The sequence below is a fragment of the Alexandromys fortis genome, unplaced genomic scaffold (genome assembly GCF_014885135.2).
Source record: "Alexandromys fortis isolate MF-2015 unplaced genomic scaffold, M_Fortis_MF-2015_v1.1 scaffold_3, whole genome shotgun sequence".
In the NCBI taxonomy this organism is placed as follows: domain Eukaryota; kingdom Metazoa; phylum Chordata; class Mammalia; order Rodentia; family Cricetidae; genus Alexandromys; species Alexandromys fortis.
In genome coordinates, this window is record NW_026067909.1 from 34,461,046 (window position 1) to 34,521,280 (window position 60,235).

Sequence of the window (60,235 nt, forward strand, 5' to 3'; positions counted from 1 at the left end):
AAATGGGAGGCTGGGAGGAGGCGGAAACTTTTTTTTTCTTATTCTCAATAAAATAAAAAAAATGAAAAAAAAAGATTGTTTTAGGTCTCCTGCTTTTTTTTTAATGTTCAAAGACATAATAGACAAAATAGAGGGGAACATACTGCCAAATAAAGCTAGGCTACCCCCGCAAAAGATAGTCACAACCTAACTATATTATGTCATTTTTTAAATAATAGGGAAAATTAATAGATTACTAACCCAAAGGAAGAAGTTTCAATACTAATATTAATTTAACCACTGAATCAGTGATATATACGAAGAAAGGAATAAAGTAAAATGTTAACACAGGAAGAATTTGAAGTTAATATATACTAAGATAATATTGTGAAGGAACAAATTAAATAGCAAATATCAAAAAATCAAATTTAAAAAAAGTCACAAACTTGGAAAATTTCATATATTTACATAGCAAGAATTTTCCATGCTTCAAATACTCGACAGTTAATATGGAACAGGTTTTAAATAGCTAACTAGGAAATTTACCTTGTATAAAACCATGGAAAACCTGGGAGAAAGAACATTTGCAGAACTGTGTCTGCTTGAAGAGATAAATTCCTTCAGACTACAGCAGGTTGTATCACTCTGGTCATTTACACATCTTTTTCATTCTGAGTAAAAGGTTACCCGAGTAATTAAATTTTTAATTAGAAATAAACTAAGATCTCAGTGTATACCTGAAAGTAAACATAGAAGATTGATGAGAGAAAAAAATACAAATGGCTAACCTTTGGTAGGCAGGGAAAGAATCATGAGTAAAAGTTAAATAAAAGCTTATTAGATTATATAATGTTAACCTTGGCCTGAGGATTTATAAATGAAGAAATAAAAAGAGAAAACATGTATAAATACTCATTTTAAATGTGCTAAAATGCCATAATAGTGACTCTCAATTATAAACAGCTATTTTGCTCTTGATTCAAGACTCAGTTTCCCTCATTTTTTATTTTTGTTTGTTGGATTTATTTAATGTTACATTGCAGATCATTAGCCTCACTTCTGGATACTCCAGCATCTACCTCCAATGTGTTGGGATTACAGATGTGTGCACTATGCCCAGCTTACAACAACTGGATAAGAACAGAAAAACCATGTACCTATCAATCATTCTTAAGAGAGTCCTTTCATGAGCTTTAAATCTCTACCTCCTCAAGTAAACTTGGCAGTGTAGCTTTATTTCTGTTGTTTGAAGAAAATAAATTACAGAGAAAATTCCCCTTGTTCCCTCTGCATTTTAATGAGAGGCAAACAATGGAAACAATTGTCTGAACATATTTCAATGTTTCCACAAATCGTTTAGACTCTTCAATTATAAGAGTAACTCTTGCAAGTTTTACTTAATCAATTTGAAGTATTCCTGGGGGGACACTCTAATATATTGCTTTAAATTATGGGCAAGGTAAAATGACAGATTAAAAAACATTCAACATCTAAGCTTTGAAAACATAACATGAAGAGCAAGGGAGATGGCTTAGTCAGTAAAATGTTTACAGTAAGCATGAGGACCTGAGATTAAAAACCTTGTACCTACACGACAAGTCTGGTACAGCCGCACCTATATGTAATCCTAGACTGTGTTAGCAGAGACAGTAGGATCTCTGAGGAATTCTGGCCAACCAATATAACTAAATCACTGATTTCTGGGTTTAGTAAAAGACTCTGAAAAAAATAAGATGAAGAATGATTGAGGAAGACATGTAACATTAACTCCTGGCCACGACAGGCATGTGCATGCATATATACATATGTACATGCAACAATATGTACATATAAAGCATACATACACACAAACTCACGTACGCAGAGTGTGTGCATTTTCAAATTTGTTTGGACTTAAAAAAGCACATTAAATAGATTTTAAAGGGTTAAATGGTACTAAGATTTCCTATTCATTTGTTCACAAAATGCAAATAAAATCAGTTGTACATCTATCTTATATTTATTATTGCTAATGTGATCATTGATTTTGTCTCTTTTGAAAAATGAAATAGTTGTCATTGCAAATAATCTTTGATTATGCATATAAATTTAAAAAGGAAGAAAAATAGAGGATTTAGTAAAGGACAGTTGAGCTAAATTGTGGTCTAAAATCAGGCTTTTAGTACCTATGACTTAAAGAATTGATATAATTATCTTATTCTCTTATTAAAATATTAACAATAAATATTTCTGATCATTTCAATAAAATAAAGTCTAAAATTCAGTTAGAAATTTTGTATTTCTTCTCTAGTCCCCTGACCCCATCTGTTCTTTATTTGATAATTTTAACCTGAAATTTCTCCATTATCATAGACATTCTCTATTCTTGGGAGTCTTGGGGGAAATATCATCAAAATTTTGCTTCCCTAGTCCTCATAATGATAGGATTACTTTGGGGAGATTATTTCTTAGAATAGAAACTTCATTATTTCCATATATTTTCAAGACAATTTTTTACTTCAGAGGCAAATTCCCAATCAAATTAATCACTGCTCTCACTTTTAGGACCTATAAGTTGGAAGAGTAGCATAATTTACTACATATCTTTAAAGCATAAAGATATGTCTAAGTCAAATTGGGGAAATATCTCCTCCTGTCTTCTAAATATTCCCACCAATAAACTGTGCTTGCATTGCTCACCAACTTGAGTTAGTCAAAGCTGTGAAGACTTGATCATCAATATAATTTGATTAGTTACTTAGAACTTCAACCAACAGTAAAAGCATTTATAGTTTTTATTGTCTTTCATCATGCAAAGTCTGCCCATTGCCTTAATCCATTTAAACAAAGACCACTGTGCATCTTCATTCATGCTATTGTGTCCAGCCTTCTGAGGGTGAAATACAGTTCCACCGATGCTTTGAATTATGTCTAAAGCATCCTTTCTATGAGCTGAGTGTCAAATCTTTAACATACTTTCTTCCTTTGTGAATATTTTCTGTTCCCAGTATCTTTTTTGCGGGGGGGGGGGGGGGGCATGTTGAGACGGGGCTTTTCTGTAGCTTTGGAAGCTGACATGGAACTTGCTCTGTAGACCCGGCTGGCCTCAAACTCACAGAACTTCACCTGTCTCTGCCTCCTAAGTGTTGGGATGAAAGACGTGCACCACCACAGCCCGGCCTAGTCACTGTATTTTTATAGAGTCAGAGATCACATTTTCTGCTGTACATGAGTTCTTCTGGTGTTTGTACATGAATTGAGACCATGGTTTCTTCCAAAGTTCACAGTAGCCAGTGAAAAAGAGTCTACACATTCAAAAAATAAAATCTTTGAATGTAGTAAGAGGACTCCTCTTTCCCCCTTATCTCTCCCAGTACACCCATCCCATACCTCAGGCTCTTGATTTCTATGCAGCAGTAACGAATATTGACCTAAGAATGCACTGAGAGTTAATTTTTTCCTGTTAAAGACCTTTGGATAATTTCACTATTTTTAACTATTTTTAACTGAGTCAGTGTAGGTCCCAAATGTGTATTTTTGATCTCAGTACAATTTCTTCTTTTTCTCAAAATGCCTGTACAATTTTTGAATACATGGTCCAATGTAATAACTCCAAACTAACTTTGTTGTTAAAATCGTTTGAATTGATATGTAACATAAATCCAGTCCATTGATAAACTTAGTCTTCATGAATAGTGTTCAGAACCCATATGAATCATGGACCTTGAGAATGTAACATCTGAGAGTCTTACAGTTTTGATGCTTGAAGCAGCATATCTTATCAGATATTCTGCTCTTGGTTTAGTCATAACCCTTCAAGACAGCAAAGAGGACATCTCAAGACAACCAGTAAAACCAAAATATATCAAAAGACACAGGAGTGTTGGTAAAGGATACATACAAGAGACTTTCATCAACACAGTATAGGCTTTCTTAGAGCTAATAGTTTCCCAAGTGTATTTATATACTCAGGGAGACTCTTCTAATTACAATACAAGGAATGATGAGTTCAGTTTATGAGTCAGGATGCACATAGTGTGGCTGAAGCAAGAAAGAACTGTAGTAGTGATATTTTGTTTTTGTTCTAACAAATAAAGCTTGCCTGAAGATCAGAGTGCAGAGCTAGCCACTAGTTAGCCATAGAGCCAGGCAGTGATGGCACACAAATTAACCCCAGCACTCAGAAGGCAGAGGCAAATGGATCTCTGTGAATTTAAGGCCCCATCTTGGGATACACAAGATTGATCCAGTCTAAAAGAGAAACAGAGACAGGCAGGGATGGTTCACACATTTAATTCAAGTACTTGGTAGTCACACACCTTTAATCCCAGCCCTAGGGAGGTGGAGACAGGAAGGGATATGACTGGGCAGAGAGAGGAATATAAGGTGGAAGGTAACAGAAGCTCAAGGCAATCAACCAGTCTGAGGATTCATAGAGACAGGATCTTGCCCACTTCGATCTGAAAATTCAGTAGAGGCAATACATCTCTCTAGTGGCTGACTCCTTTACTTCTCTGATCTTTCAGCATTTGCCCCAATATCAGACTCCAGATTTTTATTGTTAATACCAATTAGAATTCAAATTACAAATTGTCTTTTCTCTTGTGAAACTAAATTAATATGACGACTCTACAGTTCTGAAGAAGCCAGACTATTCCAACTACTGGCAACAACCTTAGAGATGGAAATAACCTCTTTTCTTTCTTCATATTGTCTTGATAGAGGCAAGAGAAGAGGAAAGCATAAAAGTGAATGTACCTTCCTTTTAAGAGTCCTTTCTGAAAAAGAACCTATACCACTACTGATCTTATAACACTGTTTGGAATTTAATTATATGATCATGCAAACTGTGAATAAAGCTTTGGAATTTTGTGTTTTTCCCCTAGGAACATATGTTCCTCGCTAGCATTTGAAAGTTTTATTATTAAAAAAGAAAGAAAATTGGTGTTGAGGGAATGTTATCATTGTCATCTGGAGAACCAATTATTAAATAATGATCATAATAATTGAGTAACACATTAAATCTTACTACTTCCTCTTCCAGCATTTACTCTGGGATCTATTTCTTATTCTAAAAGCCATAATTGTAGAAGAGACAACATTAAGTAAACTATCAATATTTATCATGGCTACCATAAGTACAATTAACGTAACCCTCCACTAAGCAACCCATTTACAACTTCCACATTGAACAGTGTTAAAGTTCATGAAAACTGATTGCTTAAATTTAAATAATGTTTCATAAATACATAAAAATGTTCAGTTCTATTCTGACTACATTCTAACATTATCTGGGGGATGAACTTTTGTAATGAGGAGAGGCAGGTTGAGTTCCAGCCCAGCTCCCGCACAGCTAGCTTTACCCAAAATAATTACACAAAAACTGTATTCTTTTAAACACTGCTTTGCCCCTTAGCTCTAGCCTCTTACTGGCTAATTCTCACATCTTGATTAACCCATTTCTAATAATCTGTGTAGCACCACGAGGTGGAGGCTTACCAGAAAGTATCTTAACCTGCGTCCATCTTGGAGAGGAAAGCTGTATCATCTGCTCACTGCCTTCTCCCTCCCAGCATTCTGTTCTGTCTACTCTGCCTGCCTAATCTTCTGTTCTATCAGGCCAAGCAGTTTTCTTTATTAACTAAACAATGAAACTACAGATAGACAGATGACCCTCCTCCATCAAACTTTATTGTTGTTTTTGCTTCTTTATCTTTTAAAGATTTCAATGTCTCATATGTATGTGTCTGTAATTTGAAGGGTATGAGAAAGAAAAGTGTGACTCTTGTAAAAGCTTCTTCTAAAGTGCAGGACTCCACCCAGTTCCTACCACAAAAAAATTGAGAACTTAAGCACTGAACAGTTTGATTCTGTTGCTTTTAACTGCACTCAAGAGTAAAATGCAATTAAGAAAACCTGTGAAGTGATTCATCTTTCTGTATTTGGAAGACCTGTTTTTACTAAATAAAGTCACTAAGGTGGATTAAATACATATCCTGACGGTTCTGAAATTACTCACCTTCTTTTTCTCCCAGGTTAATTATATAAAGCAATTATAATGTTATAACGTGTACAACAAAACACATTTTAAGTTCAGAAGAGGAGGAGGCCAAGGCACTCAATGTTTTAGAAAATATACGGTGATTTATCGGACAACTGGGGGCGTAACTCGCTGACAGATTTGTGTGCCATGTCTAAGACCCTGCATCTTTAGCACCACCCAAAAATTAAAATGGAATAACTAAAACAAAAATAAAATAGTCATAAAGACTCATCAGTGGCTTCAAAAAATCTCTTTAATACTCTCCATTGATACAGATGACTACAGATTACAAAGTCACCAACCATTATTTCAAGGTACTAGGGGCATGTCCTATGACACGGCACACAAGAACTGGGCATCAGAGTCTAGAAATGCCCTGATTATTGACATGACTTCAAATGTCTCTGAGACTGTGAAGCAATACACCATCAGGTGTGGAATGTCAGCATTTGACAAGTGCTGCCCAGGTCCCCATTCTCTTTCCAGAATCATGACTTTCCACCCAATAGTTGCCCTACTTATAAAGATAATTACTAATTCAGAGCTCTTGTCCAAAGCATCACATCAGTCCTCCCTTGACCATCAGCCATCCTAGAATAGTAACAATGACTAGAGGGAAAATCCTCCATTTGAACCTTCCATGGGTCCCCTGATGATTCAAAAACATTCAGTCAAGGGCGTGTGATTAAAGTACATCAACAGCTATGCGCTTAACCTAGAAAGCACCTGACATGAAGACCTCCCTTAGTGACCTCCAGTGAAGACCACTGCTGAAAGCATTTGAGACTTCCAGAGAGAGTATAGAGCTTTCTGAAAGCCCAAAGAACAAAACTGACTTCAAAGCTGTTGTCAGCATTGCTGAGGGTTCATGGGATAAAAGTCCATAAAACTGAAAAAAAAAATACTATGACTAAACTATGTTGGTATTCTAGGAAACATGTGTATATGAGGCAGGCATGTATATTGTTATAATGGGGTACAGCAAATAAAATGAGGAAGCTCTGACCTGTAGCTTTGGAAGTGAAATCAAAAAGACTGGGCATTTTATTTTAAAGTGTTAGCACAATCAAGCTAGAGACTCTGATAAATGCTCCGAGATTAACTAAAAAGGTATCAGGGAGTCTCATAAAAAAAGAAGAAAAATTGAACGCTTGAGCTACACAGAGACAAGGTCAGATAAAAGAATAAATGACAATCACATTCAAGAGAATTAAGGCAATATCTTAGGCAGCTGCTCTCCAAACATTCCTTCTACTTCTCACCCAGCATTCCCATTATTATCCACTAAAGGCTCTCATGTGCTCACTAAGAATGCTGTTTCACTGTTCCCCCTTTTGTAGGACAGGGCAGCGGGGGAGGGGGGCCAGCAACATCAGGAAGTGATTGTGGCCTATGGGATGTGGGTGGAACACCATGAATTTTTCACCCTATCTCTGATAATAGAAAACAAAACAAAATAACTTCTGATCTTTTCTAGTTCTCTGCTCTGAAGGACAGATAGGAAGTGAGAGCTGAAGTTGTGAGGTTTTCAACAGGAAATGAAAGCAAAAAGGCAAAGATGAGTGAGAGGCTGAGAGGGACCTCAGACATGCGGATATCATGAGACACCTACTAGATCACCCTATAAAGAAAAAATAAGCCAACATTTGACTGAAGCACTTTGCACACAGAACGGGAGTACAGGAATGGCAGTCCAATGCCTCTATGACTCATGAAGCCAGAAAGTCTTGTAAGAAGGCTATTTCCAGTACCTAATGTCTTCTCATAGCACCAACCGTAGATCTCACAGGGACAACACAACCTCCAATGAGATTTAAAAAATAAATTTTCATGTAATTGTACGTATTTATGTGTATTTAAATTCTTCTTTTAACATGACACTCTATTACTTTTCAGTTCTCTCTAGTGTCTGCTGTGGTTTCTCTATTTTCCCTCTTTGTTTAGAAACTAATGTAGAAATTTCTCCAAAAATGAAAACAATATAATAAATAGTGATAATAAACAATTCAAGTGTCCTTATAAGAGCATGATGAACTTAGAAGGTTAAGTTGGAAAGCGCTTCTTCCATCCTTACCTGAGTAGCAGAATGTTTGTGCCTGGTTGATAAGCAAAGCAAAATAGACAGAAAGGAACTAAACTTAGAGCTGTGCTTGAGAACTGACATTTCAGATGATATTAAAACCACAAACTGGCACTTGTAAATTATGAGAAACACACAGGAGACAAACATCTGCTGGTTCAAGTTTGAAATGTAAAATTAAGTGTCGGAAGATCCCACAGAGCGTGAACTGCCCATCTTCTATGTAACCAGGTAATGCCTCAGCTGGAGGGACTGGGACACTAACCAAGCCACAAAACCTTAGCATACAGATTATCCTGACTGAAAAGTGTTCTGGGATTAGAGCCTAGCAGAATCATCATCAAACACACCTGTGAGTGCTGGGTGCTGTGAACCAAACTCTGACCACCAACTAAGTGAAAGGAAAAAGAGACAGAGCATGCTTCTTGTCTGTCCTTATAGTACCTCAGACCGCACCCTAGCGAACTGTATCTAAAAGACCATTGGCTGAATGAACTGCCACAACAGAACTTCTGATTTCAGATCAAATACAACCCCCCTGAGTTCTTTGCTCTTTCAAGACAAAGGTTCTCTGATGATAACAGTCTGAGCAACACTGCTATACTATAATAAGTGTTCTACAAATGAAATTCTAGACAGAAGCTATAAGTGGACTGAGGCAGTGCTGAAAGTACCACAAGCACTCAATGGTCCATAAAGTCAAAGCTATTTTCATAAAATTGCTTCCTTGTTTAATGGTTGCTACCCTTGAGTGAGCAGCTCGTTTGCTTCATTTTAAAGAAACAGTAATACAAATATTCAAATGTGAAAATATCAATATGCCTTTCTGCCTTAGATCCCTGAAAACATGTCACTACCACTCACAATTCAAGGGATTCATTGTCCTTACTTGGAGAAGGCAAGTGTAAGAGGCATGTAGGTCTTTGTGCTTACAGACAAGCACTAGGGAAATCATGGATGTTAAACACACACTGTCTCTTCAAAGAGGGAGGTAAATAACCTGTTACTTCTCAGAAAGGCAGGAAAGCAAGTGATTAATAGCCTGAAGGCATCTGTTCTGTTTGGCCAGGACCCATGGGTTCCCCCAAACGCTTATTTTGAGTCGTTTCTTATTTTGAGTCATTTCCGTCTACAGCACTATTCTCTCCAGAACCTTATCATGTACTTTGTTTACCTTGAGCCTGCTTTCTCAGTTTATCTATAGAACCTATGTTTATGGAAGATGACACTTGTACTTTATAAGAGTTTTGTGTAAACATGACTTAAATTTTGTGCACATGGGATTGAGTTAAAATTCATCAGGAAACTTTTTCTAAATTGTGCTATGCTTAAATATGCCTTAAATAAACTACCCTGTATCAGTCTCTTCAAGTTTGAATGAATACTGTCTACTGAGTCATGTTCTCACCTCTCTTGGGTCAATGCTCTGCTGGCTGTACTGTTTGCAGGGACCCCCAACAGACCAGTGCTTTGCGAAGCCACAGATTTGTAACAGTCCCACTTTTTATTTGAACATATAGAATATGTTTAATACACTATAGGACTCAGACTCAATAAATGGTTAACTTTTATTGTTTCACTGTGGACCTGGTTCAATGGAAGTTTTTGTATTTGTTTCTATGTGTTTATCATGAATGTAAAGCAGTGGAGATCCTGGGAACAATTAGTGCAGTTTGCTGTCACGACTTTGGTCTTGTTTTACCCATCATTGCTTTTGCAACATCAGTGAAAATGTCAACATGGAAAAAAAAGGGCGAATTCATTGCCAGTGATAAAACTTGACCTTTCTAGAGAAGAGTGGAAATTTAGAAAGCTTAATTCACTCTTGGGAGCTCTCCAATTCTTACAGATTTTTCTGATGAAATTAGTGGTGATATTATCAAATGTGATTTTTGTGTTGTAGTATAAAATATAACAACAATTAAAACTCTTCAGAACTCTAGGGGTGGATATTTAATAAATTAACACAGTGATATTATAAAATCATGCATGAGTGAAAATCTGCTTGATGTGCAAGGCCACTGAATTTTGAGGAATAGACTACAAGCTGCTCAGTAATGTTTTCAGATTGTTCCTTGAAATTGACCTTTTCAAAGCTGCCATTTGTCATACCTGTCAAACTTTGGTGTACTATCAAAGAAATAAGTCTAAAATTACTATTAAAATGCTCGGTCATGCCAGGTGGTGGCGACATACAACTCTAATGCCTGCATTCAGGAGGCAGAGGCAGACAGATCTCTGTGAGTTCAAGGCCAGCCAGGTCTACAGAGCAAATTCTTGGACATCCAGGGCTGTCATGAGCCACCCCATATTGGACTGCTATATGTTGTAAGTCACACCACGTTGGACTGCTGTATGTTGGGAGTCACCTTTCTGGAGTGACTTTGGGGGCGAGGCTCCCCCCCCCCCTATTCACTGCAGGTTTGTATGTTCAATGGTAGGGATGTGAGGACTAGAAATGTTAGGTAGGAGAAACAGAGAGATGAAAGAATCACAGACACACAGGATAGTAACAGGAGAACAACTCAGATAATACTGAATGCTGAATTCTTCTGAGTTCTGAGTTCGCCCATGCTTAATTTTCCATACACATTTTTACCCCAATACAACATAGGGGAGAGGGCAAAAGACTGCTTTGTCATGATACAAAGGACAACCAGAACGGTTACAAGCCATCAATTCTTGAGAAAAGCATTCTGTTGTTTAGGCTGTGAATCCACCATAGACCAAGAATCCTGAAGGCAGCCACTCCCTATGTCAAAACTCCTAATTTAAAGGAAGGAGCAGAAGTATGCTTGAATTCTCTGACCTCTGGTCAGGGTCCAGTAGATCTCCCTGCAAGGGCCATCTTAATGTCCAAAGCACCAAGTAACCACACCCTGTGTCAGGGTGTGTAGCCACAGTTGTTGTCAACAACTTTGAACAAGCTAAAATTCTCTGACCTTCAGACAAGGTGGAATAGGCTCACATTTTTGAATCTCCATACAGGGTTACTTGTAGAAACCGTGTCTTAAAAAGTCAAGAAAAGAAAAAAACGAAAAGAAGAAATACGCCTTCATTTTTATAAACAATACTGTGGATATGGTTATTTTTTAAATGCTTCAAACAAAACAGCATATTACAACAGACTGAGTGAAAAATCAAGGGAAGACAACTCTCTGACCAAGCCAATCACAGGAGAGATTTCAAAAGCACAAAGTGATGCTATTTTCTCACTAAAATTTTGTTTTAGTAAACATGGTTATTTTCAATAAACATATCAGCATATGATGAATTTATTGTTTTTGTTTATTTGTCTTTTGTTTTTCCATTTTTTGAAACAGGTTTACTCTGTGTAACCAGTCCTGCCTGTCTAGGAACTCACTTTGTAGACCAGGCTCTCCTCAAACACACAGAGATCTTCCTGCCTTTGCCTTCCAAGTTCTGGGGTTTGCGCCACTTCCTCCAGTTTTATTGTTTACATACTAAATGAACCAATACATATGCTTAAGGTTTTGTCCATTTTAATTTCCAGTACAGTCAATATCAATAGATAGAACTACACAAATAAAATCTCTGAGGCTCTTCAAGAAACTTTAGGAGATAGAAAGATAGAAAAATGATAAAGTTTGAGAGTTACTACCCAAATGCAGTTAATCAGAGAACAAACAGAATACCTTGCCTCTTGCGCTGGTGTCAGTCTGCAGGTGGGAACTTATTTCACTTAAAAAACAAAGCAGTAAAGTGAGAATCAGCAAAGATTATACCATTCCTTAGCTGGAAAGTGACTAATATGACTCTCTTAAGGAGTTCCTCATGAGAGCTAGCATTTGCAATGTTGTTCTTATGATTTGAACATCAGGAGGCACTATGCAATCAATACTGGCAGCTGGCATGTTGAAGCACAAAATGATACCCTTTACTTAAAAAGTTAATTTCTACCTCTGAAAGTCAGCTTGATATACTAGATGTGTGAGTACCTTCCAGTGCTATTTTAATGCCTTTCAGTTGTCATTCTTTAGTTGACAGTTTAAATGAAGACATGGTAGGGATCAATGACTTTTCTTTGTGGACAGAGTCAAACCAATGATTAAGTCACACATGTAGTCACACAACCACACGGACATGCTTCCATTGTGATATATGGCTTAACTCAGAGTTCTTCAGAACCCTCCCTTAGTAAACCACAAGTTGCGATTTTTTTTCTTTCCGGTATACCAACTCCTGAGAGAGAAATTATAGCTGTAATAGAGACAGTGAGTCGACCCTGTCTTTGGCTATCTCATGTCTTCCAAACAGTAGGCAGAAGTCAAAATTTCAAATTTATCACCCTATAAACTGCAGAACAAGCAACATAGAATATCTCATAAAATGAGAAGTTTTTAAATGGGGAAATCTACCAACAACTGCACTCCTAGGAATGTTTTATTACTATGCCTTTGCTCTTTTTGGATAAGAGCAACCAGTCTGTATTTCCTCCTGCAGTTTGCAACATGCATGATGTGTTTTTCAGCTGAGTGGTCTATGGCAGGAGTTGCAGCTCTTCTCAAAGGAGCACATGGGACCGGACCACACACACACTCCTACTGTTTCCAACTGGCTATCTGACAAAACTGCACTTGCCCCCTGTAAAGCTTGGAAGTTCCAGAGGGAGTTAAAAAAATAAAAACACAGGCAGTTCCTCAAATCATCCTAAAATGTCCATAGAGATCCTCACAGTCTCTGGCCTACCTTTTGTATCCAACTACACAATATACTTCCTAAACCATAGTTTCTAAGGTATTTTGAGAAAGAGATAGTTTCTTGTCATTAGGCAAGGCTAATATAGTTGTAAAACTGAATTTTTATTTTACTCAATTTAGTTAAAATGTAATGTAAGATACTCTCACATGACTACCATTTAGATAGCAGAGAATCTTTGTGGTAGTCTAACAAAAAAAAAGCTTTTTGAGACATTTTAGTTAGAATTACTCAGAATATATGGGTCTATAAGAATAATTCTCATCTCATATAGTGGTATAAACTCAAACTGCTCAAGTAATCTGGATCTGTAGTTCTGTCTCAATGTTTTAAATATTTCTGTATCCCAATCTTATACTTCTGTGGGAACTCCTCCAGCCAATAACCTTTAAGATACCAGCCTACTTTGGGCATGGTCTTATGTGCTGTAAATGCAGACAAAAAGCATGGGCGGGTCTCTTGGCTGCTGGATTTGGTTTCAGTTTCCAGTGTACATAGAGGACTGCAGATGGCTACTCTTTATGTGAGTTTATCCCCCCAAAATTAACCTTTGCTATACTCCATTTCAGGATACTGTGGAACTCTTTTGTACACCAAAATTATATACCCCATTCCTCAGGGCTGCTAGATCAGGTATCTTATAAACACCAGAAATATAATTTTCAGTTGGGAAGTCTGAGCATTCAAAGTCAGGGTGCCAGCTGGTTTAGAGTCTTGTGAGTGTAGGGTTATAAATGATGCTGGCTAGTTGTATGCTCACAAGCAGGAGAAAATGATTGAGTTCCCTTAGGTCTCTCTTTTAAGATCAAATCTTTCAGAGGCCCCACTTTGTAACACTATAGGGGTTAGTATTTCTTTTCTTGTCTTTCATTCTTTTTAAAAAAAAAATAGATTCTTGTCTCATAAAATACATCTCAACCTCTTTCCCCTCCCTCCACTCTACATAGTTCCTGTCTACCTCTTCTCTTCCCAGATTCACCCCTCTCCATTTCCTCTTCAGAAAAGAGCAGGTCTCCAAGAGATGACAGCCAGACAGAACAAAACAATATACAATAAGACAAGGTGAAAGCCTTCATATCAAGGCTGGACACAATAACCCAATAAGAGGAAAGGGGTCCCAAGAGCAGGCAAAAGAGTCAAAGATACACTTGCTCCTCCTGTTAAGAAGTCTTACAAGAATACAAAGTTAACAGCCATAACATACATGCACAAAACCTGGCGCAGATCCATGCATGTCCTGTGCTTGCTGTTTCAGTCTCTGTGAGCCTATGTGAGCCCTGCTCAGTTGATTCACTATGCCCTGTTCTCCCAGCATTCTCTATTCGCTCTGACTCCTACAGTCTTCTCCTCTTCTGCCATGGGCTTCCCAAGCTCCAAGGGGAGGGACACCATGAAGACCTACAACTTAGACTCTTTGTATTCTGTCTGGCTGTGTGTCTCTGTACCCACTCACATCTGCTGCCATAGGAAGCCTCTGTAATGACTGGACAAGGCACCAATGTATGAGTATAGCATAATATCTTTAGGAATCATTTCATTGATTTTCTAAACTATGTTTTTGGTTTTACCTTAGACTCTGGGCTGTCCTGTCTCTGGTTCCTGGATGTCCAGGCAGTGTAGCGCATGGGCTTCCTCCCAAAGTGTGGGCCTCAAGTTGACCAGATATTGGTTGGCCATTCTCACATGTTCTGTGCCACCGTTGTCCAAGTGCATCTTACAGGCAGGAAAGATTTAGGTGGAGGCTTTTGTGATTGTGTTGGTGTCCATACTTCTCTTTCAACAGCCATCAGATTACCTTCTTGTGTCAAAGAGTATAAAATGTTGGGCTGAAGGCTCCAAGCCCACACAGCTCAGCATCTCTATTTTCAGTGAGGTGAGAAGTTTTCCTCTGTAATGGGGCCATGCTGTACATTTTTGGAGGACGACCTTCTCTCCTACCATCAGCCTAGGTTATTCAGAGATCTCCACAGGACCTCCTCAGCCAGCAGTTCAACCAGTCGTAACCCAGTCCCACCACTCTATAACTTGCCTGGCCATAAAAAATGACCACTTTAGATTCAGTATCCTGCAATGCTAGGAGTCTTCACTACGGTCGCCCTAATGGATTCCCTGAAATTTCCACTGCACTAAGTTTCTGTGCAGATTTAAGAAAACAGTCATTCAAACATCATTACATATTTGTCTAGTAGAATTTGACTTTTCTCAATTTTTATGGCAAATGCATTGAAACACACTTGATTTTTTGTGTCATAAACATATGTCCTACGATCTTACTAAAAGGCCACTCATTGTTTCTGATATTTGTAAATTGTAGGTTCCTGTTGCTTTTCTGCATATACATTCAAATAACCTATCAAAAATCACTTATTTTTCCTTTCCAATCTATTCCCCTCTGCTTCTTTTTCTTGAAATATTGTCCTACATAGAAACTCTTATAAAACACTGCTTTGAGGAACAAAAGCTACTTTTAGGTTTCTTCAGTCTTTAGGGATAAGTTCAAATATGCTTTTTTTATGGATACCTTTACCAAACTGAAAATTTTTTCTTCTATTTCTAGCCTCCTGGGAGTTTTAATCATAAGGAAATGTAGTATTTTTTCAACTATCAAGATGTCAATTTTCTAGTGTGTTAATAGTTATTTCATTGGTTTGTTTCCAACCATTAAAAAACTCAGAAACAAACTCTATATGGTTGTGAACCATTACGTTTGTATATGCTACTCATTTCAACCCCGTGACAGTTTGTTAGGAGCTTTTTTTTTTATGATCATGCAAGACTGAAAATATTACTTGGTTTTATAAGAAGCTAGTAGTTACTTTTAGCATTTTCTTCAAGGTATGATGTGGTTTACTCTTGATTCTTTTAAGATTTTATTCCTTATAAGCATATTTTTAGCAACTTTACCATAACATATAATTGGAATGTGTGTACATATATGGGGGATCATCATCTTCCCTGATCTTTGTAGGGGGCAGTTGAAGTGTCCCTCCTACCCATATATATATGTATGTATGTATGTATGTATGTATGTATGTATATATATATGTGTGTGTGTGTGTGTGTGTGTGAGAGAGAGAGAGAGAGAGAGAGAGAGAGAGAGAGAGAGAGAGAGAGAGAGTGTCTAGAGTTTATTAATATTCTTAGGTCTACTGGATTCCTCTCTTAAGTATAACTGAAGGATACACTTTTTTTTTACCCTCAGTAACTTATTGTAGGTGGAGCCTCACTTGTCCCTCTCACCATAATTCTGTTTATTTTTCCTCATCCCGTCATTGTTGTCAATATGCAATATGCACTCATTCCCTAAAAAGAAGCCTCATAGTTGGTGGTAAAGATGAACCCTCTACCATTTATTCTCTCCATGTACTTTTACATACATTTGTTTATAAAATATATCACTTGAACTATGACCACTTTTTAGTTTTTTGAGACAGGGTTTCTTTGCATAGCTTTGGCTGTCCTGGAACTCACTCTGTAGACAAGACTAGCCTCAAACTCACAGGGATCTGTCTGCCTCTGCCTCCCTGAATGCTGGGATTAAAGGCATGCACCACCACTGCCCAGCAAACTATGGTCATTTTTAAAAATTGATCTTCAGGATCTTTTTATTAGATCTTTGAAATTTTCATGCCTCTGTGGTCAAGAACACTTTTGCCTTTTTTGATATTTTATAAATAATAGAACCTAAATCTAGTAGAATGCCTGACATATAATAAACACTGGCTTAAAATATCTATTGAAGTGATATACATGACTTCTTATTTCACTCCTGACTCTGGGCCTACATAACCCTTCAGATGTACACTGGCTCACTGACAGAATTTTATTCATATTGACTTTATTTCCCCATCATTAGTTCTACTTTCTTCAAATAAAGAACCATGCAATTTAAGGCCAATCAGATAAATCTACCCTGACTCATATTCATGCCATTATTTAGTTTTATTTTGCTTTTATGTTTCAAACTGGATTCTTCTAAGTCCAACTAAATTAGTATCAGAAACACATCAGCTTCTCCTGTTGACTGGTCTATTCAAATTAGATGGTATGTGGAGAAGAGCCTAAACAATTCCAGGCTCATAAATTGCACTTATTTTCATACTCACCTACCAGCTTTTGTGTTAACTAATACAATGTTTAATTTGCCAAGCAAATAACAGAGATGTCTTGCCTTTCACACGTAAACTATTAGTCTGTCTTTGATGTATATTCACTAAGTGGGTTTCATCTGCTCCCTTATTTGCTTCATGCTTTTGTCTATTCTTATACATAAGGTTCTAGCAGTCAGTCATATCAGGCATAGCTGATGCTTTCCCATTGTTTTATACTGTGCTGGACACTGTTCAATTTCTCAAATATTCTACACTTAAGTACTATTATGTTCAGTGCTTTAAATATGAAAAAAACTGAGAACAATAAAATTTACATAGCTTGCCCAACTTCATAAAGATAGTAAATAAAAGAACTTGGACTTATACTCAAGTCCAAATCCCCACTTACAATACAGTGTCACCTTTACAAAGATGACCTTTGATTCCCTGAAACAGAATTATGCTGCCCCAAATATATGATTTTGTTGCTGAACAAATTATAGTTCCAGAAGAGAAAATTTCTTCACCCTATCTTCTAATCCTGTCCATTTTCTTAAATAAGGAATAAGAATGGACTTTCTCTTAGTTTGCATCTCGATTATCACAAACTAACCCAAATCTAAAAGAAAGAACTGAACCTATGAAGGTTCTATCATTCATCTGACTCTCCAGAGTAGATGTTCGATTGTTCTCATCAAAAAAAATCTCTGAAAGTCATCAGACAATAACTCTTGATTTATTGCAGTTTGAGTCACTACACCAATAATCTTATGGATTCTAGATCATATAACCCACTTTCCATATTTCTTTTCTTTCATCCTTGCATGGGCATAAGTAATTTTTCTCTGATATTACATCTGGTATTTTCTTTGCACATACACATGAAATATAGAATGTCAGCTTGAGCAGTTATGTTATCTGCCTTTTCTTATACTCTGTGTATCCCTTGACCTTGGAGGAACAAAAAGTCTCTTTCACACTACAGTTTTAATGAAGTTTGTAGCTTGCATATCCAATAAGATGATGGCATATGCCATGAGCTTCTAACTTCAAAGTATATTCTTTTAGCTATTTTAAAAATCGACTTCTTAACTGGAAACAAACTTTGTTGGTCATGGTTACAATTTTAAAATAATAAATATAATTATTTAATAAACTCTGCATACTTATAAAAGTAAGCTTTGTGGGTAACTACTCACCAAAGATCTTTATATCTTTTTTAAGTTCCTATGTATAGCAAACTTTTAATTATTTTCACTAACAGGTAACAATATAATTGAAATTAATGAACCAGTAACTGCATCTTATCTTGCAAAAACTTTTTGTTTCCATTTACCACAACATCTAACACATTTAAATAACTTCAGTCTGATCTCCTATTTCCACTACCCATGCTTAGAGATAGAAAGCTAAAAAGCAAAGAAGAGTCCAAATGGGTCAAGCAAAATGGAAAAACAACAAAGCATCAAGAGTCAAGCATAGTTGTAAGTATTGGAACAGATGGGAAAATACATCACATAGTGGTATTTTTAAATTATATATCATGAGGTCAAGAAACAGTGTTTTCAACTATACTACCCATAGGTTTTCCCGTTCATGCTGACTTCATGTAGTTCATGCTCCTGGGAATTTTTTGAAAGGAATTCCACAACATCCCTATGTAGGAAACAGAGAGGAATGGCACATTTAACTGGCACATTTAACTTTTGAGAACAGCTTTACTCATCATTAGTTGCTTGTAAAATTTTTACCTATCATGCTCAATTAATCTGAAAGAAGCTTTTCTTTGAACCCACACTTCTATTCCTAGCGTTCAGTGCAGACCATCCTTTGCCATTCATTTGCCCCACCACCATAAATCTAGTGGCCATATGGTCTCCTATTGAATATGAATATACTCAGTCCCAGCAGACTAGCAGTAATGAAAACTGCTACATGAAAAGTTTAACCTGGAAATGGAGGAAGGGGTAAAATAATGAATATTCCATGACAGATTTTTGGGAGCTGTGAACCCCCAGATCCTGAATTTCTTGTAAACAACTTGTTTTCCCCTGATCTGAGTGTCTACAGCTGCTCTGAGCACAAGACCCTCGGGAGTTCTTGATGGCAGGGAAGTGATTTCTGGTGTGTTTGGCTGGGGCGTGGCTATCCCTATATAAACTGCCCCTGGACACAATAAATGGGGCATTCTTGGGGGCATTCCTGTTTCAAGGATGTCTCATGTCTCTGTCTGTGAGTCTTTGTGTGTTTCAGTCTCCAGCCCCTTGCCCGGTTCTGTATGGTGGCACATAGAGCGCAGATGGGCATGGAGCACCGCAACAGATCACAGATTGCCCCACTTTGGAAGGGCTTTATAATACCCTGCTCAAGGAAAAAGAATGATGCCAATGTTATGGTCTTGGTCATTGCCTAGTGACTCACCACTATTACGAACTGTGTCAGCTTGTGTAGCAGGCCTCTTATTAGACTAGCAAAGGAGATAAATGAGATTCCACTGAAGTAATAAGAATGGAATACCCCTGGCAGCTTGTGGAAGACATTTGTTCATAAAGCATCAGCCATACTATACAAGACCAATGCTACATTAACATACATGGGATAAATTTGGTTAGCTAGTGCCTAATGGTTAAGGATCTTGAACTAGATCCGATTTTAATTTCCTCTTTCTTCTGAGATGTGAAATTTTTTTTCTTGACACCCCTAGCCCTCTGGAAAGTAACTCAAGTTATCTATCTAGGTTATCAGAGATGGAATTCAATACTTTGTCTCAAGAACAAAATAGACAATTTGACAGCTTCTTCTCTCATAGTTACTAGAACTGTGGGGTCTTCCTAGAGGAGCAGTTCACTCCCAGACTCAGCAGACAGCTCCCAGAGTGCAACCACAGGTTCCTTTCTGCATACATTTCACTAATGAAAACTTCACCCAAACAGAGCTGACTCAGATTGCTGTGTGCAGCCTGAGTTTATGTGCCCTAGATCTTGAATGCCCTTCCAAACAAATGTCCAATAACAGAGAGTCTATTTATTGCAGACACAAATGCATTTATTCCCATTGTAGAGCTCCAGGCAAAATCTAGCAATTTAGCACCAGAAACAAATAAAATTCTTTATCTTATACATACTTGTTTTAGTCCCTTTAAAGTAACAAGGCAAATAAATGGACATCACAGTCTTCCTGCAGCAATTTTGATATTTTTGTGCATACAGCTTGTTTATAAGCATCTGTTTTGAAGATGTCATGCATTCAATCTAAATACCATTTATTTATGAATCCTGATCCCACTGATCTCCTCACCCCTTCATATCTGCTCTCTGTCCTTGCAATCCCCCCAATAAAATTTAAAAGAAAAACAAACACAAAAGCAATCAAACTAGCATATAAAAAAAGTTTCATCATGGAAACTGTAGTGTGACAGTGAATCACACAGTACACCCTTTAGTTCATACATCTTTACTTGTAAGTGCTAATGTTGATGGGTCATTGGTCTGGTTCAATGCCTCTGGCTTCTGCTATACCCTCTGTACTGGGTCGTCAATGGGACTCTGTTTAGATATCCTGTTGTTGCCTTGTGTTAAGGAGATCCTACAGCTTTGGATCTGCAGGTGTTCTAGCAATTCATAGAGGCCAACTTATAGCTCTCTTTCTAGACCTGGGTGGTAGCTGGGTTAGACAGCCTTTCTGTTCTCTTTCATTGACACCACTTGGGCAGATTCTACAGCATTGCCCCAGTTAGTTCTCCCACTGCAGCAGGCAGCAAGGAGCATGGGGGTGAGGAGAGGGCACGTCTCCTGTTCTCATGCATTCAGGGCCTGCTCACCTGTACCTTCACCACCAGAGCCAGTAATGTCCAAGGCTCCTGTTGCCTTTGAGGGACATGCATCGGTGTTGATATCTTTGGCGCATGTTGCCACCAAGGAACATGAATACAGCTATGATCTGAGCAACCACTTAGGGCCATGTTAGTGTCCTAGGGCCCTACTGCTGCTAGAGTATGTAGACCTGAGTGGCCTGCACTGCCACCTGATGGTCATGGTGTTGTCCAAGCCTGGGCTATGACTGAGACCCTTGTCTGGGTCCACGGTCCTTCCACAGCCTCGGTCTATGTTGATGTCAATTGCTCCTGTTACCACTGAAGACAGTGAGGATAGGGCTGCACATAGTAGCCACTTTTTAAAGGAAGCCAAAAGCCATCAATGTTCTTGACTCTGTTCATATTTACGGTTATTGCCACTAGCCTTCATAACTCTTGATTTCTAAATAGCCCCCAACTAATTTATTTCTCTTATGACCCGAAGTTCTTTAAGCACTATGTGTTATTCATAGCATATTGCATCAGGTGATTCAGGTTCCTTATAGTCTGTGACACAAAGCAGTAACTTTACGATCCAGAGTTCAAAGCCCTTAAGATTACGTACCACCCTGCTTTTTAGCTGATCCCTTCAGCTTGCAAACAGACACTATATACTGCATTGGCTGCTCAGTCAGTTCTCACAAGGGGTCACAATATTATGTCTTCTTGAAATTTGTTCTCTCAATTCTCTCTATTCTTGTTCGTTTTCCAGGTCAAACTCTACTCCCTTCCTGACGACAGTCGCCACATCCTCCCACACTCACAAGACAGTGTTTTTAATCTCTTCTCCACCCCAGGTACTTATTACATTCTGCTCTGTGTTTCTTCTCTGCACCATCCAACCATGTTCCCCTGAGGGTAAAGACTGTATCACTCTATAATCTGATGCTGAGCAGAGAAGATCCTGACAAGCAGAAAACACTCAACTTTTCAACTTGAGTTGGAGACTACATTGTTTGGAAATATCTTTATACTTCGTATTTCTTTGACTTGAAATTTTACTACTACTGTCAGTGTCATATCTTTACCCTTCCCATTGGCATTCCAGTAATTGGGAGTAAACAATATTCTCAGTAGGTTGGGCCTATATACTGCAAGCCAGAGATAAGTGATGAGAGAAAGAAACTAGATAAGGAGACTCCCACATCACACAGTAAGTATTTCCAGGTGAAAGTTCAATGGAACCTCATGTTCTCTGTTAACTGCTTAGTGCAGCAGGTTGTTGCACCATTGAAATAAAATGAAGATTAAAAACCAAAACTAGACTATTATTCTTTGGCACTATACCTTTTCTTTGAGTTATCTCTAAAACAATTTTACATTCTTGATATAGCTTTATTGTTCTCTTCGAATCAATGATTTAGAAACTTATTTCCAAGTGCTACCATATTTGTAAGTGCCTAATTAGGGGGTGGGGTGACATAATTAAAGCAGAGCCCTTGAGGTAGATTAAATGGTTACTCTGGGACAGAATTAAAGCAAGTCTGCTCTTTTTGATGTCTTTTCAAAACACACTTACCAGATCTCTTATCTTCTACCTTGTGAGACACAAGAAGCTCTCTACAGGTACTACCTGACATTGGAGTTTCCAGTCTACTACAAGGGAAAAATGTGCTTTCACTGTGAACTGTACAAGATGTGGCATTCGTCTTTACATTAATACCATACTTAGATAATACACATGAAGTTTAAATTCCTCTACTGTCTTACTGCAAACAAATTTTTAAAACTCAGTAATAAAATCTGACATAATGATAGAAGATTATAAATGCTGGTAGAAAATTAACAATTCTTTAGTATTTCCCAACTTTGTTTCTTATTCCCTGTTATTTTTCTTCCCAATCTGAGACTTTTAAACATCATACGTTTCAAAAGTTGCAAGTTGAAAAGCAATAAATGCAACTGTATACTGGGACTTTATAGTCAATATTTTAAGTACAAAGCAAAATAATATTAAGATATATATATATATATGATGCTTTAGCTTAATTTTCAAGAGAAGTATTTGAAACAATGTACTATTCCATTTATATAGATTGCTTGATCCTTTTTTTTTTCTCATTTGTTTTATGATAGGTCTCAATCTGCTACCCACTATGTAGTTCCAGGCTATTGTGATAAACATGAGTATAAAATGCACTGTGATAAACAGGAAAATGCTAACAATTTTCTTTGTTTTTAGATTCTTTAGAAAAATATTTAAGAAGAAAGGGGAGAGAGGAAACCATTGAAAAAATCGTGAGGGCGAGTGGGAAATGTTGACACTGAGAGGAGAAGATTTTGAACTAACTTACATAACACTGGTCAAGGTCCAGGGTTGAGTCTATCTAAAGAACCGATGTGGGTGGTGTGTGCATTGAAGGGCCCCAATAAAGTCATTGGACGTGTTCAAATATGTGCTTTTCTTTAAGCACAGTCATATACCTGTCTGTTATAAAGGCAGTGGCATTTAAAAAAAACTACAGGTTCAATGACCAAAAGGCTAAATGTGTCAGAAACTCTGAGACCTTTGCCTCACATGCTACATCCTTGCAGGAGGAGGGTGGGAGGGCAGGCTGGGATTGAGAAGGATACACGGAAACTGCAACATGCATCTCTTAAGAATTTCACTGAGTCGAGAAAGTATTGTTTTAGTTATTACACACCTCGTGGTTTCACTAATTATTACTTCAAGGATTCAGGTTTACTTAAAAGCAGAATGTCAACATATTTTACTCTTGGCATTTCATGAGCTTAAAAATATTTCTCTATTTTATTCTCGCTATTAGAATTACTAGTCAGCAAATTATAAATTTCAGATAAATAAGAAATAATTCTAACATAAGTATAGTCCTTGCAATATTTGCATATACTTATAGCAAAATTCATGGTTTATTTGAAATCTTAAACAATAAATATTTTTTAGCATATGTGTCTCCCAGATATTCTGTCCTGAGAAATCATTTGCTGTTTGTCTAAAAATCAAATGCAACCGGATACTGCTTATTCTACTTGGCAACTCAACTCATAATTCACCTATCATTTGAAATCCATATCAAATTCTGTTTCTTACATGAATGTTTCTATACCTACATTCCTTCAAGAATATCAAGTATTAATTTCTACAACACTGTTGAATATGCACCATTGTCCTCACACTATGTTAGGTATAGGGGATTAATCCAGGCGCCCACTGTTCAAGTATGGAACAGATATGACACATGGAAAGACCATGGAAGGGTTCACAGAAAACCACACGTGATCACCAGTGAACCTTCTTATAGAAATTCAGGATGTCCACCCCCTCTCATCACCTTTCTGAGTGTGTCTCTTACCAGAAGTAGGAGGTAGAACCCCTCTCAATCTCTCTTTAATGAAATACTTTTCCTTAGTGCTTACAGTAGTCTGCTTTTATGTATTGAAGCCACTTTCTCCCCATTCCATGACTCTTCATTGGAATTATTACAGGGTTGGGTTGGTTTGTATGACTTTAACAAAAGTGAGCATTTGTGATTTCACAATGTAATAAATGTGACAGGCTTTTCTCCACAACTGTCCATAGTCATTAACTCATGCCATCTCGATGAACTCGGTACATTTTATGTAAGAGACTAAGATATAAAATGGTTTGTTTTACTCACCCCAATTTCAAGATTGGTAAAAGTGGAGCTGAGAGTCAGACCCAACATTCTGGTTCCAAAGTGTTATGTTGGCACTCTATAATAGAGTAGCATGCATGATATGAAAAATTAAATTAGTTTCTAAAATCTTCCACTATTAATAAGTTCTCTATTTTTTTAAATGCTCAATTTTATTGTGCGTTTAAGATTAAAAAAATTAACCATATATGATGCTCAAATACAATTTGGGGAGGTGGCAATCTTAAAAGAAAAAAACTAAATCTATGTCACTTTCATAATTAAAGCTTGTGTTATTTTTGATGCCCCCATTTGTTGGAGCCCAACCAAGTAATTTAGTTCTATGCTACAGACAAGCCCTAGTTCACAGACATATGACTACTAGACCATTGCAAATCTGAGAAATCTGAGAGAGTGGGGCCATAAGATCTTTCTCGGGATATCATTTTACATAAAAGTATTTATTTTGGTGTTTGAATTGACCTGGAAGTTGGGCAAGTTACATACACATCTGTAATCCCAGCACCCAGGAGGCTGGAGCAAGAGGATCTTGTCTTTTAGACCAGTTTGGGCTACCTAATTAGATGCTGCCTTATTAGAACAGCAACACTTTTTTTCAAAAACCTTTAAAGCATCCTTAAACACCTGGTGAGAGTTTTTGAGAAAATCAAACATGGGACAGAGAGAAGCACCGAGGTTTAGGTGCTTAACACTTTAGTCTTGATTTGTAAAGTACAAAGTAAAACATGAAAGCTATTCTTAAAGTCTTAGTGACTTTCAAAATGGTTTCCTTGTAAGCTATGATGAATATTAAATCTGCATTTCTCTACTTGTCTAGTGAAGATACTTAAAACATAGAGACGAGTGAGTGGGAAAAGATCTACATGTGACCCACTTGTACCATCCATAGGTATCTACCCAAAGGCTTCTAAGCCAACATATCACAAAGGCCTATGCACCTCAGTAGTTTTCTCTCATTTGTATGTTCTAGACTTTATAGATACATAACATAATACATGTGCTTGAAAGTAAATATAAAGCCTGTGTAAATTACTATTAAAACTTAAATATTCCCAAAGATATGCAGGAGCAAACCACCTTCTATCAAATAAAGTAGGTGAACTAAATCAAAATCTAAAACATTGCCTAAAATATTGAGTGATCACTACAGGCTTGAAGCAAATGCAATTGTTGGAATAAGAGAGCAATTGGAGTGGCACAAACCCCACTATGAGGTTTCAGTGGAATTAACTTGGATAATTGGTTATTATATTATTCTTGAAATAAAGCTTACACATGAAATATAAATTTAAATGATTAGTTCATTTGAAAAAGTATTTTAAAGATTTACTTTAAGCTTGTGTATATGTAGGGAGGGGTCTAGGTAAGTGCAAATATCCAAGAACGAGAGATCCTCTAGAGCTCCAGCTACAGGCTGTTGTGAATGTCCCAAGGTGGGTTCTTGGAACCAAACTCAGGTCCTCTGGAAGAGCAACAACCAATTTTAACCACTGAATCATCATCATCTTACTCCCCAGAAATATGTTTTATATAAATATTAACCTATATAAGAGTAAAGAAAAGTAGGCAAAGCTAAAAAAGGAAATGGTTGATAATTTACCAACATTAAAATTGCAAAAGTAAAACAGTATTTTTTTTACAACTTTCCACCAATGTAGAGTAAGTGTGTGAACATTAAAAAGCTCTGGGAGTCATGAAGTAAGTTAACAGACAGGGTATGTAGAGACAGAGGACGGTGTGTGTGTGTGTGTGTGTGTGTGTGTGTGTGTGTGTGTGTGTGTGTGTGTGTTTCGGGGGGAGGGGTGTTTGAAGGTCCAGAAGAGAGTAGGGACGGTTCGCTGCATGCCACAGATTTTAGGGTTGTAAGGCTGTAGTGGGAATCGAACAGCAAACAAACAAACAAAAAAGAAAGAAAAGAAAACAGCTACAAAATGAGAGACAGAATAGAATAAAGGAGAACAAACAGGAAGCAAAGGAATGGAAGCATATCTCCAGTGGTTCCAGATACTAGAGACTTTATATTACAAAATGAATGTGCTGGAGGCTTAAAAGGACCTCAGGAAAGCTTGGTAATTTCATCACAGAAACACACAACCTGGAAGCAACCGAAAATATAGAACTAAATGTACAACAACTGAAATGAGATGAGTTCAAGCACAATTAATAGGGGCCGCAAACTAATACAAACGTAGAAGACTACAAAGACTACAGGGCAGAGAACCCTGATTGCTTTTTGGGCTGACGAAGGAGGGGGACTTGATTGGGGGAGGGGGAGGGAAAGGGGAGACGGCGGTGGGGAAGAGACAGAAATCTTTAATAAATAAATTAATTAATTAAAAAATCAGAAACGTACAAATCTTTTCATAAGGAGAATCAAACTCTTCTGATTCTAGTAAATAATCAGACCAAAAAAATAAGTTCTAATCAAAAGATAGGGGAGATTATAGAAGAGATATAATAGTAAGCACTTTTCCACTTTTTAAATTTTATTTTTACAATTACATACAGATACAGAATGTACTGTGATCATATTTACCCCCACCCATTACCTACTCTTATCAGTTTCCCACTCTCTTCTCCCAGGCTATTTCCCTTGACTCCATAACTTTCTTGCATATGAATATCTTCCGTGTGTAACCACATAATTCATGATTGTAACAGTCATCTCCTACATAGAAGGTAGCATGAGAGTAAACAATTCAAACCACAGGGTGAGAGCCTGGGGCATGTGCAATTATGTTTAAGAAAGAGAGGAAGACAATAGTAAAAACAGTAATAGAAATAATATTTACAAAGGTAATGGCTTTCCAAAATGAGAGAAGTTTATGGATGGTGTATTTTAAAATACTATGAATCCCAATCAAGATGCACATACAAGCACATCACCTAAAAACCTAAAGGCTGGAAACCAAAAAGAAAACACCACAGAGAGAGAAAAGGCAAATGACCTCAAAAGGAGCAACAAGTATAAGCTAATTACTCAGAGACCCAGGGAAGTAGAAAAAGTGATCAGAATTTCAATTTCTGAAGGCAAGTCAACCCAAAATAGAATCCATAGTTGTTTAAAATAGTTTGACAAAATGAAAATAAGAAATCATAATTGAATTTTTTGCATCTAGAGTTCCCTCTCTAAGTAAATGGCTAAGTGTACCTCCGGGATGAAGGAAAATAATTGAAAAAGAACCTTCAGAAACAAAGCAAATAAAACATAAGTAATAAAATTGTCTTCTGATAAATATAATGAGTGCTGCTTACAGATGAATTTTCTTCTCTCTAAGATAATAAATCACAATTCTCAACATCATTACTCTATGGCAGGGGAGATTATTTATAACATCTAGCAATAAAAAAATTCCAAAATTCCTTTGTTTGGTTATTCTATGTTGTAGGGATTGAATCCAGGGCCTGTGAAAGCTAGCCAAGTACTCTACTGCCGAGCATGCCTTAAGTCCTTTCTTTTCATTTGAGACAGGGTCTCTCTAAGTACACAGATGACCCTAGAGCTTATATAATAAATAAAAAGCTAAGTTGCTACAATAAAGGTATCTTTTTTCATTTATTTGAAATAATTTTTTCACATAGTATATAATGACTATGAGTCCCTCTCCTTCACCTCTTCCCAGATCCTCTCCATCTTCCCTTCCATCCAGACCCACTTCCCTTTTGTCTCTCATTAGAAAACAAACAGGTTTCTAAGGTATAGTAATAAAATAAAGTATGATAAGATTTAAATATTTAAAAAATTCCTGACACATTAGAATTGGACAAAACAAGCAAACAGAAGAAAAATAGGAGCCTTTGAGAAGGCACAAGAAACAAAGACTCATCTGTTTGCACACTCAGGAATCCTGTAAAAAAACACTAACCTGGAAGCCACAATATGTATGAAAAGTACCTGTATCTTAAAAATAATAGTACGGTAAAATTAAAATAAAAACAGAAAGATATTTTTTAAAGTAAGCAAGACAAAAAATTTTTAAAAACTATTGACACCATATTGTGAGACAAGGAACCTCTAAAGATGCTATTGAGTTAGTTTTATGTTGGCCTTCATCTCCTGGACATGTAGCCTACCCTTAAGAGTAGCTTATTTCCCCCAGAGAGATGCATTTGAAGGAAACTAAATTTTCATTTTCAAGAGGTTATCAAATAGAGATTGCTTCTGGATTAGGGATGGGGCCATCTGGCCACTACCTTCATTCAGTTCTAGGGCCCCATTTGGTGCAGACCTGTTCAGGCCCTGTTCTTGCTGGAAAGGCAACTTGATTTTTTGATTTATTTTTCAACTAATTCTTTCTTTGTGCAAGTGTGTGTGCTTGCCACATGCTTATGTGTGCTATGTGTACCATCTATATACAGTACCCTCAGGGGCCAGAAGAGAAAGCTGTATCTTCCTAGAATTTCAGGCAGTTGTAAAATACCATCTGGGTGCTGGGAATGGAAACCAGATCCTCTGGAGAAGTAGTAATCTCTTTTAACCATAGAGCCTACTTTCCAGCCCCAAGACATCCTGAATTTATGAAAGCAACAAAGATGTCATGCAAGCACACTCATGACAAGAAATATATTGTACTCATCATAAAACTTTTATAGGGTACGAGCAGGGCAGAAGACACCTAAGAGGCCCCACCCACCACGGGAGCCTCAGGCAGGGCAGATGTCAGTAAAATGAGTAAGTATGCGGTGGAGAGATGGGGGAGAAAGAGAAGCAGTTTGTGCACTACGAAGAGAGGCAGGGCTGGAGACTCGAGGGTGATAAGGAACACCCTGATGTGAGCAGCCCACGCTGATGCTGACGGCCATGTCTGGGTTTCTGGCCATGCAGCAGCAGGGGTCTGGGTCGATGTCCATGACCCACATTACCATCAAAACCATTCAGACTTCAGTGATCTTGGTTGACATCTGGAGCCATGTTGATGCCCCAAAGCAGCACAGAGCTATAGCATTCTATATAGTTGGTCCCAGGGGCATGAGATCAAGGGAGCTGATCCTTCCCCTCACCCTCTGCAGCACTTCGGAAAGTGGTTCCCACACTTTGCCTGGTCAGCACAGAAGAATTGGCCCTGGAGGCATGAGTCCAGGAGAACTAGCCCTTCCCCTCAACAGTGTGGGGGAGCTGGCCCAAAGGGCATGAAAACAGAGTGCTGGCCTTGCCCCTTGCCATCTGCAGTAATTAGGAAAGCAGTCCCACATCTGGTCTGGCCTGGACAGTGTAGTAGAGATGGCCCTGGTGGTATGGGTAAGGAAGAGACGGCTTCAAGGGTATGAGAGCAAGAGAGGAGGAGATTCTGCCTCTTGCCAGTTGCCATAGGTAGGAGATCCGGCCCCAATCCTCACCTGGGTAAAGCAGGAGAGGTGGCCCGGGTGGAACCAGTGCAGGAGAGTGGGCAGACTGACCAACTTAGCTACTACCCAGGCCAAGATCAAGGCGTTGAGTTGTCCCAACCCAACATCTACCCTGTCCCTGAGCTCCTGGAGTGTGTGAACCAGCCCTATGCTGTAGAATCAAATCTGAAGGATTCCCCTGACAGAAGTCAACAACAGGATATATGAGAGGAGTCCAGTGAGGATCCAGTATTGACAGTGTAGCAGAAACCATATGGCCCAATGGTTAACATTTACAATTGCAGTTAACATTTACAAGTAAAGCTGTTTGAGCAAAAGTGCATACTGTGTGATACATCGTAACACACCTTCCACTTTGAGATTTTCTTTGTTGTTCTTGTTGATAATGTTTTCTGGGATGAGGGGAGGTTGCAAGGGTGGAGAGCAGGTAAGGAGGTACAGGAAGATAAAACTGATTGTGATGTAGAAGAGGATGTATGAGTCAGAGACGTAGAGGGTTGAACCTTCCAAACACAGAACAACAATGTGGATCAGAAACTCACAGTCACTGTTCCTGTTGGCACAGAGACCAAGCTGTTGACTTTTCTAACAGTCACGCCTGTGTTCACGGAAATACAATTCCCAAACACTCAAACTATGGAATCCACCTAAATGTCCACCAAAGGATTAATATAGTTTAACACTCCATCAGGGCCAGAAAAATGGATTAACAAATTTAAGAGTATATGCTGCTCTTTTTTTAAATTTTTTATTGATTTTTATTGAGCTCTACATTTTTCTCTGCTCCCTTCCCTGCCTCTCACCTCTCCTCTTTAACCTTCCCCCAAGGTCCCCAATGCCCCCAATTTACTCAGGAGATCTTGTCTTTTTCTACTTTCCATGTAGATTAGATCTATGTAGGTCTCTCTTAGTGTCCTCATTGTTGTCTAAGTTCTCTGGGATTGTGGTTTGTAGGCTGGTTTTCTTTGCTTTATGTTTAAAAACCACCTATGAGTAAGTACATATGATAATTGTCTTTCTGTGTCTGGGATTCCTCACTCAAAATAATGTTTTCTAGCTCTATCCATTTTCCTGCAAAATTCAAGGTGTCATTATTTTTTCTGCTGTGTAGTACTCCATTGTGTAAATGTACCACATTTTCCTTATCCATTCTTCAGTATAGGGGAATTTTGGTTGTTTCCAGGTTCACATACTGCTCTTGTAGAAGATCCTAGTTATGTTCTTAACACCTACTCAATGCAGCTAATAACTACTCATAATTCCAGCTTCAGGAAGCTGATTTCCTCTTGTAATCTCTGTGGGTACTGGCACTCACATGGTCATACCCACAAGCAGATACATACATAGACATATTAGTGAAAATAAATAAAATCATTTAAAAAATCATTCCATCCCATTGTATAATATAAAAATCACATGATATTATCTTTCAATTTAAAGATAAATAAACTTTGAAAATAATAAACATTAAAAGATAAGTTTCATCCCTACAAATAGCATAAATTATAATTTCAAACTATATTGAGAATGATTCAGTTTAGTTTTAAAAAAGAATTTCTAATTATTTTTTAAACATTTGATTATATATTATAAAAGAAAAGTACATTAAACTATGTAATTGATTTTTCTTAAAGAGAATGCATTTTATAAACACTTTTAAGAAATAGTAAATCACCAGCATGCCAGTGCCCCTTTGTGGGCCTTCCCATTGCCCGTTTTCTCTCTCTATTAAAGATGGCATAAAACTTAATCAAGGTAATTACTTCTTTGCTTGTTTTATAAAGATTTTACCACCTAACCATGGTTCCCTAATGAGCACAGTCTAATTTTTCCTCATTTTTCATTTTAAATATAATCTTCCATTGCTGGTTCTGATAAGCACAACTTCTCATAACAAACTCAGGTTCTGAAGATGTAAACTTCTGGAAGTCACATTAAGAAGACCACATGGAAGTAATCAACAGACAAGCAGCTGCAAAACGCGGGTAAACAACAAAGAACACACTGGATAAACCCTGACCACTAAGGGGGAAAATCTGCAATAGCAAAGCTGGCTCCCTAGGGACAATCATTGGTCCATGGAGTTAGGAATCATATCAGAAAGCCACACAGGCTTCAGTTCCCAGAGAAAAGACTTTGTGACTACTAACACATTTAGAAAGACATCCATAGAAAAGGATAAAGATTAGCAATTTAAGGATTGCATTCAGAGGGAGCTCCAGGACAGGCAGAGCTAAATAGAAAATACCTGGCTTGAAAAATCAAAAAGAAAAAAAAAAGGAAGAAAACCCTATTACAATAAAACTGCCTTAATAAACTGTCAACAAATAAAAGAAATATTCCAATATATGATGGATAGGGCATTCCCTACTAGGAAAGATTGAAGGATAAACAAAATAAGGGACCCGATGAGTGGCTGGGAACTTTTTAAATAAGATCCTTGAGAAAGACTTCTCTATGACGTCATATTTGGAGATGATTTAAATGAAGTGAAGGAATTAATGTCCCTGCTTAGAGGGGGTGAACTCATCAGCGTCATTGTACATTTAAAGCAGGTCCCCTGGATAGATGCCCACACTCAACAGCTGACTGGAATCCTCAGCAGGAAAGTACCATAACTAGATCTCAACAGGTATCACAGCAGTAGGTAGCTGTTAATGGAGAGTAACACTCTCTCTTTAGCCAGATATGGCATGGCTTCCTGGAAAGTATTATTCATCCTGGTTCTAAATGCAAAACCAAAGACATAAGAAAGAAAAATATTATCAAGCTTGTAAGAGATAACAGAGACATTAGCAAATATATATGGTTAAATGTTAAGATTTCAAGTTACTACCCAGAGTAGTACACGCCGGCAACCCTGGACTTGAGCTAAACAATCAGGAATTTGAGCTATATAGTAGTTTCAAATCAGCCTTGGAAGTATAACAAGAACCCCTTTCAAAAATGAGGCTTGAAAGACTGTTATTAGAAAGTTCCAAAGCAATACTGACGAATATCTTGCATATCACCATAGAACCTTCATCTGTTGATGGATGGAGATAGAGACAAAGACCCACACTGGAGCACTGGACTGAGCTCCCAAGGTCCCAATGAGGAGCAGAAGGAGGGAGAACACGAGCAAGGATGTCAGGACCACGAGGGGTGCACCCACCCACTGAGACAGTGGGGCTGATCTATTGGGAGCTCACCAAGGCCAGCTGGACTGTGACTGAAAAAGCATGGGATAAAACCGGACTTTCTGAACATGGCGAACAATGAGGGCTGATGAGAAGCCAAGGACAATGGCACTGGGTTTTGATTCTACTTCATGTTCTGGCTTTGTGGGAGCCNTGGAGAGGGAGGGGGAGAGGAGTGGGGGGAGGGGGAGGAGGGTAGGAGGAGGGGGAGGAAAATGGGAGGCTGGGAGGAGGCCGAAACTTTTTTTTCTTTTTCTCAATAAAAAAAAGAAAAAGAAAGTTCCAAAGCATACAAAGATTGTCATCTTTGAGGAGGATTTGTTCAAAGATTAAGTTCATTGAGCCTGAGAATTTTTTTAATTTTTTTTTTGAGCCTGAGAATTTTGACATTTACAAGATGCTTAACAGTTGACAACAAGGTGCCTAAGATGGGCACATTCTTCTTAATGTAATAAAATAGGAATATCCTTCCCCACCCAAGGGTCTTATCTCAAACTTTCCCCATTTCTAGCTCTGTCTTATTCTCTTCAGATTACCCAGGACCTCTGCTTCATCTTGCCACCTACAGCTTTTCCCAGTATGTTCTTTTTTCAATTGTTTTTGTTGAGCTATATATCTTTCTCCCCTTCCCTCCCTTTCTCCCCCTCCCCTTCTACCCTCTCTCATGATCCCTACACCCCCAATTTACTCAGGAAATCTTGTCTTTTTCTACTTCCCATAGATTTGATCTATATTTGTCTCTCGAGGTCCTCTTTGATATCTAGGCTCTCTGGAATTGTTCATTGTAGGCTGATTTTTCTTTACTTTGTGTCTAAAACCACTTATGAGAGAGTACATGTGATACTTGTCTTTCTGGGTCTGGGTTACCTTACTCAACATGATGTTTTCTGATCTATCCATTTGCCTGATAATTTCAAGATGTCTTTTTTTTTCTGCTGTGTAATTCTCCATTGTGTAAACATACCATATCTTCTTTATCCACTCTTCAGTTAAGGGACATTTAGGTAGTTTCCAGGTTCTGCATATGACAAATAATACTACTAAGAACACAGCTAAGCACATGTCCTTCTGGTATGATAGAACATCCTTTGGGTATATACCCAAACATGGTATTGCTGAGTCTTGAGGTAGGTTGTTTCCTAACTTTCTGAGAAATTGCCATTCTGATTTCCAAAGCAGCTGTACCAATTTGTGCTCCCACTAGCAATGTAGGAGTGTTTTCTTTACCCCACAGCCTCTCCAGCATAGGCTGCTTTTGATCTTGGCCATTCTGACAGGTATAAGATAGAATCTCAGAGTTGTTTTGATTTGCATTTTTCTGATGGCTAAGGATGTTGAGCATTTCCTTAAGTGTCTTTCAGCCATTTTAGATTCTTCTGTTGAGAGTTCTATGTTTAGTTTTGTACTCCACTATGTTCTTATGAGCAGTATTTTATTTTCTGGAATCTGCACTATGACTTTTTGTGACATCTTTCACAAGGTGAAAGTTCCTCGTGCACATTTTGTAGTTAATGTCTCTTTAATTTCTAACAGTGTATGTTGCCTTGATTTTTGTGGACTCTTTATTTGTTTGGCCTCTTTCACTCAACATTAGATATATGATTATAGGTCATCCATTCCAAATATTGTAAAGAAGTCTATTGTGTGCACAAAAGTCATTCTGCATGGGAGATATTCTCAGGGGGGGGCTACTATAGAGGAGATTTAGTACTTTGTCCTTTACTGATTCTTTAATCCTCCTTTCTTCTTCCATTCCCTGCTGCCGTATCCCTCATCCTCATCAACCACTCATTTCAAATAACTGCAGGTACGCGAACTTTATGCTCTGTGGAGCGTTAATGGCCAGAAGCTAGGAGGAGACATTTCAGGGACAGGAAGACTCGCTTACAGCCCAAATGGTCAAGAGTCTGAACAGAAACATCCCTGGTGGAACAACAGAAAACAGAGAGCTTATCTTTTATTATGGGACTTCAGGGCAGACATGCTGGCAAGCTATTAAAGCCCAGCCCTTGTCAACTGACACAACATGGGAAAAGAGCCAACGGGAAGCCTCAAGTGTCAAGACAAGGCACAACCTCCATGCCCCCACCCAGGATGCCAAAACAGCAAAATACTTCTTTCTTTAGAAACACTGGGAACTGAGCTTCCCATGAGGAAATTAGAACCATGACAATGGAAAACCAAACTTCAACATCCAACTTTCCACTGTCAAATGTGCATCTGTCCGTCAGTTCTGTATATATGCAGTTATTTCTGTGTAGTTAAACATTTATAACACCTTGGAGTTGACTATCTCTAAAGTTAAGGATATTCATTAATTGTAAATCATCCCAAAACTTAAGTATAGGGCCTCTTGAACCTAATGTGAAAATTTATGTAAAAACAATGTGAAAATTAGAAATGCAATTGACACATTTTTTTAAGTCAGAACTGTAACACTATGTCTAGTCAAACAGACTGCTCATTTGCAAGTTATCTACATGCAAAGCATGGAAGGTTGAGATCTCCTTAGGGAGTCATTTCAAGTTGGGTAACAGCTTTGTTCTGAACCTGCTTTCTGTACTCTCCACTTTGTCTTATCTTTTTCCAGCACTGTGGCAAAGGAAATCAGTGTAGAGATTCCTCAAAAGCTAGGAATAAAATGTCCTTATGTCTTAGCTGATCACTCCTGGGTGGGTATCCAGAGATCACCAAGTCAATGTACCACGGAGACACTGTCACATCCATGGATATTGTAGCACTACACACAAGACCCAAGTTACGAGATCAGTCTCTATCTTATTCTCGGTCTGTCAAGAGAGAAATAGATAAAGAAATGGTGGTATAGTTATGCATTGGACTTTTATTCAGTTGTGAAAAAAAATGGAATAAAATTACATATTTTGCTGAATAATTGATACAAGTAGAGATTAAGCAAAACAATCCATATTCAGAAAGACAAACATCTCATGTTCTCTCATTGAAACTCCTAGAGTCTATAAAGATACATAAAATCACTTATTTATATGACAGAAAAACAGAAGCAGGATTGGGAGAAACAGAGAGAAGGGGGAATTAGGGCCAAAGTTCTTGATCTACTTAAAAGAAAATGCCTTTATGGAACCTGTCACTGTGAAATATATACCAATTAAAATATTGACATATTTGTAGCCATCAAAAAGTCAAAATTAGAAACTTTCTTTATTAGAAATAATATGACCATTCTTACATAATTAAATGAAATAAATACATTTATTTGAAAAAGGAAGAAGAAAGACTCAGAGAAAGAAAATATGTTGTCAGATGACCAGCCCAGCCACAATCTCAGCCACATCAATGAAGCATGTTGCCCTGGTCAGCCCTGGCGTTCAAAGGAGGGAATCTGATGTTAGGTGCTTTAACCTCATAGTACAGCCTTTCTGCTTAGCAGAGATCTACAAATCTAAATCCTTCTAACCTAGGTCTCAAATTTTGCTTGACAAACAAAAAAAATCTGATGAAATAAATAGGCTGTATGGATTAAGGTGTTAGGCTACCTTTTTTGCTTTTACTTAAAGGATTAGGTAAAGCAAGGCAGAGAGGAGGGGGAAATGGTGCTGGTAAGTACACGCAGGCAGCAGCAGGGGGCGCACCCCACTTGCATGCCTTAGGGTAAACTAGGACCAAGTGAGGAAGTGGGGCAGAGGTCAATCAATCAATCCTGGGAGATTCTTGGTGCGGTACAACCAGGAGCGGAAGGAGAGGCCTTCCTGGGAAACCTAGTTAATCATATAGCCACAAGGTGAGGCAGGTAGTGGGAGAGAAGAAAGGATCTCCCAGAAGCTGACTTCTAGACAACTGAATCTCATCTAGGCAATCAGGGGCTGGATTTGGCAGAGCCAATTGCAGCCCACCCACGAGAGAAAGCATTTAGCAACCTAACAGTTGAAAAGAACATTCCCGGGACAGAAGTTATATCAACAAGGAGAAGGAATCAATGGCCAGTTAAGGAAATAGCTCTGATCATGTCAGCAACTCAACCGTAGATTAAAGGGATGGTGTCTGCAGGCCCCAGCTGCTAGGACCTGCGGTTGTTTTCTCTACTGTCTGGTGGTGGTGATAAGAAGGCCATTCTTATCAGTTTCGTGGATGCTCACCTTACTAGACCTGGATGGACGTGGGTAGTCCTTGGACTTCCCACAGGGCAGGGAACCCTGATTGCTCTTTGGGCTGACAAGGGAGGGGGACTAGATTGGGGGAGGGGAGGGAAAGGGGAGGCGGCGGTGGGGAAGAGACAGAAATCTTTAATAAATAAATAAAAATAAATAAAATAGAAAAAAAAAAGAAGAAGAAGGCCATTCTTTTGTTCCTCACAAGCGGTTTCTGAGTGTGAGTAGTCAGACTTCACTATCTGGTACAACTGATGACACAATCAAAGCCCTGACCATTCTTAACATTGATACCATCAGCCTTGAGCTTCACCGAAAACAAAGTCCAGCCCAGATTGGGAGACTCAAAACCTGCATTTTAACAACGCTCCCCACCCACTCGCTTTGCGCACAAGGATCTTGGGCACACTGAATTCTAAGACACTATTTTAAGTTTGTTTTGTTTGTTGTTTGATTCTTTCTTTATTCATTTATTGTTAGGGGGTTTCTTTTCCTGGGGGAGAGACGAAAAAGGCATCTCATTCTGCAGTCCATGTGGCCTTGAACTAAACACCCTCAGGCTTTATTTTCTGCACAGTAATGAGACTACAAATATGTGCTATAACCCATCCTATTCCAATGTTGGGTTTTAAAGACCAGAGAATTGGACTGTTTCTTCTCTGCTTATGTCTGTGTCTTTGCAATATATCTAATTCTGTTCATCTATCACAAAGGTAACTACTTAATATTTTCAACAGCCTTCTAGAATCCCTTTCTTTTACACACACACCAATTCTAATTCCTGACTCTAAGCACAAATAAAGATACTGTCACTTTGACCTAATCCAGAGTTCATCCTTCTAAATAACTGTATTGTCTCTATCTATAAAGCACTCTGTTGCCATGGCAATACATGCATAGTTGCGTGTGTAAGTAATTGAGGACTGCTGCATATGACAGACACTCTCCAGCAGAAAACATCTGTACCTTCAAGTGTTCATCACCCTCCCTAAGTTTTCTTCCCACCCTTTGAAGTCTCTGTAACATACATATGTTTTATGGACACTGTAGTAATACATACAAGAAAGAATGACCATGTGAGAGTTGTTGTAAGAAAGCTGGAAACCTCCTTCAGTCTGTTGTCAATTTGTAATGTAGCTTGGCACAGGGTTATTGGTTTTTGTTTTAATGTAATTTTCAAAGACTCAATCCTCCCTACTTAAAGTGAGAAGAGGAAATAACATGCTTTCCTATACCTCAACCCTTAGAACGCTCGACAATTCAGCGTTTACTTGAATTTTAACTAATTATTCACCAAACCTTCCTGGCATTAAACATTAACATGGCTATTTTATGTGTCCCTGTTCATTATCCTGCCAATAAATGATTAATTATAACTTTCTGTCTTGGCCAGTAGTTTTTCTGGACTTTTATGATTCATTAGTTGTGCTATGTTGGAATTCAGCCTCTCGAAACTGGCTTACTAGCATTTATTGTTTTTTATTGCTTCTCTAGCGTGTCTTTAGAAAGAGACGCTAAGTACCACATGTTTAGAAAGGGTTTAAAAGTTTGACGTGTTAAATAAGGGTTACTCAGGTGGCTGTAGTTACAGAACCAGGGAACAGGTGCTTCTGTGGACTTGGCCATTTGAACAGCACAGTCAAAGATGGATAATCCCTCCGTCTGTCACCCCAATGCAACTGTCTGCGATGGCGAATCCTGCTTAGCACCGGAGAGCAACTTCAATGCCATTCTCAGTGTGGTCATGAGCTCTGTGCTCACCATCCTCCTGGCCTTGGTGATGTTTTCCATGGGTTGCAATGTGGAGATCCACAAGTTCCTGGGACATATAAGACGGCCATGGGGCATCTTCGTGGGCTTCCTCTGTCAGTTTGGAATCATGCCTCTCACAGGCTTCATCCTCTCCGCGGCCTTTGGCATCCTCCCGGTACAAGCTGTGGTGGTACTAATCATGGGTTGTTGTCCTGGAGGGACTGCCTCCAATATCTTGGCCTATTGGGTAGATGGTGACATGGACCTCAGGTAAGACAGAGGCATCTGCAATTCCTGCAGTCTTCTGGGGTTAAGTTTGGAAACCTTTATAATTTCCAATATCTGTTTGATCCGCTGCACTGACTAGATGTCTGACTGAGGAATTAAATGGTAAGAATAACATCTTCTGGGATAGCTGCTTCGCTGTTAGAACTCGGAACTTTCCTTTTGTACCTGTGCATTTTTGTAGTTATCATCCCGAAACAAAACAGTGATTTAGATTTTGTAGCCTTAATAGTTTTAGTTAGCACACAAAGATGGATTTCTGTGTGACATTTGTATACACATATATCATTGTGCTTTGCTCTTAACCACCCCCCATTACCATCCTAGTTCCTCTCTCTCACTCCTGTTAGGACACTTCCCACTTTCCTGTCACAGACCTTCCATTGCCTTCTCTGTCCTTTCCTTGCTTTCGACTCCTGGCTCTACCCTGTTAGTTCACTCTCTACCATGTCCTGTGTCTATATGACTATGTGTGAATGTGTACATTTAAATCTAGATATGCATCTGAGGAAAAGCCTTAGTATCTGTCTTTCTTAGTCTGGATTACTATGCTTGCATCTTGAATTCTAGCTCACTTAATCATAAGTTTTATTATCTCTGGGAATAGACTCCAAGTTTGTTTTTGTTTAATTAAATAATTCTTTTCCAATCTACAACTGTAAAAAAAAAACTGAGAAAGTCTTGTTGTAATGGAATAAGGAGTAACTTTCTTTTTTATAACAAGGAGGTTTGAGTGCAAATATAAGCTCAAACTCTCTGACCAATATCAGCTCCACCAAACTGTCTGTTCTTTGGAGAAAATACTTCTTGGTTACTAATGAAGAATACATAAATTCATTTTATCTCGACGGGCACTAAAAGGAAAAGAATTCTTCATCAGTAATTCTTAATTATGCTTATTTCTCTATAAAATGAAGAAAAAACAATTTCTCTGCTTTTCAACAAAGAAATCTAACTGTACTGTTTGTCCAGTCCAACCTGTATCAGTTTGAACTAGCACTGGGAAGGAGGGAGGAAGATGAAGCATCAATAGCACTAAAGCAGGAGTTTTTAATTCTGAAAATCAGACAGCCAAGTGTCACTTTCCTCATCTCCTGATGAAGACTTGCATTTCAGTTAAGCATTGAGCTGTTCAAGAATCATGTGCTTATTAAATATTGGACAACCTGCTATCAGCTCTGTTAGTTCCTGGCTTCCTGGTGAGCATCAGGGAATGAGCCATCAACTCCCAATTGGCGCTAGTTTCTGATGCCTTAGAAAACAAAGAATATACATTATTCCTTTTGCATAGGGACATGGAATTGCTGCCTAGCAACAAATATTCCTTTTTCTTAAAGAAAAGCCCTGTGAATAACACAGAATCATAAACTCTGTTGACATAGTTAATCTGTGAACTACAATATAGTAATCAGGACTTTTTAGGTTTCTATTCCATTGACCTGCGCGCACATACACACACAAACACAGAGAGAGAGAGAGAGAGAGAGAGAGAGAGAGAGAGAGAGAGAGAGAGAGAGAGAGAGAGAGAAAATTCCAGGAACTCATAATAACCAGACTGTGAGGAGTGACCCTGAGGATTTGACCTACACCAAATGGCTTCTTGATATTTATAAGTTTCAAACAATACAGCCACTACAACCTGTACCTGAACATAATAACGTCACATTACTGCTGAACATAAGATCAGTTGTATATGGTACCATATCAATTCCCTTACATCACTTATGCTGAGTACAAATTACTCAGTAGTATAGCACAGAAGACATTACCATGTTCTACCACACAATGAAAAATGTGTGCTATACCTCTGTCATAGAGAAGTGGTCATGCCTCAATGCAAGATGACATTAGGGACTGGAGAAATGTCTGAGGGACTAAGAGGACTTGTAGCTCTTGCAAATGACCTAAGCTTCATTCCCAGAACCCATATCAGGTGGATTAAAACTATAACTCTAGCTCCAGGGGAGAGTATTACTCTTTTTGGCCTTTGTGAGTACCATATATACAAACTCACAATGGCACAGGCACAAACACATAAATAAATAAAAATAAACAAAACATTAAGTGAATGAATGAATGAATAAAGAAATAAATAGAGAGAGCTTTCTTTTAAAAAAAACAGGTGACATTACACATTCTCTGTTTGGGAAACAATGTTTAAAGATTTTTTTTTAAAGAAAGTGAAGTCTCAGCTACTAAGTAATAGCCCTCTAGAACTTAATTCTTCTGGAGTGAGTGTTGGAAATCTAAGTCTCAAAATGATTTATAGATGCAACCTTATATTCCACTTAGATTTCTAAGTCTGTATTCTCAGGGCATTGCATGCTTCATCTTCACTTGAATTCTAGAAATGTCAGAAATGATAATTTTAAAACAGCTACCTCTATTACTAGAGTTAACCATGCAAAATAGCTCCAAAAACATTGTCATTTTGCTTTGCCTTTCTTGGATGTGGTCCCTGAAAGAAGAAACTATTTACCTGTCCCACATTATCTATTCTCAGAATTTAACAATCTCTAATTACTTAAATGTGTGAATAAATAGAAATAGTTGTCCTTTTTTAGCAGCAATTAGTATTTCAGCTATTTCTCTGATAACCTGAAACCTGGCACATTATTTGATCAGTACACAGAAGTTCTCAGTTAAGCTGTGTCATGGGCATAATGTGCATAAAATATATCAGGGAAAAATTAAGGGAGGCAGACAAGTGAATCTGGTGTCAGCAAAGGTTTATGGCTCAGGAACACTGAGATTTGTTTTCTCCTTTGTCTCTCTGGTCTGTCCCCACACAAAGGTAGATATATGATATCTCCTTAGCGATCGCTTCAGCCACACCATGTAAAAGCTTTCCTTTAGTTTTATTTCATTCTCTTTTTTTCATCTGTCTTATTCTCATTCGTCTTTTCCTCGGTTTCCCCAACTTTTACTGTCTTATATACTCATTACTTTCTAGGTTTTTGTTTAGTGTTTTTTCCAACCATGACCTTTGTCTTTGGGTAATCATTGTATATTTCATATTCCACTTAGCTGTTCATTGATATTTTCAAGATCCATAACCCTCTGACCTGTCAGATCAATGCCTCCTCTTTCAAATACATATACACTCATCTCTTCTCTCTTATTGGAAAGCCAATCCAATCCCACTGGACTCTTTCTTTTATCTTTACTCACATTAAGCAAACTCTGTTGCTTCCATGAAATATTGATTTTATTTTACTAGCTAGTGTTGATTAGATGCTAGTGTTTATCAGACACTTTGAGGCACCAAATACAAAGCTAAATTCTGAAAGAACATTGGTGTATTTTAACTCTCCTATGAATTCTAGGGTCTTCTGCATTGACAGATGAGAAAAATTAAGGTTTATAATCTTTGCCAAGGTCATCAAGTTGGTGAATATAAATGTCAGGTTTGGGATTTAGATGGAAAATATCTGATGGTCTCTTCTTAGCACTTGACTTTTGATTACATCATACCTACCACCTGCACAGTCTACAGACTCAGACACATGTTTGTTGATATTTCAAAGGTAGAGTTTCACTTTTGATGTGATTGTAGTCTTTTGTATTTCTTTATCCTTGATTCCACTCAATTCCTCAACACATACCAACTCTTTAGTTATGAGTTTTATTTCCCCATATTTGTAAATGTTTTCCCTAGCAATTAATAGACTGACATAAGAATTAAAAACAAATTGTATCTTTAATTTTCTAATTCATTAGAGTTTTTATAGTTCCAATGTGCTTTCATGAGTTTTTATATTTCAACATGTATGCCTTTTATAGAACTTAAATTTTTCCATAAAATTCATTTTTGTTTTGTGAAGTTATTATTCTCCTTATTGTGAACCATTTCAACAGTATTTTTGTTCTTGTTATTAGCTCAGATAACATCAAAGTCTAGACCCATCAAGATTCCTCAACATCTCACTGTCAAGTTTCCCACTACACCTAAACCCTTCATTTTCCAACTTCTATCTTTTTCTCTCCCATGAAGTTTAAAAACAAATGGCTCTTCCTCTTCACCATGAGCTGATAAGAATCCTGTTCCCCTGAATTCCTTTCCCACTGTGAGGATATACTATATGGCCAGCCAGTAACAAAGGGTTTTTGTTGGGGAGCAAGTTAATAAAAAGAATGCCAGAATGGTGAAAGAAGGGAGGAGGAACAGATTTGAATATTCCAGTGTTTTAGTTACAAAAATGATAAAGCATGGCTAGTAAATGAACGTTTTTATATATTTGTTGCTTTTCAGTTGCTGATGTTTTTTGACTACCTTAGTTTTCTATGACTACAATTAAATTTATGAAAAATTCTTTATTTCATTTTAGTTAGTGTGTAAAACAACACATTTCATTATGATGTCTCAGTTCATACATTGCCATTGTCCTTCACTAAGATTGGCTCTTCCCAATGCCCTTCCCAAACTCTTGCCTTAGTCCTCCTCTGCCTTCAGGTCATCTTATACCATTGTGTGGCATTTTTCTGAGGAGATATGAATAAGCAGCTACTAATCATAGATAAAACACCAACAATAGAAGCAAAGAGACTATTACATGAAAATCTAGTTTAAGGAAACAATGAGTTTAATTAGGGTTGCCTTTACAGGAACATAGACAACTCATAGTTAGCTACCCTACTAAAGAAAATATCTCTCATTCTCAAACAACCATTGACTATATACATTCTTGGGGAGGCGCACAGCTCTGTGAGCACACATGTCCCAGCCATGATAGAAAGTTAATAGGTCCAATCTTGTGAATGTTTCTTTCTAGTAATCACAGATGCTGACATACAAAAAGGAAATGGCCATAAATGGATATAGATAGATAGATAGATAGATAGATAGATAGATAGATAGATAGATAGATGGATGATAGAGTCAGAGACATTGAAACAGAGACAGACAGATGGGTGGTTGGACAGGGGTGGTTTACAGGGTGGTTCTATATGTGGATGAAAACATATGCTAACTGGTCTATCATTTCTCCTTGCCTTTAGAAAGCCTCTATTGACATAAACATTTTAATCACTTTTTTAAAAGATTGCTAAATGACTTTGTTACTACCCATTATTTTGCCCAAATTATGCAAATTTATTATAGAGCTTTGAGAGAAAGTCATTTCTCTTCATATGCTTACTTTCTTTACAACTTGTTTAGAGGGCGGCATTTACTATAAATACAACTGACTTTCCTTTTGGTATTATTCCAGAAACCAAACTCCACTGACTGTTAATTATTTATAGTGAGGTAACAGTGACAAAGAGAAGCCCAATTAATTCATTACCAAGATCCACACAGTAAGCAACATCACATTCTTCCAACTCAGTATGTGCCTTTGCAGCTCAAGTACTAAGTCCCTCTGTTCTACAAGCAGAGACTGTAACCCTGTGTCCAGGACATTTTGAGGAGGACCAAGAAGACCCCTACTCAAAAGTCTCTCATCCATACTCTGGTACAGTACTGAGAATAGCATCATTTAATTTAACAAATTCCTCCAGATCACAAAACAAAATCTTCCTTCTCAGTCAGGCACCCATAATGAACAAAGTATTTGATGATTTCTTTTTTTAATTATAAACTGGTTGGTTTATTAGCTCAGGCTTCTTATTAACTCTTACATCTTAAATTAGCCCATAAATCTTGTCTGTGTTAGCTATGTGGCTTGGTACCTTTTATCAGTGAGGCATTCTCATATTGCTTCTTCTGTGTTTAGCTTCCTCTGTGAAGACTTCAGAGTGAACCTTTCCTATCCCCAGAATTCTCCTATTCTGGTTTCCCTGCCTATACTTCTTGCCTGGCTACTGGTCAATCAGTGTTTTATTAAAATAATACAAGTGACAGGGTACAAGACCATTGTCCCACAGCACTTACTCCTGTATCTCTTTGCACTCCCTAAGAGGGACTGTCCTACCTTTTTCCATTGTGACACATCATTTTCACCAATAGAGTTCCCATTTAAGAACCACATAACCATTGTAGAAAAATCTTCAAAGAAAAAATTCTCACAGTGCTGTAACTAGGGATATCTCTGTGTTTAGCTGCCTTCGTAGCTGTTCATGTGGGTTGCAGCAGCTTTGCTTCTACTTTTATGTTACACATGCAAGCATGACTTTCTTTTTTTTATTTTTTTTAAATTACCACCTCCTCCCAGCCTCCCATTTCCCTCCCCTTCCTCCCACACCACTCCCCCTCCCCCCACTCCTTTCCCCCATCCCTCTAGCATACAGGTTAAAGAAAGAATATTAAGAGCAGCAAAGGAAAAAGGCCAAGTTACTTATAAAGGTAAAGCTATCAGACTTACACCAGACTTCTCTATGGAAACCATGAAAGCCAGAAGGTCCTGAATAGATGTACTCCAGAAACTAAGAGACCATGAATGCAAGCCCAGACTACTATACCCAGCCAAGCTTTCGTTCACTATTAATGGAGAAAACAAAATTTTCCAGGATAAAAACAAATTTAAACAATACTTAGCCATAAATCCAGCCTTACAGAAAGTAATAGAAGGAAAATCACTAACCAAGGAGTCCAACAATGACCACAATAACTCAGATATCTAGAGACCCTTCACCAGCACAACCCGAAGAAGGGATGCACACAAACTCTACTGCTCATTTCTTATTGTCGACTCAAACAGTGATGTTACATTAACTTTCCTAGGGAAGTTGTGAGCAAACATCTATTCGCCTTGATAAGAGACCAAAGTAAGGATTTCACCCAAGTCCCACTTGTTGAACCAATGAGTTTATCGAACTTACTTAGAAAGCACAGAGAAGAGGTTACTCCTAGAAGTGTCAATAACCCCCCAAACAGATGCATTATCACAAAGTCCAGTCCATCATACTCAGAATCTACCCCTGCATCAACCTTCCATTTCATGCATGCTGTAGAAGCTCCCAATATTACTAGGATATGGGATGGGGCAAAAGGGAATGGGTTTCAGACTGTAATTCTGGGTAGGGTCCTGTGACCCTCCCAACACCCCTACTACAGGAAAATGTCACTACTTCCATTACCATTATCAAGACTACTTAGCATCATACTGTTTGACATATTTCATTGTCATGGCTACTACATCAAGGTAATTTCTATTCCCAGAGAGTCTGGGTTGGTAGGCTGTGCTTAGTGGAAAAAAATCATATACAACAGGTTACAAGCTCAGACACTTGGTACCAACTTCAAAAATTATTTCTATGTATCATTGACTGCCCTCTATGACCTGTGAAAACAGATCCTGAGGGAAGGGTAATGCAAACTACGTGAGAAAACACCAAATACAGATGACCCTGACCAAAGCCAGGCACTTTATAAACATGACCACTATGTATTTCTATCTCCATACAGAATGATGTACTGGTTGAGTCTCACCAAAATTGAAAATGAAAGCACACCTCCCGTAGAAAACACAGGTAGTCACCTCAAGCTGTTTGTTTCATTCCAGTGTTAGCATGACCACTTGCTCCACACTGCTGGCTCTTGGAATGATGCCCCTTTGCCTCTTCCTCTATACCAAGACATGGGTCGACTCAGGGACAATTGTGATTCCTTATGATAGCATCGGTAAGTAATTTCTCTGTGGTATGTTTCATATTATCCTCAAGATCTCTCCTTAGTCCCAATTAGGATCTCAGGCCAAGTTCCAAGCTCACACACATCATTTCCCTTTGACCTAGGGACAAATCTTTTTTCCCATGTATAATTTCATTATGAATTCACTCTGAGTTTGCAGAAATATTAAAAGAATGCAAATTCCAAAACATGACCAAGAAGAGAAACTAAATTTGCCTCAGTTCATAATAACATGGGGGGAAAAACAGTTTTAGGAATGCAGTCTTAACCTAAGAGTCTCCCCCTGAGGATAATTAGGCTGCTGGCAAAAGGGAGCCACCATTTTTCCAGTGGTGGATTTATGGTAATGGGTGGTTGCACCAAATATTCAAATTGAAGAAACACACACACAAGTAAAAACAAACAAATAGCATGTTTTCACGGTAGTTGGTAGTCATGGGTTACAGATGGGGCACTTCTGAGTGAAATATATTATTCTCTATCCTCAACTGTAAGATATAAATGATAAAAAATATAAAAATTGATATAAATGTCAATTTAATGGTATGCTCCATATTTTCATGTCCTAGAAGTCAAATTAGCTAGTCACTATTCTGTCCTTTTTCATTTCAACTTCTAAATGTCTCCCATCTTGAAGAAACTTTTCTGTTTTGGGAAGAAAAGAAATGGTAGAAAATAAAGCATCTGGTATGGCATGAAGTGGGGTCAGGTCCAGACTGAGAGAACTGCCGCATGTGCAAAGCATGCTGTCTCTCAGAACTGCCTTGACAAAAAATGAGCTGTGGAGAATACGGTGCACAACCCTGGTCAGCAGGTATACTGCATGGAAGCCCCTCTCTCTGTTTTAATTTATTATTAATTTTATATCCTAGCTACAGGACTCCCTCATACCTCCCATTCTCTCCTCCACCTCCCTCTGCTCCCCTGCAATCCACACCTCCTCTGTTTCTGTTCAGAAAGGGGCAGGCTGCCCATGGATATCAAATAAGCATGACATATCAAGTTGCCATAAGACTAAGCACCTCCCCTTGTATTTAGACTGGACAAAGCAATCCAGTATGAAGAACAGGTTCCCAAGAGAGAGCCTAAGCATCTGCGACAGCCCCTACTCCCATTGTTGTTAGGAGTCCCACGAATAAACCAAGCTACAGGACTGTCACATATATATTGAAGGACTAAGTGAGTCCCATGCAGCCTCTCTGGTTGTTGGTTCAGATTCTGTGAGTTCTTATAAACCAGGTTAGTTTGTTTCTGTGAGTTTTCTTGAGCCACACACCTTGCCCCCGTGTCTGCGCTCGGTGCGCTGGCACCCAGTTTGCGAGCTTCGGGCAAGGGGGCTGGAGGTTAAAATACACAGACAGAGACACAGCCCCACGGGTCATCCTTCAATTCCCCAAGAATGCCCCCTTTATTGTGTTCAGGGGCAGATTATATAGAGATAGCCACGCCCCAGCCAAACCCACCAGAAACCACTCTCCTGCCATCAGGAACTCCTGAAGGTCTCGTGTGCTCAGAGCAGCTGTAGGAACTCAGATCAGGGGATTAGAAGAAATTCAGGAGCTGAGGTCTCACTGCTCCCAACATTCTTGTGCTGCCTTTGACAGTCTTTTTTATTGATTTTTTTGAGATATTCATTTTTCTCTGTTCCCCTCTCTGCCTCTTCCCTCTCCTTCAACACTCTCCCAAGGTCCCCATGCTCCCAATTTACTCAGGAGATCTTGTCTTTTTCTACTAACCATGTAGATTAGATCTACGTAGGTCTCTCTTAGGCTCCTCATTGTTGTCTAGGTTCTCTGGGATTGTGATTTTCTTAATATAACTTTGCAAAGAATTCTTTCCTAATCTCTCTCTGAAAGGTTTGGGTTTACTCTTAACAGAAATACACATCCAAGGTCAAGCAGAAACTCCCCACGATATTTTTTTTATATTTATTTATTATGTATACAATATTCTGTCTGTGTGTATGTCTGCAGGCCAGGAGAGGGCACCAGACCTCATTACAGATGGTTGTGAGCCACCATGTGGTTGCTGGGAATTGAACTCAGAACCTTTGGAAGAGCAGGCAATGCACTTTACCACTGAGCCATCTCTCCAGGCACCCCGCCCCCACGATATTTTAAAAAGGAATTCTGGTGGGGTGAGAAACTAGACTAAAAGTCACTTCCACTTTAAGGAAAGATTATTTTCATGATCAAATGTGATTCAACCTATAAACAACTGAGTTAGAACAAATATTGTGAGCCCTGACTATGAGACAATCTGTATTGTAGTTTTTCTCACCCCCGCATTAAATGATGAGTTACTCATGATTTCAGTGAGGAATTGGAGTGGCATTTCATTTGTGTTTTAATAAATAAAACATGCCTGAGGATCAGAGAGTAAAATAGCCTCACTGGTCAGCCTTACTGACCGGGAAGTGGTAACACACAACTTTAATCCCAGCAGCCACACTAGTTTGCCAGAGAAGCCGAGCGGCACATTTTTTATAATCCCAATGGTGTTGCCTTTAATTCCAGAACTAGATAGGGTTATCAGATGGGAGGAGACAGTTTTCAGTCTCAGTCTCATTCTGGAGGTAGGATCAGCATTTTGTACTGAGGTCAAGTAAGAGCCAATGGCTGGATGCTTTGATTTTAAGATCTTCAGGTTGAACCCCAATTTATCTCTGTGAGTTTTTATTAATCATGCCTCATGGAATTTTGAATCTAAAAGATACCTCTATTTACCTCTGAGTAACTCCCAAATATCAGTAGAATATTCTTCCATCAGGGTTTAGAGTGACATACGAATCCAAGTATGTATGCCTCTGCTTCCATCTCAAACTCTCCCCTCGGTGAAACTTTCCCTAGATTTGAATATTGCCATCTGTTTCAACACTGAAAAGTGTGGTAGTGTTGGCTAACTAAACAATTTTGATTGGATATTATTTGGTACTAAAGCAAATCATTGAAGCCTTAAAATAATCATCTTTTGATATTCAGTCTCTTCTGGAAAACATCCCGTGGGAGTATAAACAAATCTGAACTACTAAGTGGATGACTTATACCATATAATTTAAGTCAAATATATTTTGAGCTGGGTTTTGCTTTGTTTTATAGCAAGGTATCATAATGTAGTTCTTGCTGTCCCAAAACTTGATATATAGACCAGGTTGGCCTTAAACTCATAGAGATCTTCTTGCCTCTTCCTCTCAAATTCTGTGATTAAAGAAGTCTTCATGGTACCCAGTAAGATAGATAAATTATGAAAAGAGGGGAAAATGAGAAATGGATTAGCATGTCCATGGAAGAATTTTCTCATAATACGTCAAACGAAAGAACATATAGAAGGCCAGAAGATTACAAAAAAAAAAAAAAGAAAGAAAAGGTAAAAAAAAAAGTTTGAACATAAAAATTATTTGTTCACAATGTCTGCCTAGGCTGTTCCCCAAACTGACCTTTTTCCTATTTGTTTTCTAGTCTTAATGAGTGAAAGAGCATGAGCTGACAGCCTCATGAGATATTGTCATCACTTATAAATGAGGTTGTTGAGGCTTGGAGTAATTATTTAATTTGCCCGAGATTACTGCAGACCTGAGAATAGCTACTGGCAGGCTCTCCAGCCTACTCTGCAGGCACTGTGCTTGTGACATCTTCCTCATGGCTCAGTGTGCCTCTCCCACTCTAAAAATGCTGCTGAGCCCTGAAGATGCTGCCATGTGGTTGAAAAGAGGCCCCTCTAAAGTTGAGTCCCTAGAGCTGAACCATGTCAGGTAGCTATAGCAACATAGATGAGTACCTGATGACAACATCCTTGTGCACACTGAGGTAGGCATCATTGCACCCAGTTGTTTTGTAGGAAAACATAAGGAAGCTACAAATTTCAGTCCACCTTTTCATCTTTTCATTTTTTTTCTATTCCCATTGCATAGCCTTAAATAAATAGCATGTGATGGTTTTGATATGTGTAAACATCTCCTTTGGAGTCTGTACAAACAGGCATCTTACACAGATAGCATGGACAATAAATCAGTAATGGGGGAAGCCTGGAGAGGAGAGAGCCAGTTTCCCAGCCCCTGGACAGTAATCATAAAGCCCCTTCCCTCCATGGGCAGGGACCAACCACACTGGTAGGTGTGAAGAAGAACCAGAATGGTCCCTGGAGTAGCTGCGAACCTTCTCTGGCTTTACCTGGCACAGAGATTAAATGCTTCTGTCATGGGTGGTACTAAGCTGTGGACATGTTGCCCTGTCACATTAGGCTCCCCCAAGACAGGAAGACTCCAGGCCAAAGGAGCCAACCAGTTGTATCGGATAATTTTATTTCAAAGTCTGGAAACAATAAAATTCATGGTGTGGCCTAGAGATCCAAGAAAGGAAATCTCTTTAAAATGGTAGGAATAACCAAAGAGACTCCCTAGATTTTCTAGAAGACATGACCAATAAATCCAACAGTCTTTCCCACAGCTCTTCCTCTACCCTTTTCTCCTGAGCTTGAATAGTTCCTATTTTATTGTCCTTAGTTGTTATTTTAATTCTACTGAGTAATTTTGGAGCAACAATAATTTTGATACATTGAAGAATTTGTTATTGGATTTGTTTTAAATGCATATCCATAGTCTGTAGTTTATTGACCAGACCTGAGTCAATCTATCCTACACTAGACAGACATCTACTCTCAAATTTTCAACATTTGATTTTACTTTCTCATACTACTTCAACAGTATTTTGGAAAAGAACCAGTCCATGAGAAGTTGGAAGTCCACAGTGCTCTGTTAAACAAAGGAACTATTGGGCAAAAAAGTGTTAAATAATATAGAGGCACAAATCGTATGTTACAGGAATGGCAGTAAATTTCCCGTGGTGAAATCGAAGTATGACTTTTTTTTATCTGGTTGGGTGAACACGGTGCTATAAAGAATTATAATTACATGAGAGGTTGCCATATATATACTATCACACAGAAATTTAGGGCATGGTTTTTATCTTATTCTCTCACATCTCTGCCATAAATTTGAATAACTGAAGTGAATTTTAAGTGAAGTGTGTTAGCCTTCAAAATTCCAATGGACATTAAGCAATTTATAATATTTTTTCAACTTTAAAATTTATAAGTATTTATTTCTACCACAATGAACGAACTAACAAGCTAGTGTAGAATATATCTACTTACACTACATGATATGCAGACACAGACATACACAAATACACACACACACAAACTGTGGGGAGGTGTTTTTTCTGAAAATATAAAGATCTAACAGATAAAGGAAGCAAAAATGTTGGAAAATAGGATGAAAGTAGGTTATTAATATAAGGAACTCTAAAATAGTCATCTCTGGATTGAGATAAAATATTTATATCATCATTTCTCTGCTGTGATAAACTGGAATGGAGAAAGAGAGAGCAGGAATACAAAAATATATATGTGGATGCGTGAATTTGTGTGTGGGGGCAGTATCTATGTGTATATAATTCTATATTCTGTTTTCAGTGTTCAAGAAGACAGACAGGACAAATAGCCTTTTCTAGGCTACTTGTATTTTCTTTTTCTCTTATTAATGCTGTTTTCATTGTTCTTAGGCACTTCTCTCGTTGCTCTTGTTATCCCTGTTTCCATTGGAATGTTTGTGAATCACAAATGGCCCCAAAAAGCAAAGATCATACTTAAAGTAAGTACCCCATGCATGGGACAGGCTGCACACCTCTGTGCCCTGCCGTCAGAACTGGAATGAGATGGTCTTTACATCTCTTAAACTGTTATTCTCATTACGTATACAACTGGGAAGACTTGCCATCCACAGTCCTAAGATCATCCCTTAGAGAATGTCCTTCTTTATCCTATCTGAGGAGCAAACTTCCATCTGTATTTAAGCCATCAATTCAAGTGTCACCTATTGGTTTTACTGTGTTCTCCAATGACTGTGCTGTTATTTAGGCTGAGTTTATGTTATAAAATATATCTAGGCAGTTTTCTGAGAAGGTACAGCATATCTTTCTTATACCTAGGACTTATCTTTCATACCAAACATATCTTTCTCATACCTAGAACTCAGCGCCCCTGAACTGGTAGATACTAGCCTGTGGGATGTAAGGGAATAAGGTAGTTGGTATTTCTTGTTTTACAGGGGAAAAAAAAACACAAAATTGTCATCTTCAAATGTTTTTAAGTTTAATCAAAGAAGAAAATAGGTCTGGAGCGATGGCTCAGCTATTAGGAATGTGTACTGCTCTTGTAGAGTGCTCACAGCTGTCCAAAACTACCTGTAACTCCAGATCCAAGGACCCAAGGATGCCTTCTGGACTCTGTGGGCACTAGAACTCATGTGCACATATGTACAAGTGGACATACATGTAGTAAAATTGAACCTTTCTGAAAAGGAAAAATGATGACCATGGCTTATGTTTATCCTTATTTGAGTTTTATAAACACTTAGGATTATAACAAGCATAAAATATGACTTGGGCAAATTTTTTTATTTTGCAAGCTCAGAAATCTTCCTTGGGCCAATTAAGCATGATTATATTGTCCTGGTGTTCCCTTAGTCTCTAGAATACTGGAGAAGCTCTTCTCTTTCAACAAAAGTAAAGGGACATAAAACTCATATTAATTTTCCTAAAGGAACAGTCTTCTTATCTCTGACACCTGAAAAACATCTCTGGACTCACTTTGACACAAGTATGTTCACATAAATCTTTTCTTCCAGATTGGATCCATTGCAGGTGCAATTCTCATTGTTCTCATTGCTGTGATTGGAGGAGTACTGTACCAAAGTGCCTGGATCATTGAACCCAAACTATGGATTATAGGAACGATATATCCTATAGCTGGCTACAGCCTGGGGTTTATACTGGCTAGAATAGCTGGTCAACCCTGGTACAGGTATGAGATTTAGATAAATGTGACTGAGCATTTTTGCTTATCACAGCTGCTGCACTAGTTTTCTAGGGTGCCAATAGGAAATAACCATATGGTATAGAGAGATGACTCAATAATTAAGAACACAGGCTGCTTTTTCAGAAGACCCAAGCTTGCTTTCCAGTACCTACATGGCTGCTCACAGTCATCATAATCATCTGTAACTACAGTTCCAGGATATCCAATACCATTTTCTGACCTCTGCAAGCACCAGGCACACATGTGGTGCATAAACATATATACACACAAAACATCCATTCAAATAAAATAACTTTTAATTAAAAATAAGCAAAACTACCCCTAAGTGGATCATTTTGGCAAAAAAAAAAAGACACATTCTTACAGTTTCACAGATCAGAAATCATACTTAAGGCAGCTCAGAGCTGGCTTCTTTGGCAGTCTGTGGTTAAGGATTTATTGGGAGGCTCTCACTTTGACTTTTAATGTCTATCTTTTCTTATACTTCATCACATTTTATTTCTTCTGTGCATGATACTGAGCTCAAATTAATATCCCTTTTATAAATACGCAACAAGTCACATTAAATTACTGGCCACCCTAATGACCTCATCTTAACTAATTATATCTGCCATAACCCTGTTCCCACATAAGATTACATTCTTAGATATCAAGGGTTAGATATAGGATGGCAACATTTTAATTTGAGTGAAGGATTACGCAAACATAGAAGCTGAAAATATTGGTGCCAAATTCAAAATCCTTCATTTTCAATCACTGTTTACAATATTTAAAGAGCATCATTTGTTCATAAATTATACAAATCTCAAAAAAGTACTGGCTGCCTTCATTTTCAACTCCCTGACATTCTTCTCCACTAGTCCCCAACCTGTGAAGTAAAATTTTCCCTTTGCGATGTACTCTGATTTAATAAGCAAAGTTTCGTGAAAATAATCAATTTCGTCTTGTGATATACATATATATATATATATATATATTCCTCTAACCAGCATCAGAAGGACTCAGCACCCAAAGGTGATAGACACTAAAGATTGCTTATCATTTTTCTAAAAACATTTTTTTCCAAATGGTCCACCTAGGTCAACAAACAGGCAGAAAACTGGGTGTAGAAACAGGCATTAGTGTGCATCTGAAAGAGAAGTGAGCAAGCCTGAATAGTGTGAGACGCATTGAGCCTGGTCAAACAGACTCAGGCTTCATTCTTCCCCTGTCACTCTCTCACTGGAAGACTATTGGCCCCATGCTTACTTTAGTTTTCTTTATTGAAGATGAGAAACATTAATTTTTTACCTTTCAGATTTTTAATCAAAATGTAATCAGAACAAAATTAATTTCAAAATAAATGCCTAATGAGAAATGCTATAGCTTTAATGTTTTCTGATCCCTGATCTTTCCTCTATGCTTTCACTAAGTATGTAATTTGAGAATAGATAAAATGGACCTTCTCTGCAGTTTATGGAATGTTAAAGTAAATGAACCTATCCCCCACTTTATAAATATATTGGGACTAGAAAAAAAAAAGGTTCAGTGTTTAAAAGCATGTACTGCTTTTCTAGAGGACCTGAATTTGCATCCTAGCATCCATATTGGGAGGCTCAGAACTACCTGAAACTCTAGCTGACTATTAATCAGACCGCTGCACTAGCCTCAAGGGCACTCAGTGCCTCTGGTCACTATGTGCTCCTGCATTTACATGCACATACCTACATGCATACAAAGCATTAAAGATAAAATAAGGCTTAAAACCATATATACTATACAATAAGTTGTTTTATATATTAAAGTATTTATACAATGTAAAGTTATGTTTAAAATATACAGCAAATATGGATGCTAAAAGTAGAGAGAAAATCTAGGTATATGCTTGTAATCTAGCAATAGGAAAGCTGAAGAAAGAGGATTGCCAAAAGTTAAAGGACAACCTAACTTGGACAGCATAGAAAGACTGATCTCGAAATAAAGAAGAAAGAAAGAAAGAAAGAAAGAAAGAAAGAAAGAAAGAAAGGAAGGAAGGAAGGAAGGAAGGAAGGAAGGAAGGAAGGAAGGAAGGAAGGAAGGAAGGAAGGAAGGAAGAGGAAGGGANGAGGAAAAAAGGAAGAAAGAAAGAAAGAAAGAAAGAAAGAAAGAAAGAAAGAAAGAAAGAAAGAAAGAAAGAAAGAAAGAAAGAAGGAAGGAAAGAAGGAAAGAAAGAAGGGAGAGAGAGCAAGGGAGGAAGGGAGGGAGGAAGAAAGGAAAGGAGGGGAAAGGAGGGAGGGAAGAAGGAAGGGAGGGAGGGAGGGAAGAAAGAGAAAGGAAAACGTAACCAAGAGATAAAGAGAAAGAGGGGGGAAGGAAGGCAGGAGAAGAAAGTGGGTAAGGGGAAAAAGTAAATAAGGTAGAAAGAGATGGAGGAAAGAAAAGAAGGGATGAAGAAAGAGAGAGAGAAGAAAAAATTGCAGTCTGTGTACATGTTTTCATCATACCTTCCATTTCTGTTAGATCATAATAAGCCTAATAACAGGTAAAGCACATACATCTTTATTCTTACTCTCAGGTGCCGAACAGTTGCCTTGGAAACCGGGATGCAAAACACTCAGCTGTGTTCCACCATTGTACAGCTCTCCTTCAGCCAAGAGGACCTCAACCTTGTGTTCACCTTCCCTCTCATCTATAGTGTTTTCCAGATCGTCTTTGCTGCAATATTATTAGGAAGTAAGCAATAATGCTAATAAATTCCGCTATGATGTTCCTTTTGGATAAATCCTGGAATTGCTAAAACAAACTTTTTAAAGATTCTCTATTTCTGGCAGTTCATTGTACAAATAAATTTGAAAAAAATGCATCCACAGAAGTCAGTTATCACGACTTCATGTGTGCTGATGCAAAGACTGTAGTTTTATTATAGGTCTTAGTTAGGCTTTTTTAAAAGAAAGGCAGAGGAGAGACCCTGTCTGTTGACTTTCTCTTCCTCAGTAGTCAGAGAGACGCATATTAACCTGTGAGTAACATTTATTGTGCACCATTCTAAATGCTACCAAGGAACACAGGTTTTAATGATTTCCCCCTCAAATCCTTGTCTTGATACGCTTTTTAAATAGGTAACCAAGAAAATGACAAACCATATTTATCATCAAAAAATCAAAAGTCAAATGTTCAAGTTTGTACATGCAAATTTTAAATATTGAAATAACTAAAGAAGTGTAAATAAAGATGTAACAGAGATAGATAACCCAGCTTCAGTCTGTCATAGCATATTTCATCCTCCCTCATTTGATCCACACTAACTCTCCTCCACCAAATCGGAACTTTTCCCTACATTTGACTATACAAAGTCTGATGGTGCTTAAGCCACATTTTTAAAGTTCTATTTAAAACAAAGAAGTAAACTTATTTTTAAAGTTTCATGACATTTAATAGAAAATGCAAAGTGGAGGTACATGAAAAAGATGCTGTGAAAATTAAGTTAGAAATGCCCAGAAATAATTTCACTTATCTTTACATTATTTCTATTCCCGGATCAATATGTGTCCATGTGCCTTCAGGTGCCCATCACTGAAATGTCTCAGTGCCATTTTTCAGACAGAGGCTCCTTTCCAGTACAGGAGTCTCATATAACAGAAAACATCACATGGACACAGCAGGGGTCTGATTCTGAGGCAAGACAAATAAAGAGATGGCATGAGCTTTCTGGCCAGCCAACCTGGCCAAGCCAGTGAGTTTCAGGCCAGTGGAAATTCTCTGTCTAAATAAGCAAGATAGGTAGCACCTGAGAAGCAGCACCCAACACTTACACATATGTGGACATGGATCTGAATACATGCATGGACCAGCAGGCACATGAGCAACATATACACAAACAAGTGCACACACATTCACAAACACACCCAAAGAAAGAAAGAAAAAAGTGCTGAGAAATACTTGTACCACAGAAGAAAGGAAGTCTGATCAACAACAAAAAAAATAGTGAAAACAAAAGACTAAGCATGTTGTTCTGACCCAACAATTTTTATAAGGGATAGCCAGACCAAGGTCCTGGGCATCTCACACAGATATAGAGAATATTTAGTTGAAGACTATTAAATTAACTGGGGTGGGATAAACACAAAGTGAATGATTTTTGCTTGCTGTTAAGTACTTGAAGCCATGAGAAGGGCATACACGTTTGCTGAGCAAACATCCTCTGAAGCTCTCCACCCAGACTTATTGAGTGCAGTCTTTGCAACCATATGTGTGATCCTAAAACTAAAATAATGATACTTGGTTTCTCATAACATCTCCATCCTGTAAAAAAAAAAATGCAAAAAGCTTTCTGAGCTGCATTAGTCAATCACTAGCCAAAGTAATTTTTCAAGGTGTCATTCTGGAATTTACTTGACTTCTCATATATTGTTTTTTGCAGTTTATGTCGCATACAAGAAATGTTATGGAAAAAATAATCCTGAGTTACAAGAGAAAACAGACAATGAAGTGGAGCCCAAGGCATCATTTCAGGAGACAAACAAAGGATTTCAACCAGATGAGAAATAAACTCTAAGGGGACAAAAAAGAAAGCTCACTAACAACATTCTTCAAACTACAGCTATAATTATTTCCTTTGGTGGAATCACCAGCAAAAAAAAAATGCTGAAAGTTAAATTGAAATTGAAATTTGTTATTGTTCTTGGTACAAAGTGACTAGCAATCCATTCTTTAATGTGGCAAACATCCCTATACGTGTGTGTGTGTGTGTGTGTGAATTATTTTTCAGTATCCATAGAAGACTGTTCACAATGTATCCCTTGATACTAAATTCACAGAATCTTAGGCTCCTTTCATAAAATGACAAAATGTTTGTATTCATCTCTCAAATACTTCAGAGCAATACTAACTTACTTAAATTATTTAACATGATGTAAATGCATGTAAATATTTGTTTTACTGGATTGTTTCGGAAATGATGACTTTTAAAAAGTCTGTAAATTTTATGTTCAATACAGACATCATTTTTCCTGATATTTTTTATAAAAGTGAGTTATAAACATAGTTGTCAAATTTATCCTCAGGAGGGTAAATGCATTTGCATAGAATGTATAGATAGACACCAGCTAGCTAGCTGACTAGAAGGAAGATAGATAGATAGATAGATAGATAGATAGATAGATGATAGATAGATAGATAGATAGATAGATAGATAGATAGATGATAGATAGATGATAGATAGATAGATAGATAGATAGATAGATAGATAGATAGATAGATAGATAGATAGATGATAGATAGATAGGTATGTGACCAATAATCATTAATATGTTATCAAAAACATCTATAGACCTAACTGTATATAAATCATACTTAAAACCTTGGCAAAGTAAGCTGAATTCAGGGACAAGGACTTCTTTTATGTGTTAAAATATAACAGATTATTGCTATAAAATGTTTATTTTCTTCAATATTTATGATTGTAAAATGATTTATGTGAATGAGTGTATTCCTCTGACATTTTAATCATCAATTTGAGATTTTGCAACCTATTTGTCTGTCATGTTTACTCTGAAAAATACCTTTGTATTTAAAAAAAAAGTACCTTCTTTCAATGGCATTCCAGAAGCAGAAGCGAGAGAAAATGTTACCAAAGAATTAAATAACAAATTAAAATTGGGTAACACATAAAGGATATTTTATATCTGTTCATATACTTCTAGGGCCTACTGATGACCATTTTATCTTTCAAGGGAAAAGGGCCATTTGGAATAGTTTGTATTTGGCAACTAGTTTTTAAAACTCTAAAGAGGTTTATTAAAGGATTACCGGTATGAAGCCAATTCAAATCAAACCATGTCTCAGAAACCAAACTAAAGAAGCCTGCCATTGACCACCCCACATACACATGCATATGGAGATCATTTTTTACATCGAAAGACAGATGCAATATGTTGGACTAGAACGGTCCTAAGGCATTGATTGGGAGAGGAGAGGACAATGGATCTTCTTTTGGGGAATGTCAAGAAATTACCTTCAAGAATGTGAATGGAAGTCTAGCTGCTAAGTACCTTCTACACTCTCCTCATCAAGCAGGAAAGAGACAGGTGCGCTAAAGACACCCTGTGAATTTCTATCAAGTTTTCAACACAACCAAAGTCAAGGTCCTGAATATCAGCAGCTGCAACAGCAGGTTTTTCCTTTCCGTTGATTAAGGAATGTGAGTGACATAGATATTTACTTTCTTATAAGATTTGATACCTGTGAGTTTATTTTTTCCTAATATTTTATAAAGAAAAACACCTAAGTTTTCTAAAATGAAATGTCTCTATTTTGAAATGAATGTGAAAAATTGATTAAATCACATGTATATTGCCTCTGTTTCATATAAGATGGGTATTTTATTTTAAAGGTGTGAATAAATGAGAAAGATTTTTGTAATATCTAGTTAGTGGAGTCTCTGTGAATACTGTCAATACGTCCTCATCGCACAATCCTATTGATATAAATAAGAGAACTTAAATTATTCTTTGAAAAGTGACTGAGAGAGAAACTCTTAATTAAATACACTAATAATTGGGTCTCCCACTGACAATAATTGAGGCTTTTTCCCCTAAGAAAATCATGTAGAGAAACATTAATCAAAGATTCTCAAAAGTTATGTGACACAGACACTGAGAGAAACAATTACTAACTGGGACCTCCTGAAACTGAAAAGCTTCTGTAAAGCAAAGAACATGGCAAACAAGATGAAAAAAACAGCCTACAGGATGGGGAAAGA

At 37.8% G+C, this 60,235-nt stretch overlaps 1 protein-coding gene across 1 annotated transcript; it reads left to right on the plus strand.

Moving 5' to 3' along the window:
* The first annotated feature begins 38,632 nt into the window (after positions 1-38,632).
* Positions 38,633-58,111, plus strand: Slc10a2 (solute carrier family 10 member 2). Its single transcript, XM_050137876.1, has 6 exons — positions 38,633-39,056; positions 46,514-46,632; positions 52,203-52,291; positions 53,327-53,502; positions 56,051-56,208; positions 57,896-58,111. The coding sequence occupies exons 1-6, from the start codon at positions 38,680-38,682 to the stop codon at positions 58,021-58,023; spliced, it is 1,047 nt and encodes a 348-aa protein (XP_049993833.1). The 5' UTR covers positions 38,633-38,679; the 3' UTR covers positions 58,024-58,111.
* The last annotated feature ends 2,124 nt before the right edge of the window (positions 58,112-60,235 follow it).

What these genes read in the sequence shown, in the direction of transcription:
- Slc10a2 (XM_050137876.1), top strand. Translation starts at nt 38,680, where the DNA reads ATGGATAATCCCTCCGTCTGTCACCCCAATGCAACTGTCTGCGATGGC. An exon ending in GATGGTGACATGGACCTCAG is followed by an intron (nt 39,057 to 46,513) that starts GTAAGACAGAGG and finishes GTTTCATTCCAG; the next exon opens with TGTTAGCATGACCACTTGCT. An exon ending in GATTCCTTATGATAGCATCG is followed by an intron (nt 46,633 to 52,202) that starts GTAAGTAATTTC and finishes CATTGTTCTTAG; the next exon opens with GCACTTCTCTCGTTGCTCTT.